We start from the raw sequence: 72,089 nt of genomic DNA on the forward strand, positions 1-72,089 counted from the left end.
TGTTTGCAACATGTCTGTGTGCAAGATTTCAAGCCAATCCAAAAGAATCACATTTGATGGATGTGAAGAGGATTTTCAGATACTTGAAGGGGTCTCCTAACTTGGGATTATGGTATCCTAAGGGAACTGATTTTGAAGCTGTTGGATACACAGATGCAGATTTTGCTGGATGCAGTGTTGACAGAAAGAGTACTAGTGGAAGCTGTCAGTTTCTTGGACAAAGACTTGTATCCTGGTATAGCAAGAAACAACAATCTGTGTCAACTTCCACAGCTGAAACAGAATACATAGCTGCTAGAAGTTGTTGTGCTCAAGTGCTTTGGATTAGAAATCAGCTAATGGACTATGACCTAGTGTTACACAAAATCCCAATTATACGTGACAATACTAGTGCTATATCTATTGTGACTAATCCAGTTAATCACTCTAGAACAAAGCACATTGATGTAAGGTACCATTTTATTAGAGAACATGCTGCAAATGGTACCATTGAGCTCATTTTTGTTCCAACAGAAAAATAATTAGCTGACATTTTTACTAAACCTTTGGATGAAGCAACTTTCACTAGACTTGTAGGTGAAATTGAAATGTTAAATTCTTCATCCTAAGGCAAGAACTCAGGTAATATGTTGTAACATATTAATTTCTTGTAAATCAAAATTAATTTGATCTAATTAGAAATTAACTGAAATATGAATTATAAATATTTCAGAAACCTCTGCATATTTATTTTTCAAAATTCAAAATTCAGCTTGAAATTTTTCAAATTCTAAGTAAACTGTCTAGATGTTGATTTACATTTTCAATATGTAAAATAAACACAAGGTAGAATAAAAAATGATCAAAAGCATATAAAGTACTGAGTTCTCGATAAGTCTAATTAACTTATCGACAAGTCATTTTAAAACTTTTCGAGTAAGTTCTCGATAAGTCAATTTTTTGACTTCTCGAGTGACTTCTCGATAAGCTTTATTATGACTTATCGATAAGTCATTGTAGAGTTCTCTATAAGTGTTAACTCACAAGAATTTTCTACAAGTATAATTTTAGACTTATAAATAACTCGGAACTAAAATAATTTAATCCAATAAATTATTTTGGTAAAATACTTTTGGCAAAATCATTCTGATTTTATTTTGATTTATTCAAATAAAAATTGGAATCAACTCAGTCCACTTTGGATAAATTGGGTATTTATTTGACATCTCGATAAGCTTATATTTTAGTTTTCTACAAAAATAAAACAAAATGACTTATCGATATGCATTTTACTTCTCAAAATGGCTTCTCGAGAGACAAACTCCAAACGTCTATTTTTGAGTTCACGACAAGTCATTTACTTTTACTATATATACCCAGACATCTCGAAACACATATACTTACACCTTCGAGAACTCTAAGTGACCTAGCTTTTTCAATTCAAAACTGATTTCTCTCTCGTTTCAAATCCTTTCTCACTATTTTTTCTTACCCATTCACTCTTACTCAACAACAATGGCACTCAATATTGTTAGAGATGAAATCCCAAAATAAGGAACCAACTATCTTGATTTCACTGATGCTAACCAAGCCCCTGACAATTTCAAGGAGTTTGTGAAATTTTTGTCTGAATCTTATCTTGCAGGTGCTTTAACTGCTAACCCAGTCCTATACTTGGATGTTCTACATGAATTCTGGACAACAGCTATGGTGAGAATTGTTATCAATGAGAACTCTGTGTCCTTGGTGGTAACTTGCTCAATTGGAGGTCAACAAATAGAGTTCAATGAGCAAGATGTGAATGTAGCTTTGGTTCTTCCAACTGCATTTCTAGTGGAGGTGCCAACACAGGATGAACTAGCTGAGTTCATGGATTTCATCAACTATGGTGGAAGAATCAACCCTGCAAGCTTGAACAGAACAAACCTAAGGAAAAAGTGATGCTTTGTGTTTGATTCTATAGTAAGGGCCTTCACATGCAGGAAGACATGATATGACAACATCTCAAGTGTGGTGTAGAAGCTGGTGTTCTCAATAGCCCACAACAGACACTTGAATGTTGGTCTATTGATCATGGAAGAACTTGCAACCAGGCTAACTATGCCCCAATCTGCTAGAGGTAAGGAAATATTCTTTCCTAGATTTATTATGTCTACTTTAAATCATAAAGTATTAGACATACATTTGCTAAATGGTATAGACATCACTAAAATAGGCAATTGTAAGCAAGTGTTCAAAATCATATTTGGTTCACTTACTACAAAGAACAAGGTAACTGTATGTCTGAAAATCACTCCATTCATGATGGAGAGGTTTAAGACTTACCCTTATCCTATGTCTGACATGAGATCAAATGCTCAATCTAGTATAATTATGGTCCCTGAACCTGTTGTAGCACAAATACAAGAAAACCAACATGGGCCTTCCCAAGATGAGACCAATTCTTCAAAACCAATAGCAGCTAGGAAACCAACCACTTTATCCTCTCAAAAGGGTGAAGTGAGTAAAAAGAAGAGAAAGGAGGTAACCCCTACTATAATGAATGAGAGTGGTGAGGAACAAACACCAACCGAGTCACCCTTGGTCAGAAAGTCAAAGAAGGCTAAGAAAACTGAGTGGACTACTCAAACCACCTCTGTATCTTTTCAAAAGGATGCAGTTGTACAAATGGGGTCAAAACAGATTCTAGAGACATCCTCTCAACAGGGTGTTTCTATTGAAAAGAGCATTCTCCCCAATACATCTTGTAATGAGTCTGCAACTGCACTAGATCAAATTCTAGTGTATGAAAGAAGAAATAAGGATGGCACACACAGTGAGAGCACATCTATTGAAGCTCCCTCATTCATTCAGGGGGTTGCCAACACTCACTCATGATCAAACTCTACTTATCTCTTAAATTTCTTCTTCTCACAATGTGCTTGAATCTAATTCTCAAGTACAACCCTATTCAAGTGACTTGGTTCAAGAAACCTTGCTCACCACCCAGAAACTTCATTTAGATGGTGAGAGACTACTAGCTGGGGTAGACCTTGCTGACACCATCAAAACTATGGGGGATTCATCAGTTTTTACTGAAGTCCCCATGGAGGTCACAAATGCACCTTCATCTGCAAATCATCCTTCACAGACTGTTAGGTTTGAGGGTAGTTCTCCTGAGGGGGAGCTATCTAAATCCTCTCCAATTTAATTGGAGGTTCTTATTTTAGGAACAACTCCCCTCAAAACCCTAGCAGAATTGCATTAGCAATTGATGCTAGGAGTATAATTGCCAGTGATCCTGTTATAGAGGAGGCAAGTATATCACATTCATGTGACAGTGCTTTGCAAGAAGCACAAGAGTTTGAGACTAGTGCACATGACAGTAACCCAGTCAAATCCCCTCCAATTCAATTAGAGGTTCCCACCACAAGTGGAGAATAACTTGTCATAAACATAGAAAAATCTGTGATTTAAACTGTGACTCCTGTCACAGGTGGTAACTTGTCATAAACATAGAAAAATCTGTGATTTAAACTGTGACTCCTTTCACAGGTGGTTCTAATCCTACTCAACAACCTTCCACCTCTCAAGCTCAAAAAATTCATCTAGTCTCTAACTGGCTACAAGAAGCTGCAACTCAACCTACTCTTAAAGATTTCAAGGTTGATCAGCTACCAGGACTTGTACAGATCTCTCAACAACTCCTCACATCAGATATGTCCAATCAGGACTATCAAGCAATAATGTTATCTTATCAAACTGATGTGGAGGATCAACATGCCAAAATAGTAGATGAAGCTGGCAGAGATGCAAACTGTGATGCATGGACACACTCTTGGTATAGTTTAGAGAAGAGTATCTCACCATTCTGGGAAGCAATGCCAGATGCCTGTCTCCACAGGAAGTCTATGATGCAGTAAATAAAGTAACCAAAGCTCAAATCAAGGCCTTTCACAATTTTGGCAAGGCCCTCGCTATCACATTAACTGGCCATCAAGACAAAATCATGAGAATGGTGAGAAGAAAGATGGATGAGATAATCCCCTCACATGTGGAGATCAAGAATCAATTCAAAACCTTTTCAGACCAAATGTTAAGGTATGATCTAAATGAGGTGGAAAAGAGTGTCACACAACTAAAGGAATCCTTTTGTAGCCTTGCACAAGGTAGTTCAAAATCATAAAACAAATTATAATGATACAAGGTGGAAGTTGGATCAAATGCACACTGCAATATACACTCCTTCCCCTTTGGTCATTAATGAAATACAGAAACATGTGCAAGCTTCATTTGGACCATCTACCTCAACCTTTACTTCAAGCTCCTCTACTCAAGATAATCAAGACCTCAAGGCACAAGTTGCTTCTCTAGAGACCTCAAATGCCTCCCTCAATGCCCAAGTTCAGGCTTTGACTTCTCTAGTAAATAGTCAACAATTAGATATCAAAACCTTGGTGGACTCTCACAAGCATCTCCAAATGTAGAATTCTGTTGCTTTGGGGAAGCTCAACATAATACTGCCCTCACTACCTGAAGAAATTAGGCCATAATTATCAACTCCCCTACTCATGCCTGTCACCAAGACTAAGGGGGAGATTGAGGCTAGGATTCAACAATCCAGGGCTGTCAAATCTAAGTCTAAAGAGCCTATTCAGGTTGGCCAGAGCTCTTCACATGCTCAAGTCTCTCATGATGTTGGAAAAGAAAGACTTCTAAAGGCTGCAAAAGGACCAAATCAAGACCAAGAATTCATTGAACTTCTTGCAGTACTAAGAATGTCTCTTCAAAACAACTACATGACCTACAAGAAAGCTTTGGCCAAAAACATCAATTTTATTAGGGCAGTACTTGTGAAAATTGATAATTTCTTGGATAAAAGAATTTTTGTGAATATCAATGATGGTGGTGTGGACAGATGTCTTCAGGTGTCTCTTCCAAATCTTAAAACCTTAAGAGCATCTGAACTGTATGTAATGATTGAAAGAGTAAATCCAGTTATTCAAGAGGACACCCAACTTCTTCATGAGCTCAAAAATGCACAGATAGCAGCTTTTCCTGAAGCTTATCTATATCCAAACAAAGGGGTAGTCTACATCTGTCCAACAACCAAGCAATGCAAACATCTTCTTGTTCCTAAAAACTGTGTCAGATCAAACATGAGGCTGATCATGACTTTGCAGTCTGATTTAAAGTACAAAAGGAGCAAGAAGCATGAGGATGTGGAGACGATAAAAATCTTGGACATATACCTAATGAATTCTGACACCATGTTGCCACCCACTCAATTTAATTTAAAGAAGGATGAGGATGATGATAAGCAGAAGCCAAGTGATCAACCTCTTTCTGGCTCAAATCCAAGTCAATCTTCTAGAGCAACTGGTGACAAGGATAAAAAGCAACATGAGAAGAAGGTAAATGACAAAAAGAGAGGAGAATAAATAAGAAGAAAGCAAAAGGAATTTGGATCACAGCCACTACAACAACAAACTCTAAAAATCCAAATTAACCAAGCTCAACCTTCAAAGCCAACAAACTCATACACTGAACCACCTCCTACCTCAAAGCCTAAATTCTTATACAAACAAACTGCTAACACCTTTCTGAAAATACCAATCACCTCAAGCCAAATATTTCTCATGAAAATCATAAACCTACCTTCTGTCAAGCCATCACTCAAGGTTCACTACAAGTCTGTTGGGAAGAACCTAAGAAAGCTAAACATACTGAAAAAGTGCAAGTTACTGAGAGGGTCATCTGGAATTGTTACAAGCAAAGTGATTTTCTACCTCTAAACTGGTGCAACTCAGATGAAGACTACTTTCAACAACTAGCTAAGGAAATAGTCAGAGTCTGGGTTGTAACACTAAGGAAAGTAAGAATCTACTATGAACTTGGGTCCTTCACATTTCTTGGCAGCAGCTTAATGGATACCTTTTCACCCACAGAAATCAAAAGAGTGATAAGCTTACTAAAGGACAAGGACACTGCAACCAGGGCATGTAGATCTGTTTTAGCTGATTGGTTGATAGTAAAGGAGGAAAGAAGAGCAAGAAACAAGGCTGAATATGAGGAGAGGAAGAGGAAGTATGATGAGGAAATAGAAATGTAAATTAAAAGATCAGAAGAACTCAAGACAAAAGGCATGAGCAAAATTTCCAAGGATGGAAGATTTCTAAATATCAAAGTTGGCACATTCTCAAAGTTTAGGATTGATTTACTGAGTGGTTATTGAAATCCTGACAGACTCAAACTTGTGGAATCTCTAAGAGGGACACCAATAATAGAGGAACTTGAAATTCTTGTATATTTAAAGGACCTCATTAGAGAAGAAATAAAAGATATAGTCTTTGTCTGATGCATGTATCTGTTTTAAACTCAAGAAATCATCTAATGTATAAATATAGTATTTGTATCAATTTTTATGTATAAGTCTAATTTTCCATTGTAGCTTGGGGTTAGTCTTGTTAACATGCATGAATTTGGATAAGCAATCTTCTCACAAATTGGGGGAGATTGTTGTGCAAGACATGCATGTACAATAACAAGACCCAGTCAAATTGACAATTCTAAGTAAGTTGTATGGTAATCTATGTTTGCATTGTGTATTGTAACACTTAATCTGTAAAAATGTAAATAGACTAGACTGGAGTATTTTTCTGTAAACAGTCGCAAGCCTAAGAATAAGCTCTGGAAGAATATCATGAAGATCATGCCTCAGAGAAAGTATGAAGAAGCTTGGAGTTGAATAAATCTGTTTTGTGAAAAACATTCTAAGTCAAGAAGTCTACAAGTCACATATTTTGTATTATAGAGAAGTCATTTGAGAACTCCAGAATGAATTATCGAGAAGTCAAGAAAAACTACTAGAGAACTCAGAGATATTGACAAGCCAAATTGAAGACACGAAGAATGGAGATATCGACAAGTCATTTCTTCACTAGAGAACTCTGAGTTATCGATAAGTTAAAATATCATTAGAGATCTGAGATATCGATAAGTCAAAATATCACTAGAGATCTCTAAGATATCGATAAGCCAATCTATCACTCGAGAACTCAGAGATATCGATAAGTCAAAGTGAAGAAATAGAGATGAGAGATCTCGACAAGCCAAATTCTTATATAGAGAACTCAGAGACTTCGACAAGTCAAAAAAACTATGGAGTGATGAGAGATCTCGATAAGCCAATATACTTATCGAGATGTCAAGTTCTCTATATATCAAACTGGAGATCTCGAGGTAAAACTCAAAGTACAAAGTGCAGACCAGTTAAACATCCAAGATTATCAATCATCATACAATTCAATCAGTTGGGTTGACAAGTCCACAAAAAGCAGCTTGAAGAGCACAAGATTGAAGGCCAAGATTAACTGGCAAAGTAAAGTCACAGGCGTGCAAGATTAGCAAAGATTCACTAAGCCATAAATAGAAAGATTTGGTTATCCAAAAATAGGGTTTAGTACATGCCATTGCATGTTGTGTAAAAACCAGTGTTTACCGTTTTATAAAGTAAATACTGGATGCTTTGTTTAGAAGTAACAATTTAGATCAGAAATCTTGTATTCTTTTAAGAAAGAAGCTAAGCTCTTTATTAACAAAGAGCCTAGATTTTTGTAGCAAAACATTCTTAATTTTAATATAAAATTAAGTGAGTTTTGAAAGATCTGTGTTCACTGTTCTTACTTGTTTTAATTCAGTACTAACACATTTCACTATAATGTTTAATTTACTTTATTCATCACCATAAGCACTTCAAGAAAAGTAGAAAAACACTAAAACACATTCACCCCCCTCTGTGTGTGATTCATTACCTATAACAGGCGCGATGTATCATTTTTGGTCACCGAACTCAAAACGATCTCAAGTTGGTCACCTAAGTGAACTACGAGTATATTCCGTTAGTGAACGTTAAATTTTTCGACGGGAATAGCTGATGTGTTAAAATCTATCCGATGTGGCATAAGCTGATTGGGTAACGGCTCTTGTTTTCCAAATCAGCAATTTAACGGCTCTTTTGTTGATATATCCTGTATATATACCCAGTCCTTGTAAATTAGGATTCATAATTTGTTTTTAAGAAAATCTCCCCAATTTGCTAAAGTTAGTCAATTCCTTCTACCAGAACAACGTAACAATGTTCAAGTACGGAAGCCCTAATCCCAACTGTTCATCAAGTTCTTCGGTTGGTTCAGAGTTCAAAAATTGTTTTTGTGGAAAACCAAGTAGAATGTTCATGTCATGGTCTTTAAAGAATCCCAGAAGAAGATTTTTGACATGTTACAAGTCACATGTATGACATATTTATCTTTATTTTATGTTTTATATTTGAAAGACGTTCATTTACATTTTTAATCTTTTGCAGGTTTTTAACTTTTTCGAGTTGTATGACCATGATTTACAGGTAGAACTAAAGATGTAGTGGTTCATTTGAATAATAAAAGAATTTTTCTGGATGAAAAATTGAATTTGGTTGAAGAAAAACTTGCCATGGAGATTGAGAAAAAACTTGTAATGGAGGCAGAGAACAAGAATCTTGGAAAAAATTTCAAACTATTTAGTTATATAATAGTGATATTGTTAGTTGTATTGATGATGAAAATGCACTAATAAGTGTTGAACAATGTAATGTTGGCTGTGTTGTAATGTAAGCTATGAAATGTAATCCTTTATCTATGTCGCAAACAAATTCACAAAGATACGTTAAAACCATTCATTAAATTAGGTTAAACCATTCATAAGAATTCATTTAAATCATTCATTACAAGAAAAAAAATCATTAGAACAGGTTCAAACCATTAGAAGCTTACTCAACAGATATTAAGTTTAGAGATAGATACGTAAATCCTTACAAACAACCATAAAACAAGTTCAAAAGATAACTATTTTTCTTGCAGACTATGGTCAACTAGTCCTCTTCAAGACTAACTGGAAGACTTCTTCTAACAACCAACTTCTGTCTTGGTTAACGATGATTCCCCTTTTGTTCATCATCTTCATCACCATATTCAGCTCCATAGAGAATATCTTCTTCAGTTGCTTTCGTTTCCTCACTGATGGTACTCCTCCCACTGTTGTTAGTCCTCCATAATGCATTAGTTTTTCTTTTAGGTTTTTATGCTCTTTTTGGCTTGTTGTCTGACCCTTCACCTTGTTGTCCTTCCTTCTCAACAGCTTTTCCCCTAGCATTGTTGGTTTCTTTAGCTGGTGGACCTTTAGGATTTGGACACTTATTATTTCTATGTCCAGCATCCCCACATAAATTACAATGCATAACTCTTCTACCATCAAACTTCTGAACATCAAATCCTATTTGACTTGTTGTCACATGACTTGACCTTATCATGTTTCCCCTTCCCAGTCCTCCCTCCTTCATAATTTTTTTGTCCTACCCCTCAGTTTCTTTGGAATATCAGGGGGATTGTTTCATTTGATTGAAATTCCCAAAAGTCCTCGCCTTTGAGTGTTTCTAAAGGGTAGCTATAAGACTGGAGATACCTTTCTCTTTTATAGTACTCAGAAACAAATGATGTAGGTTATTGTTTGCTACTGTGAATAGCTGATACTACATGTGGGCAAGGAATACCGGTCAGCTGAAAGACTCTACAATCACATGTTTGTTCACAAGGTCCACATTGACAGTAGAAGTCCCTTATCTCACATGCATTGCATTAAAGATCATATTTTTTAATTACAAGACCTATGCAAGATCATATTTAATGTCAGTAGACAATTGTTAGTTTAAGATTACTCACAACAATTTTTTAGCTCCATCCCATGTGGCATCCCATTTTCCGGACTCTGTAATAATCCAATCAAGTTTTTTCTTGATTCTTGGACAGAGGATGAAATCATTCTGCAAGATCTCTTCTTTTTTCTTGGTAATTCTGGCCATCAATTTAAAATGTATGTCTTGTAGCATGCTTAGTAAAGGAATGTACCTGCAATTAGTAACCATTCAAGTATTTAACTCCTTACAAAAAATAATGATAATTGTAATGTTCAATAAAGGAAGAAATACCTTTCAGTGAGAATCCTTGCATTAAAACTTTCAGACATGTTGTTTTCAACATTGTCTGCCTTAGAAGAAGTACCAAAATGTGCTTTTGTCCAAACTTTAGGGTCCCGGTTCAGAAGATGTTCATATGCAGGTTTTGATTGTTTCAGTACTTCCTTCATTGCTTTTTGCTGAAGTACTGGATGTGTTGCACAAGCTGCTGCCCAAAAAGCCCTCCTTAACAGTTGATATAGAAACCTCTTTATGAAACATAACAAGAATTACATACATGAAATTTTAGATGCACATTTGGTTGTTAGTAGAGATGCAACTAGTATACAGACATACCTCTTTCTGAAGTTTGAATATATATGTCGAGCACAAAACTTATGCTTAACATGAGGCATATACTCTTTCATAGCAATTTCAAGCCCCTTTTGTTGATAAGAGATAATGGTAAAACCATAGCCATCTCGTATGTTTAAATCCTCTCCAAGCAACTCTAAAAACCACCTCCAGGACTTCATGTTTTCAGATTCAACAACAACAAAGGCTACATGATACATTTGGTTATTGCCGTCTCTTCCCACTGCTGAAAGTAGTTTCCCCCCACAAATAATCTTTAAAAAACATCCATCTAAGCCTAATATTGGCCTACAACCAGCCTTCCATCCCTGCTTCAAAGCCTCATTACAGATATAAATTCTTTGAAATTCAGGGTCATCTTCCTCATTCAATCTTGTGTTCATAATCTTGATTGTATTTTTTGAATTATTTTTCAATAATTCATAACAAAAATCATAAACCCTAGCATAGTGGCCCTTTAAAGATTCATAAACTCCCTCCAAGCCAGCCTTTCTAACCCTAATACACTTGATTCTAGTGACCTCCACCTCCAAGTCATGTTTAATTATATCAATCATCTCCTTTACTCTCCATTGGGGCTTTTTTTCTAATTTTATCACCATATGAAAGGCATATGTCATAGCCTATTTGTTTATTCGAGGATTTAACTCAACTCAAATAAGAATGTAACAAGTAAATAGTGGATCTACCGTCAAAGAGATCTCACAAAGTAACATCTGTCAAAAGATTCAGAAACAATATTCATCTACAGACTTGAGGAATTACTTTACGGGGAGAAGTTCAATAAATTGATCAAGTCTCAGTGATATAAATCAAGATTGTGGATTTAATCAAGTGACAGAGATCTTGTCAGGGTATCAAATAATTACAGGAATTTAATCTGAAGAAAATCAAGTTATCAATGTCAAGACATGAAGAAACGTCACAGAAGTTAGTCACTCATGAACCAGACAGTACATCGAGTGTCAACAATGAAGTGGTGGAATTGATTCATATTTTTCGGTGATTTTCAGAAGATTTTCAGAAGAATGATTATTGTTCAAGAGTAGTATTAATTCTTTATTAATTAATTAAGTCATATAATTTAATTAAGAAAATAAATTATATCTGCAAAGATTTATTTATTTATTAATTAAATTAATTGATTAATTAATTCTGAATTAATATTATGAATTTTCAGAATTGATTTTGAATTTATATTCAATATTAATTCAGCATGACAATCAATTGAATTAGTATGACAATCAATTGTCATACCGAAAGTCATGCTAGTTCAAATGGATTGTTATACCGAAAGTTCTATCATCTATGGAATTGTCTTGCTAGTTCAAGTGATTGTCTCACCGATTGTCTTGCTAGTACAAGTGATTGTCTCACCGATTGTCTTGCTAGTTCAATCAGATTATCTCACCGAAAGTCATGTCAATTCTCAGATTGTCTTGCCAGTTCAATTCAGTTCTGTTGATTAAATTATAAAAAAACAAGGAGCAGCAGATCATTCATTAGACATTGAATACACCCAACTACTCAAGAAAAAAAAGAAACACAACAGCCGCAGAAGCTTTTACTCAGCATTTCATCTCTCAACTGCAAATTCAAGATCATTAATTTCTAAAAATTAAAGTTAAATCTAAACCACTAGAAATGCCCGCAAGGGTTGGCTCAGTTAGTTAAAGAGAGGAAAACTATCCTCTTGGTCACAGGTTCGAATCCCACGGGAGGAGAATTTATGATTATGCCTTCTGAGTCAGAGCCTGTCGCTTAAATGCGGTTTACCTTGGTTCACATAGTTTGCAGGCTATTACGTGTTACCCAGTGCGCACCCGAAGGGTAGCGGCTGCGGGTTACCTACGATAAAAAAAACCCACTAGAAATCATTTTCTTGTTCTTGTGTAACTATCTAGCGGATCAAAATCCCTAGAACTTAATCTCAAATTGCTTCTAGCATTTGATCTTTTTATTGCAAAAATAGAAAAAGTTTATGTCAAATTTATTCTAGATTTGTGATAATTTATTTGAGATTAATCCCTTGTAAACGATACCGTTGTTGTAACACCTTTCAAGTTTAATAAAAACTTTATTTAACTTGAATTTTGTTTCACTTTTTTATTTCGCATTAAATTCAATTAAACGGTAAAGTTTGTATTCAACCCCCTTCTACAAACATATTGGGACCTAACACCATACAACTATGTAAGGTACTTAACAGTTGCTTGTTTATTGTGATAAGGCTTTGTGCACAAATGTTCATCAATCAAAGTTTTATTTCTCACATTTTCTGAATCTTTTTCCTTGCAACACCAAATATAAAAAGGACAGTTTCCTCACAGATGACAATGCATCATTCTTGACAAAATAAATACTTCTATTCTCCTTCACTCCATACTCCCTAATAATGGTCCTAAATTCTTGCATACACAAAAACCTCATTCCTACATGAAATTTTATACTCCCTTCTTCATACATTTCTTTAGTATGCAATCTCTTTTATTCTTCCTCACAGACATGTTACTCAATTTCTTCTTAAAAAGCCTAGACTGAGTTTTAAAAGCTATTTCTTCCTCATCACTAACAACAAAATCAGAGTTATCGGATAAATCCTCACTTGAGTCAGTATCCGTCTCAATTTTATAGTATGAATCCTCATCACTATCTTCTACATCATCATCTACCACTGGTGTATTTTGGAAAATCTCAGTTTGATCGGGATTTTTTTCACACTCAAAATTATCAAGAAGATGATCAACATAAAATTGTATTCGACCATATGGCATACATACATCAACTAACTTTCTAACAGATGCATCATCATACACAATTGAAACTTCATCAGTAAAATCACGACCATTTGTTTTAAAATAAACAAGAGAGGTTTCGATATCATACTTGAAATCCTTAGAAAATCTTCTAAATCTCTAAATGAAAATACATCAGGATCAAGTTCAACCACATTTAAAATCCCACCATTATACATGAGTTTTGAATTATCAAAATTACCATGATGTTGAACATACATGCTAATTTTGCTCAACATGATTGATACACACCAAAAGCGTTTAAATGTACTTGATTTATATGGATAAATATAAGATGAAAATCAATTACTCAATACTCGACCAAGTCGAACTCTAATTGAACTCCAATTAGAATATAGGCGATTTAGGGGTTTCTCCCCCAATTGAGCTTATGTCGATGTTATTTCTTGATTTGTATAAATAAATTATTTGCTCATCTTTTAATTTCATTTGACCAAGGTTAAATATGGTTATTTTAATTTAACTGAGGTTAACTTAACAGACATTAAAAATACATATGCACCGTTAAATAACATTTAGTCAAATTAGTCAAATGTACTCGTAGTTCACTTAGGTGACCAACTTGAGAACGTTTTGAGTTCGGTGACCAACTTGATATATCGCGCTCACTTCAGTGATTCACTTGATCATTAACCCATTTATTATATATATTATATTTATTTATTTATTTAAATATTCGATTATGTATTTTCGATTCAGTTTTAACTAATAACTGGAACCACACCCATAAAATCAGTTCAATTTTTTAAATTTTCAATTTCGATTTCGACTCGGTTTTATCAAGTTTTACCGATTTTAATTTGGATTCATTTTTTTTTATTTTTTGCTCGAACAAAGAATAATAAGTTAGCAAATACATAGTGCCCGTTTGAGAAATTTTAAAATAAGTAACTTATTACTTAAAATACATAAGTGACTTATAAGTGATAAGTAGATTAAAATTTATAAGTTATATAAGTGTTTGGATAATTTACTTATAAGTCAGAATCTTTTTTACTTGAATGAATTAAAATAAATAATTTTTAAATACAATTTTCTTTATTCGTGAATTTAAAATTTAAATAACATTTATAAACATATATTTTAAAATAAAAATTAATAAAAAAGTGAAAACTAACATTCAACTTATCGGCTTATAAATTGTAAATTTGAAAGTATAAGTTATTTGGTATCAAAGACTCTTCTACAATTTTGTTCCACGAGAGAACATACAATCCTCTCCCTCTCAAATCCATCATCTTCTCCAGCGCACACACATCAAAACACACGCCCATGGATCCATACACTAATCATCAACAACAATCATCATCATCATCATCTTATGACCCATCTCAACCCTACAATCAATCTTACTACAATAATCAACCATACCCATATAATAATACCCAATATTACATTGATCCTAATTATCAATACCCAAATGACGCCTCTTTAATTCACCCTCCTGGAGTCCCTTTTCAACCCGACCCGACCCATTTGGATTATACACATTACACACAAGTGAATGCTCCTTTTGTACATAATCTTGATTCTTCTCAGCAATGGCAAGGGACTTATGAAGCTGCATTGCAAACCCATCTTGTTAATCAGGTATCTTGGCTTTCTTGTAAGTCTTTCTGTATGTATAGCCATGAATTGTTGATAAAAATTTGACCTTTAGCTTTCTTGTAAGTCTTTTTGTATGTATAGCCATGAATTGTTGATTAAAATTTGACCTTTAGCTTTTTTGTAAGTCTTTTTATATGTATAGGCATGAATTGTTGATAAAAATATAGTCTTGCAAGTCCTTTTGTATGTATAGCCATGAATTGTTGATAAAAATATAACCTTTATCTTTCTTGTAAGTCTTTTTGTATGTATAGCCATGAATGGTTCGTAAAAGTATACCCTTTTTGAATTTAATGAAATGTTGAATTTTTGAAACTGGTGTGTTATGCTATTGTTTATAAGGTTTGTTTTGTGGGTGGTATTGCGGAAATTAGATGTCAAGAAAGACCTGCGATTTGTATTTCGAGAAGGTTTAGTTTCGAAGGGTTAGAGTGTGTAATGGAAAAACTTAGGGGGGTGTATTCATTTCAGATTTTAAAGGATTGTTAATAATCTATGGATTTTAAAATATTTTCGTTGATTTCAATTCTTCATGGATTTTGATGGAGTTGATCCAAAATCTTGCAGAGTCTTGCAGATTTTGTGGAATTTTTTAGAAATCCATCAAAATCTCATGTATTTTGAAGAGATTTCAAGATATTAAAAATGTACTAGCAAATCCATCAAAATCCACAATTTTTTAAAATAAAAGAAAATCCATGGAATTTTGAATACCATCAGATTTTGATGGATTTTTTAAAATCCAAATTGAATACCACCAAATTTTGATTGACTTTTTAAAATCTAAATTGAATATACTCAGATTTTAAAAGACTTTTTCCAATCCTTGTTGAATACCTTCAGATTTTAAAGGATTATTTAAAATCCAAATTGAATACCCCATGATTTCTAAAATCCATTAAAATCCTTCAAAATCCCAATTGAATACACCCCTCTTAAAGTGATGTGGTATTTAAAAATTTCGGTAAAGGTTTATGTTTACGCATAATGGAACTTTATGGTAAAAATGTAGGTAAACAGTGTTGATTGACTAAAGTAGTTAATATAGATCTATATGTATAAAATAGGTTAGATTATGAACTACAAACCGGTAAGATGTGTAACTCAGGTTGCTATGTTGCATTACTGTAATGATGATTTATAGTAACGGGGAGTGATTTGCAATTTGCGTTGTTGTGGTGGGTGATTTGTAGCTACATTGTAGGGTATAATTATAATGGGCACACAGCAGAGTCAGATATGGAGAACGGTTTCCTGCACCATGTCGGATGAGCTTATTGTTTAAAAGGATTGCCTATTTGCCATTCACTATATAGATGCTAAATGAAGTTCTATCTGCAGACAGTAAGTGCAAATAGTAAGTCCTGGGTTTTTTTTAGCTTTTCTTTCTTCAAGCCACGGAAACTGTCCCTTGTTCTGCACATACTGAAGGTTTAATGAACTTAGAGACCCCAATGACACAACCATTCAGTATATTTATCGGGCGGTGGGGAGGGGGGTCAGTTTGGGTCCAATTATGTTTACGTATGAGGCAGGGATAAGATTTATTATTCTATGCTCTCAGAGCATCTCTTTCCGTGTCTAATGGTCGTGCTGTTAAGATTTAATGGACTTCCAAATTCCAGTCGTTCAAAATCTGATTGTCCACCTAGGAGATCCTTGTGCATGTTTTATGTAGGTGAGCTTTGCTGGGTATGTTTTAGTTAAATTATCTCTACAGGTTTTGTTTTGTTGATATTAATATGCTGTGTATAAAGTATAATGTAGACCATAACAACAAGTAGTTTTACAAATGTCTGTTTATCTATGCACTGTAGTATAGAGACAAAAACGGAAAGAAAAGGAATAGCGGTGACTGATTAGAGTTTCTGATATATATGTGCTTCAGGGCGTATTTATATTGTTATTGGCTGGTTTTTAATTCAACAAGTTATTTGATTTCTAACCAATAGCCTATATATGTTGTGTAAGAATGATTAATAGTGTTATTTTGGTTTTCTTAGGTTCATTATTGTGGCCGAGAAACTAGAGCTAATCTCTAGCTATTATTATCATAAATTTTTCTATATTTAAGAGGGAAAGTTAAGAGGATTAATCAAATATATAAATATAGTAGGTATTTATATGAAATTTAAAATTGCCTTATACTTAGACAGTACCAGTAAGATTTAGATAATTTCCCCATTTCCACCTTTTCAACGATATGTTAATATAACATGAGATTTCTATGATGTAATATTGTTCTTCAAATTTATGACACCCATTGTTTGGTGAGCTATGGAAAAAGCAGTTTATGGTGTGTGCTATTATGGAGCTGAACTGAACAAAACTGTTCTAGCTTTGCTTCCGTAAATGTGATTTCAAGCCCAGTTACTTGCTTTTAGAGCAGAGCTCAAGCAACATATCATAGTGCTGGTAAGCTTGGTAGTTGTATTTTCCAGTGGTCTACATTATGCTTTAGATGAGAAGAATGTTTTAAATGAAAGAAAACTGGCATCTCATCTAAAGCTCTGTAAGAGGAATTAAGCAAATTTGTGACTTCTGCTACAAACTGAAGTGAGCCAAGCCTGAGCTTCACATAAAATATGGAGCTAGTCTTGAGCTTAAAGCAGCTTGCACATGGTTACATCTTTGCCAAAGTGAACCTTGACCCACTACTTGGCCCTTTCAGCCTAGCTTGTTAAGTTTTTATTTAAGGATATTTTTCTTCTTCCCCTTTGCAGAAGTTCTTAGTGACAATATCTTTGGTTGGCTGAAGAGTTTCCAGTGTTGACATGGTACACTTTTTCTGATTCATCTAGAGATTTTCGCTTTGGTCTTCTGGTGGTTGCGTTTTTTGCAGTAATGCAGTAATGTTTAACATGGCCGTTATTTAGAATGAAAGATACGAAAATGGGTCTTCTGCAAGCTGTTCACCAAAGTTTAAGATTATAACAATCAGTAGTTTTTTTAAATCAGATCTTTGTTTTTATGTAAAACTAGTGGCAACGCAAGTCTATCTTGTGCGAACCTTTGCTACCTTTACTCTTCTATTTTACCTCCATACGTGTGTCGGACAGTTGACAGTTGCACAGGGGCATGGATACTCGACTTCTCATTATAGAATAATAACATGAAAAACTGTCCAAATACTGTCAAGCACGACACTTGGAGGTTTGCAGCCGAGTCTGGGTAACATAGGTGTGAACATCTTTTGACCGAACTCTTCTGGCTTCAGTTGAGTATACTGTCGTATTGTCATCAGTTTTCTGCTTTCATCCAAGTATATTTTCCTTCTACATGGGTCATTCTTCCTAATACAGCTCCTAATATGTTCGTATTAAGTTCAGGTCTTATTAGCTGCAAACTTTAAAGTGTTCTAGGGTCTAATTCTTCATGGTGAATTAGGACCAACCCATGAAATGAGGAATCTCTTATAGCATTTTAGCCTGATACGGAGTACTTTCTAGATGAAGGATGTGAAACTGAAAGTATTACACCCTGTTTTGAATGTAATGAGTTGGGTATGACATGAAATTGAAATTGTGTTATGGAGCATATCTGTTATTTTATTTCTTCACCCATTGCTTTCACTTGTTTAAACTAGAGGTCATTTGGACCAATATCTGAACAAGGGTCATTCCTCCCTCCACTGAAATTATTTGGAAATCTGTGCTTAGATCAATCTCGTCGCTCACATCCAATGTTGTAATTTGATCCGAGTTGTGCTCGAGCTCGACTCAACAAATGATCTCACCTAGATTTGTACATTATTTGAGCATCTTGTTTTTTTATACTTCGAATTGAAAGCGTTGATATTAGTAAGTTGCGGTTTATATTGGGTTTTTAAAATTGAAACTAAATTTTGATTTTTGAGTAGCTGGAGCTCTACTCAAGCTCGATAAGATTGACAAATTTGTGTTGACTCGAATTCAGAACGCAGGATACACACGAGTCTTACAACTTTATTGCTTATTAGGTTTTTAATTGACTTGTTCAATATTAAAAAGCCCGGTCTTGAGCTTGATATATATAAACTCAGCTGGACTTGGTTTGAACTACATCTCTCTCTCACCATCTCCATCCTTTTTTTACCTCCAAATTTCTTTATAATTTACATTACATTTGCAAATTTATTCTATTTTAATTAGGTAATAATACATCTAGTGAACATTATTTTAAGAATTTCATTTATTATCAAGGTTGGATGTCATGAGTTTCATTTAAAATATCTGAGATAGAAAATAGCACTTGCAATATTACTTTTCATTATTTTCACTTTATGTATATGTTCAGTAATTCAGTTGCAGATATGTGAAATATGTTGTCTCATATATTTGTTGATCAGATCTCACTGCACCTAGCAGCATTTTTGGTAAATCATCTTTGCGTGTTTGCGTTATAACTTTTTGCATCTTGGACACAGTTTCAATCTTTGATTAATATTTTTATACGCCAACGTATCTCATAATCAAATTATCTGTCAGGTGGTCTAGAAAGTATTCAAATTCAAACACACACAGACACACATATATATTTCAAGTTAAATATGATTGTGAGGTTATTCTTTACTTACATCCCGCAGACTGCACAACCTCAGTATAGTGGTGCAGGTGGCACAGACATTAAAGGAGCTGGTCGTGGCCATTTTGGTCCAAGATTACATGGTTCGGCATCTTTTCGTAACAGCAGGAGACCTGGACGAGGACGATCTCGAAGTGGCATTGCTACTTCAAATTCCTTGGCATCTAAAGGTGCTTCAGGTTCCCAGCAGCCAACTGTCCAGGGTGCAGTCTGCCCACCTGCAAAAATCATATGGTGTGAACTTTGTAGGGTTGACTGCAACACTGCTGAAATCCTTGAACAGCATAAGAATGGTAAGAAACACAAAAAGAACATGAAGTTACAGGAAGACTTGCAGAAGAATAACATTATGCTGGTTAGAGGACCAAGTGAGCAAGTAGCCGGTTCTGAACAAAAGCTACAGGATTCTTACCCTACCGTAAAGGTTGAGCAATCCAATGAAAAGAAATTGCCAGAAGAGATATTGTCCACCCAGACTGCAACTAATGCAACAAGGCATGCGGAGCAAAAGGAGATGGCCACGGCAGATAAAACAGAAGAATTAGCTTCAAAATCTGGAGACGATAATTACGTACCTCGAGGACAAGGTCTCAAGCGGAGGATGAAAGGGGGAAGAGGTGGTAAGGGGATGAAAAGTCATGATGGTTCAAGAAGACCAGTTGAAGCTTCCAAACCTAAAGAAGTCATTCCATTAATATGTGAGATGTGCAATGCTAAGTGCGACACACCGACGGTTTTTGATAGTCATTTGAAAGGTAAAAAGCACCTTGCCAATGCTAAACGCTTCCAGGAGCAGCAGAAAGCGGCACTTCAAGTTCTTTATCCTGCACTTCAAGCACTTATTCCAACCCTTCAGGCACTTGGCCAGCTAAATGCTAATAATGCCTCTAATCCTTTCACTCCCCAACTTCCTCAACAGAATATTCACGGGTCTCAGGGATTTATTGAGCCAGGATCTTCTACATTTTCTCAGCGTCATTCTTCTGTGCCAGGCCCTTTTGCCAATGCTGTGTCAGCTCCAATCTCAGAGACCAATGAACAACAAACTTCCATGCTCGAAGGCCGTATTGGTGGCATCAACAAATCTCAGGATGAACCATTACAATTTGGGAGGCTTTATGATGCACCTGTTGGTAGCTCAGTTGTGGCATCTCAGAGCACACCTGCAGAAGCAGTTGCTAATCCAGATGGTAAAATCGTACCAACTGATCAGGATTCTTCCCTTAACTGAGGGCAGTTGGGACATCCCGCATCATAGAGCAACAGCCCAGTAGACTGATTAAAGGGTTTATATCTGATTTCTGCCTGGTAAACAAGTACGAGAGATTATACTATCCTGAATAGATCCCAGAAAAAGCTTAAAACTGTGACGCAGCAGATGATTAGCAAGTAAAACTAAGCCATGTTTAACTGTCTTGACCGTCAAACTTGGACTTCCTTCAGATTATGCAGATCAGTTTTACACCATTTTTTTGGTTTCATCTCCAAATTAATTATTTTTATTTGATTGGCCAAACTTCTATAACTTTATTTAGAGAAGCTTAAGCATTGGACTGAGGTAAAGTAGGTATAATCTACTTTGCATCATGCTTAAAGCTGGGCTGAATTTTGAGGCTAGTAGGAGTTTTACAAATATGCTTAGGTAATATAATCTGCATAATATAATTACATTGTCCAATGTCTGTAACATCTTTCCACATTCTTTGAAATGTGCAATTGTTAGGGTTCTTACAAATGCATTACATAGGATAGGTTACGACATTTGGTTGGTAACTGCTCAACATTATTTCGTACATAATCTGCATATACCTGAATATAGGAGTTTACTTAGACATCTGTTACTGAAATGGCTCATCAGATTGAGACTGAAGGTAATAACCTATATGAGTTAAAAATAAATGTAGATAAACAGAGTTTTGTAAAACTACGTATAAGAGTTAAAAAAATTTAAAATGAGTTATGGAACTATACTAGATAAGAGTCTTAAAATGCGTGAAGTCTTAAAATGCGTGTTAATCATTATATTTTAAATGTTAATAACCTAGTGGGTTAGAGGGAGTAATATGTTTACGAAAATTCTCGAAATATTGATACTAAAAAATGCTGGTGAAATGAACTAGGCACGACCAAGAATATTACCTAGAGTTTAAATTTTTGTGTCATTTAATGTCGCATATCAAAATTTCGGGTATACCGTATACGTCGAAGATTCTTGGGATTTATAGTCTGACAAAATATTTGTTGGATATATAATCGGTGTTTCTGTAGATTATACAACATTTGGACAGCAGCCTTTCTATTTGAAGAGAATCTGGATTTACTCGATGAATGAATGAGAAGTGTGCAATGCTGAGTTGGTCAAATCTGAAGAATGTGATACTAGCTAAGAAAATACACCAGTTAAGGAAAAAAGAGAGTTAGTTTGTTATTCTGTAACTACTTTCCTTGTATAGACATAGTTTGGATTCAATAAATATCATGTTCTACCTGTAAGCTAGAGTAACTTTGATATTAATTGTCTTGTTTAATAATCTGCAATGCAGTAGATGGTAGAAGTAGTAGTAGTAATGTTCTACAACTTGTTCTTGACATTACATTGTTCCATACATTCTTGTGGTCAGATTGATAATTGTAATACCAGTAAATAATAAAATACCATTAAACCAGGACAAAAACTTGTAACTTTCACTAGTGTACATGTGTTTTAAACTGCTCATATAAATTTATGCAGTTGTTTTACTTGGTCGGCAACTTTTCTGGACCAGAACGTGAACATCTCTGGTTTTTTTGTTACATAAGATCAAATGAAACAGCTATGAAAACAAGCAGAATGATAGCAATTGCCAGGAGAGTTCGATTTACGACTCTTCTAGACTTAGCCATTCGTTATAAACAGACACAGACTTCAGCATTGTGTAAACAATGGCATTGAGTACAGGTGTAAATAACATGACAGTGGAATAATATCATTAGCAAGGAACAACATTGTTTATCGTAATGCAGGCAAAAGAAAAACAAGCTTACATAAAGGACTGTGTTTTATTCAAATTACTCAAATGATTAGTTTCACATTTGTCTGGAGAAACAATATTTACAGTACAAAGAGCTAGTACTCTTCCAAACATGATCCATGACTGTGCAGATGTTAATGTTGATTTCGGAATGTTTAATTACAATCTCTAGATAGTATATACTCAGGGTATCTCCAATGTACTGGTCTAAAACTCGAAAGAGAAAATGTTTATGTATATATTTACGGGTTAGCACCACCATCGTTTGTTGAACTGATCCCAACCTGTAACCAGGGTGAAGAAGTGCCAGTAATGTTCATGTCATTCAGCTCACTTAGCTTTGCAAACTTTACCTTACTGTCAGCTTCATCATCCACATTTTGCAGAGCAACGACATTAGTACTAGTGTTTTTCATGCTATTAATCTTATCATTTTCGTCCTCAGTCTGATACTTATGTTGCTGATTTTTTGGGATTTGATTTTTATTTTCTGCATCCACATCCACCCATGAATGTAAATTGATTTCAGTGGATACCTCGAAGCTTAGAGGATTATGAGGGTCGCGCCTGATTCCAGCAATGTCGTTGGGTGTTGGAGGAATGTTGAGATCTAGTGGGTCAAGTTTGTGTTGTATAAGTGGAGGTCTTTCGTAATTGTTGTGGTCTTGAAACTGATGGTGATGCTGATGGTACTTCACAAGTGAAGTTGGCTCAGGTGTATTTGAAGTGAGCCAATGGCATCTTTTGTGCCCTCCTAATGCTTGTCCTGTTGAAAAGACCCTGTGACAAATTGTGCATTCGTGGACTCTTGATTTCCTTCTCGAAGCTCCAACTAATGGAACACTTGGGCTGTGATCATATTGTAATGATGAAGGTGTTTTCAGAGAGAAGAAGTCTTCATGCGCGATCACATCATCGTTGGCTAGACTATCTTCAAACTGGTTATCTCGGGCAGCAAAGCATCCTTTAACCTTTTTGTGACTTGCTCTGTGTCCTCCTAATGCTTGGTGAGAGGTAAAAACTTTCTTGCATGCTTTACATTCAAACATTCCTTTTGCAACTGCTTTGGCTTTGTCAAACGAAGAGTAATTAGGTTTTGTTAAAGGAGCAAAGAATGCTGTTACAGCATTCCTCCGGTCCTCATCTTTACTCGCTGATTCACACGATTCCTCTTGTTCCATGTCGACAGGATCAACCCTCGCGTTTGATAAGGCCATTAGACATTTTGCAAGTACAATATCTTCATCCTCGCTAGATGGGTATGTAGAACTAAAGCTACCCACATTGGCCCGAAAAGATCGTTTCCTTTTAGACCATCCACACCCTCTTTGTGCACCATCATCATCCTCGTTCTCTGAACTAGGAGACGAGACAAGCGACTCTGCATCTTCTGAGCTACATTTACCATGCTCAAGAAACGATTTCCACGACACAAATTCTTTACCACAATTTTCACAAACCCTGCAACTCTTTAACCGATTAGGATTCGTTCTTAATGCATACATTCTCTTGTTACCATTTCTGTCACTGCCTCCAATTTTATCCTCCCAATCGCTCCCTGGATCCTCGTCGTCAATGTTCCCCATCTCATCTCCTATACCATGAGCTCTCATGTGTCCTCCAAGAGCTCTCCCACACATAAAACCTTTCTTACATACGCGACAAAAATGCTTAAAATTATTCGATTGTTGTTGGTCTTCAGTACAAGCAGCCATGATCTATACAAGTAAAATTATGTACAGAAATATTACACAAAAGAGAAAAAATGAATGATGAATTATAAGGTGAAGTGGTTGTAAGTTTGTATGGTGCAAAAAAAGTTGGTCCTAGTTTTTAGTTGGAGTAATGGTTTGTAAAGACAAAGAGAGTGTATGACAAGTGGAAGGAGTGTCTTAAAAAAGGTATGAGACTTTTTCTTTCTACTGGCACCGGACGGCTGAGAAAGATCAACAGATGCACACACTAGAAATTTTTAGTTTTAGCCAAAAATAAAAAGTTAGTAGTACATGCATGTGTGCACATCTTTGCGAATTGTTTGTGAAACATTAGAGAGTGTTTTCCGTTGGACCATTCAGTAGAGTAGAACAGAGGGAACGGGTGCTCGTCCTCCTGATATCGCGTCATATGGCTCTCATCAGATTGAGAATGAAGCAACTATCAAAAAGAAAGATTCAGAACGAAGCATGCATAGGTACGTGTTTCAGATAAATATTGCAGGTGTTCAGTGTAATTGTGAGCTTATCGTTTATTTACATTCCCCAGATTGCACAACCTCTGCATAGTGGTGCAAGTGGCCCAACCTTTACAGGAGATGGCTGGACATCTTTTCGTATACAGCAGGAGACGGGGACGAGGACAATGGCGTGGCGAGTTCATAGTGTCATTGCTACTCCAAATTTCATGGCATCAAAAGGTGCTTCAGGTTCTCAGCAGCAAATTGTCCCTGCTTTAGTACTCTTGCCTGCCTGCAAGAGAATTGGTGTGAAAATCTGTAGGGATGACTGCAACACAGCTGAATCCATGAATAGAACAAGAATGGTAAGAAACACAAAAAGGAACTTGGAATTACAGGAAGACTAGCAGAACTAAAATATAATGCTGGTTAGAGGACTAAGTGAGCACATAGTCAGTTCATGACAGAAACCACAGGCTTCTTACACTATCGTAGAGGTTGAGGTAGCCAATGAAAAGAAACTGACGAAAGAGATGATGTCTACCCAGACTGCAAGTAATGAAACAAAGCATGTGGAGCAAAAGGAGATGGCTGAGGCAGAGCCAACAGAAGAATTCACTCCAAAATCTGGATATCAAGCATCAATTATGTGCCTAGAGTACGATATCCTAAGCATAGGATGAGAGGGGAAAGAGAAGGTTGAATGTTGATCATGCCTCTAATCCTTTTGCTCCGCAACTTTCAACAGAATATTGGTCAATGTTGCATCAGCTCTGATCTTAGAGAAATGTGAAAACCAAACTGCCATGCTCGAAGGCTCTATTATTTGCATTAACATATTTCAGGAAGAACCGCTACAATTTGGGAGGGTTGCTCATGTATACGTTGATGGATCGCGTATGGCAGTCCACAGTACACTAAAGAAGGCAAATAGCACCAACTGATCAGGCTTCTTCCCTTAACTGTGTGTGATTGGTGGTACTTGTGTACTTATCCTGAATAGATTGCAGACTAATGCTTAAAATGGAAGAAAGCGAAGACTAGCAAGCAAAACTAAGCAAAGTTCAACTGTTATCACTATTATACTTCGACTTCTTTTACATTTCCTGATCAGTTTACACCATTGCTTTAGACTCTTATCTCTAAATTTCATTGATTCTCATTGTCAATCTTCCTATAACTCTGATCAATAAAAGCTTAGGTAGTGGACTGGTGTAGTTAGTAGCATAGTTGATCAAGTGTCAACTAGTAATACAAAACTATTCTGTACAACAAAAACTTGCAAGGCAAAACAACATTGCATTTAAGTTACAAAAAAACCCAAACCGACAAAATACCGCTTACCCTAGGGGTTAAACTAGTAAGACGGAACTTTTATGTACATTTTTCGACTTATAAGTTACTTACGGCATAATCCAAACAGACAACTCAGGACGGACAATCATCCACACTACTAGAAAAACTGCAATAGACATCCGCTAAAACCCGATGTCTAAGCACTCTGTACACACAACACAGTTCAAACCAACAGCCTACAAAGTAACTCTGGCAATTTGGTTGTATCTTTTTTCTCTTTCTCTTGATTTGATTTCTTCAGCACACCTTAAAGTTTTCTCTATTTGGTAGCCTCCTCCAATGCTCACTTCTCTCTCCAAATGGCAACAGTAGCTCTCAAAAACACTTACATTTACATGGAATTTGAACCCCATCAAGAATATAAATTCAAATTCCAAGTCATTCATTTCTTTTGTTGTTAAGCCACCAACTCTTGCAAAGTATGCATTTCTGTAATTCCTGCATAATAAATTCAAGATTATTAGAAAATGCTGTTGTAAATAATTAAAATATATCAACTTTCTAGTAATTAGAAGTGCAGAGAGATGAATCCAACACGTCTAATTGGTATAGCGGTATCTCACTCGTTCTATTTACACGATGCTGAAGGTTCGAACTTTGTCAAAGACAGTGTGCGAGTGTGTTGAAGTAATAAAAAAAGAAGTGCAGAGATTATTAAGAACTCACATATCCTCAACATATTTGGAAGCCACCATGATAGTTGTAATGAGAAGCCTATGTACATTTCTTGCACAAATTCGAAACTCAGGATAACTCTGGCAAAACCTATCAATGTACACATATGCAACAACATAAACTGATGGCCCTGCTCTTGTGTACCTAAAAATCCTCTCCAAGTATGACTGAACAGTCATATCAGGCATCTCACGGCACTCGAAAACGCGCGTTTTCGCGCATTTCGAGAATGCCCATGCACAATTCCTACCAATTCTTTCATTTCTAGCCATGGTTCTTTCTATCAAAGATGCAAGAACAGAAATGACTAGAGGAATGTTTGAGTCTTGTTGGTATGAGTAAGAATACACATCATTTCTTAGCTTTCTTGGAGATATTGCCAATGCCATTTCAACAATGTGATCAAAATTTGAAAGAAATGGAATTAAAATGGTTACATTTATATTATGGCAACTTGATAGAAAGGCATGAAAGGGCTAGTAGTGATGGTGATTAAAGAAGATTTTAAAAAATAGACATTTGGAAGGTGAGAGGAAAAGTAGGAAAAAATCAAATTATAAGATATGTGCCTCCTTATTGTAAAGCCAAAGTACATAAAGACAGCTAGTGTTTTGAATTTTATAGTAACAATGGTGCATTGAAATACCCAAACATGATGATTTTATTTTATAAGTGTTAGCTTGCTATTTATTTTATATTAATACTAATAATGGTATTTTAACTTTTTCTTATTAAGCAATTTTCTACATGTAACACTACAAATTCTTTAATCATGCCTACTTATTAAAGATGTACTCTTTTAAAAGCGAATATTATAGATAGAGTCTTGATGCTTAAAGATCCCGACCATCCGGTACTCCTTAGAGTAAATCCAACAGCTCCTTATATGAGTTTTTAAGTTCAATTATAAGGATTTTAACAAAAAAACACTCCAACAGTGTATTAGTACTTCCTTATATCACTAAGACATATGCTTCATTCTTTATTTTTAAGAAACTTCTAGTGCTCCCTTATAACATTTTTAACAATAAAAAATTCATTTCTATCTCTTCTTTTTACAGTTCTCTCTCTCTCTCTCTTTGTTCCACTTTTTGTCCATATCTTTTCAAATTTATTTAATATAATAATGATAAGGAAGGAAGATTTGGATCATTGTTGGAGTTGAAATTCAAAATTATGTCTTAAATCACTAAAAATTAATATTTTATAATATTTATAAGGAACTCAGTAGAACACAGTTGGATTTGCTCTTAGTCCTTACTATTCTACATATCTCAAATTTGTTCCTTAAAAATATGTGCAAAAGTAAAAAAAAAAAATTATTGGGATGGTTGTTATAAATGCAGTGAATTCAATATATTATAATTAATTAATATGATACTCACAACTATAATTAATTAATATGATACTCACAACTATAATCGGTATTTTAAATATTAGCCTATAACCCGAGCGATAAACGTACTGATTATAATATTTGTAATTTTATTATTTTATTATAGTATAAAAATAAATTATAAAAGATAATAGTTATATATTATTGAGATTATTTAAGTTAAAATATTTATGTATTATTTTGTATGTATTATATTATTGAAAGATTCAAAATGAAGATACTTAAAATCTTAAAAAGTCCTACTGCAATCTATAGGTCGTTTCGTTACGCGGGTGGGGACAATCTATAGGTCGTTTCGTTACGCGGGCGGGGAACATGTAGGAAAGTGGGAGTCTTGAATAATAATGGTGTATGTGGATGATTTGGTATTGATTTTTTTTTAAAAAAATTTTGTTGATTTATTAATTATTTTTTATATTATAATTTGAATTATTAAAAATTAATTTTAGAAGTGTTTGGTTTTCCGGCAAGAAAAAAGTTGAGTATGATTAGAAATTATGTTAGATAATAATTTATAGTATTTATAGTTATATTAGATACATGATTTATTTTTTTAAGTAAATCATGTTTATTTAAACTTGTTTTGGAATTTGTTAACAAACTTTTTAGCAAAGTGTTAACCAACTAAACAATCGAAACCATATTTTACTTATAATAATATAATATAGATAGGTTGACTCGACTGAATACTCGAAAAAATACTTAAAAATTGGAGATCTCACTGGAATTTAGGCGATCATCAGTAACTGAGACTCGAATTTAGGCAATTATCAAGTAAATACTCGATTTGGAGATAAGTACTCGGATACTGACCATATGTTAAATGTTTGTTTTTTGCAATGATCATACATATAATTCATTACTCTCTCTATGTCATTTGAGTGGGATATGAAAAAAATGAAACCGATGAAATTGAACGAGACAGATAATTGTATTTTAACATTAAAATATAAAGGTTCTTAATTTTCATTCTCATTTGAGTGGTTTTGCAACAAACTAGTCACTTTATGGCATACTATTGTGTTTTTTATTAGCACAAAAGAAGGTACGTATATATTTAGACACCCTGCAAGAGAAAATATACTTAGAAGGTACTCCCTCCGTCCCTTAATACGTTGCCTAATTTGACTTTCGGTACTGTTCACGGTAAGCGATTGACTACTAATTTACGTTTAATTTATAATATTAAACATAATCATGAGTGATCTGTTGGATTCGTATTTATCAGTACTTTAATACAGTGAAATTTTTATATTTAATACTAATACGAATTTAAAGATATTAACAATCAAAAGTGTGCATTGGCAAACGTGTCCAACACAGAGAGGAAACGTTTTTAGGGACGGAGGGAGTAGTATTTGACTGCCGACAATGGGACGGAAAATAGAGAAAATTGAAAGTAATAAAGAAAGGGTGGGTCGTGGAATGGGTCCACGGAGAAGACGGCATTTAAAGAAGGACATAGTAATTGCTGCTTTGAGATTTGTGTCCAAAACAGTGACTCGCCTCCAACCATTTACACGTGCACCCGCTTCCTGTCACCTTCACAAATCTTGGTTCACGCATTAATATATATTTTTTCCCGTCCTATTCTAAATTATCAAAATTATAATTTTTTCTAAGTTTTTTTTGTAATTTTATTATCTTCTATTTTTTTCAAAAATACGGAATCAACTAAAATCAAGATATACAACTAGTTCAATGAAGTTATTTTGCTTGCATCTGAGGTTGTATTAAGTTGCATGTATTTGCAAAAACTCGTCAAAAATTGCATCTAGTTGATTTCAATTGCCAAAAATCGTATTTTTACCCAAAAAATTGAAAAATAGTATTTTCTCAAATTAAAAAGTATTTTTGCAAATTTGTTTAAAAATGACGGTATTTTCGCAAAAATATTTTTTGATTTGGGTATTTCTCAAAATAACCTATTTTTTTTTCAGTTTCATGTATTTTTTTACAGTTTTTTTACATGCTTGACATATATTTTATTTTTTTTATAATTTTTTTAAAAAAGAATATAAATAACTATATTTTATAAGAGTTTTAAAGTGTTTACCAGTCCGTTGTAAAGAGTTGGGTGCAACGAGGGAGTATAACTTTAAGTGTTTGGAATTAATTTTCGCATAATCAATCAGGTAAAGAAAAGACAGGATATAGTCTGTTCCGATGTTAAATGACGCATCACGAAACGTAAAAAAAGCTAGCACTATTTTTGGCAAAACTCTTACATGCTTTAATACACCGAATCTACAAGCCAAACCTTAGATTTACAAAAATTTTGTTAAATTCACAAGGAAAAGATAAGATAAAATTATTAGAGTTTTAGTTTTAATAAAAAAAATTTATGTTACATCATACAATTATTTATATAGGATATAAAATTTTAAAATAAAATAAAAAAAATCCTAATTAAAAATATATAATAATTAAAAACAGCCTCATCATGCAATATTTAAGTATAATAAAATTTATGCCAATTTGGCATGAGTGTGATTATGCATTTACACTTCGCGCCTCTCATAACAACTCGTTGTACAAAAAAAATCCTCTTACATCTGTAATAGTAGAAAAATTAGATAAAAATTATCTAAATTTAAACTACTCAACCTAGAACAAATTAATTAAATTTAAATATCATTTTTTTCACAAAAGTTGATAGAAATATCATATTATGATATTTTACACTAACTGTAATTGTTTTAAACTCCTCCTTCCGATATTATATGAGCTAATTTGATCAACACGATGTTTAAGAAATTAATGGTAGACTTTAATTATTTTTTTTGAAGAGCTAGACTTTTATTTCAAGCACAAAAAACTGAGATAGAGAATTTTGAAGTAAGTGTAAACTATAAAATTGTAATAATCTTAAATAAAGTTATTTGTTAAAGATTAAATATTTTAGAATGTCCAAACAAAAAAGGTGACTAAAAAATAACCAAATAGGGGAGATATTGAACTCGGTGTGAGGCCTATTTATTGATGTTGGTCGGACAAACCTATCAAATATCTATTCTCACAAAAGCTGAAATTACACATTCACTCTTGATCTAACAAACAAAATCCATTTAGATTTGTGGTACACATATTCTAACATACACGGCTTGAATGAATATACATGCACAAAATTAAATGAAATCAAAAGTACGATTTTTGTACAATTTTATGAGTACATTAGCCTTTATGAGTAAATTAAATATTCAGGTATATATTGGACCTACAGGATCCAGCCTGTGGTATGGCCTAGCGCCTTATGTATAGCTATTTGATATATACACGACAAAGTTGATATTTTAAAATGTAAACATATTTTATACAGGCACGATTTACAGTATATATATGTTAGCCCTGGTAATTAAGTAAGAAAAATGTTATTTTCAAAGTTGTTTTTTAATTTTAGAGTGAGAATAGGGTGAAAAGACAAAATTGTCCCTGAATTACATAAAGCAAAATTAATGCGAGGGTGATTCAATTTTTTCACCTATTTTTAGCTCTGGAAACAAAAAATAAGTCCTCAAAATAACATTTACCTTAAGTAACTTATAAATAAAGATATTTATTAAATATATAATTTTTTAATTTCAGAAAGATAAATATTTTTAATCTCAATAAATAAATAATTACTTTAAATTAGTAAAATTCCAGTCCCAAATATGTTCATTTATTGATGAATAAATATTGACGTACATATATATTCACTACAAACTCACTACCCCTATTTTAAAAGTTATAATGACCCATTACTTTTTAGTTTATTTTACTCGTTTATCTCCTGTGAACTTAGCATGATGTTACAACCAATTTTAGTTTCACTGTTTCTTTTGTTTTTCTATGAGCAGTTTTTTAAAGTAAAAAGGTAAAGTTAGCCATGTCGATAATTTTATAATTTTAAACTATGAACTATATGATGATTTTGTGATAACATCCGGTAGAATCCATGAATTTACAGAAGATATGAAAAAAGATAAAGATGAAGAATGTAACAAATACTTTTTACTAAAAAAAAAAAGTGTTGGAGAGCAGCACATACAAAAGAGAGAAAATGAAAACTTACTTACAAAGCTACCTTCTAATTCTATTTTTATACCTATCAACTAACTAAACATTCTGTAACTAACTTGCTGAGCTGTGTACAGGTTGGCACAGCTTATGTCACAGCTGATGTGTCACTAGTAGTACCAATAGCCCCCCTCAAGTTAGGATGTCCATGATCATAAGAAGCCATAGTAGGATCATGAAAACCTAACTTGGATAGTAACTGATGAAAATGAGGAGAATGAAGGATTTTAGTGAATAAATCGACAACTTGTGACTGAGTAGGAAGATAGGTGAGTTGAATAAGACCTTCCAAGACTTTGTCCCTAGTAAAAATGACAATCAATTTCAATATGTTTTGTTCTTTCATGGAAGACATGATTTTTAGCAATGTGAATAGCAGATTGACTGTCACAAAACAATGTTACTGGCTTAAGATGATAACACCAATTTCCTCCAGCAATCTCACTAACCATGTGATCTCAGATGCTGCAGATGCCATTGCTCGGTATTCTGCTTCAGCAGATGATCTGGAAATTGTACTTTGCTTTTTAGATTTCCATGTGACTAGAGATTGTCCCAATAACAAAACATAACCTGTAATAGATTTCCTAGAATCAGGGCAAGCTGCCCAATCAGAATCAGTGAATGCTTGAAGCTTGATTTCTGCATTAGCCCTAAGAAGAATCCCTTGACCAATAGAATGATTTACATATCTTAAAGTATGTATAAGAGCATCCAAATGAGAAGTTCTAGGATTATGCATAAACTGACTTAAAGACTGAACAACATAAGCTAGGTCAGGCCTAGTGGTAGTCAAGAAGTTGAGTTTCCCTACTAAAGACCTATAAACTTCAGGATCATCTAAAACTTCACCAATATTTGCAGACAATTTAATATTCAGGGGTAAAGGAGTAGATGTTTTCCTTTGAATACCATAAGGAAAATCAGACAATAATTCTTTAGTGATTTTTTTCTGACTGAGAAAAATGCCATTAGGCAAATGATTAACCTCAATTCCCAGAAAAAAATTCAAAGTCCCCAAATATTTAATACCAAACTCATGATCTAAAAATACTTTGATATGAGCAATAGTTACCTGATCTGTACCTGTTAAAATCACATCATCTACATAGACTGCTGCTATGCAAATAAGATCACCAGTTTTTTTGATATACAAACTATAGTCATTCTTTGATTGAACAAATCCTTGACTCTTGAGTGTAATGGTCAGTTTGGCATGCCATTCTCTAGAGGCATGTTTCAACCCATAGATGAATTTTCTAAGTCTGCATACTTTGTTCTAAGGATTAGGTATACTATCTGGCATCTTCATGTATACCTCCTCTGATAACTCACCATGTAGAAAAGCATTGTTAACATCTAACTGATATAGAGGCCATTTCTTGCTAGCTGCCACTGCCAATAAACATCTTACAGTTGCCATTTTAACTACAGGTGAAAAAGTCTCTTCATAATCTATTCCAAATTTCTGATTGAACCCTTTTGCCACGAGTCTTGCTTTACACTTTTCTAATGTGTCATCTGCCTTAAGCTTGACTTTATACACCCAATTGGATCCTATAGCCTTTTTACCTTTTGGGAGGTCAACTAAGTTCCAAGTGTTGTTTGTCTCAAGAGCTAGAATTTCTTTCTGCATTGCATCAACCCATAATTGATTTTGAGAAGCCTCAGCATAACTAGCAGGTTCAACTATATCACAAATCTTAGCTATAGAACATTGAGTTACTAGTGGCAACTCAGAAAATTGTACTAAGTTGCACCAATGATGAGTTTCAGTAGCAACATTGTAGTATAAGTCATTTAGATAAGTGGGCTTAGTATGAGTTCTTGCAGACTGTCTCCTAGATGGAACAGTAATAGCTGAGCTAATATCAGAAACTTCTGAAGAATCTGTAGAATTATGATCAGAAGGAGTTTCAAAGGGATTTGATAACTCTGGATTAATATGAGCAGTTAATTCTGACTCATTAGGAATTTGAAATATAGTCTGAGTGTCAAAATCAGTAACATTAACTGGTGTTATGGAAGACAAATAGATTTCAGTGGGAAAACTATTTGAATTTGCATTGGTGAAAAGAAAAGGGAAATGTTTCTCATGAAAAATGACATCTCTGGATATAGAAATCACATTTGTGGCAATATCAAGTACATAATACCCTTTAGTATGAGGAGAATAACCTAGAAACACTCCTGGTGTAGCTCTAGGATCCATTTTTGTTCTATGAACCTTAAGTGTGCTAATAAAGCACAGAAAACCAAATGTCTTTAACTGACTTATATCTGACATTCTTTTATATAACCTAAAATATGGTGTCTGATTGTCTATAGTTCTTAATGGCATTCTGTTGATCAAGAAAATAGCACAAAGCACACAATCACCCCAGTATTTAAGTGGTACCTTAGATTGAAAAGATAATGCTCTAGCAGTTTCCAAGAGGTGTCTATGCTTCCTCTCAACCACCCCATTTTATTGGGGTGTATAAACACAACTTCTTTGCTGATTAATCCCATATCTCTGCAGAATTATTGTAGTGTGCCTTAACAAAATTCCTTAGCATTGTCAGATCTTATACTTTGATTTTTGAACTGAATTGAGTCTCCACATGGGCACTAAACTTGATTAAAACATCTTCTGCCTTACTTTTTAAAAGATGCACCCAAGTAAATCGACTATAGTCATCCACTATAGTTAAAAACATAGAACAACCAGAAGTAGATTGAGTTTTATAAGGGGCCCAAATGTCAATATGAATCAGCTCAAATATAGAAGTACTTTTAATACTACTATCAGAAAAAGATTGTCTAACTTGTCTAGCTGCAGGACAAATTTTACATATAATTTCTGAACATTTCCTAGTATTGATCTGAGGTTGCAGTAAACTGAGCTGAGAAAATGGCAAATGTCCCATTCTGAGATGCCACAATTGAGCTTCCTCCAAAGCACTGTAACAAATTTGTGAATCCTTGTACTCTGTGGTATGAAACAAGCCAGCATGAAGATTACCAAGAAGCATCTGAGAGTGTTTCTGTGAAAGGTCCTGAAGAAGACATTTTTCATGTGTAAAAACCATTTGGCAATTCATATCCTGGCATAACCTTTTGACAAATATCAAATTGAAGTGAAAATTGGGAACATAAAGCACATTGTGTAATTTAATGTCATTCTTTAACAATACATCTCCAACATGTGTAATTTGCACTTTTCTGTCATCTGGAATAGTAATGAATTTATCACTATATCTATTGCCTTGTATGTATGAAACAATTCAATATTAAAACATATATGGTCTATAGCTCCACTATCAATTATCCAATCATTATTACCTTTGGATAATAAGCATATGTTACCTACTAAAAGAGCATGAGAATTGTTGCCTTTGTCATTTTGAGATCCATTTCCAATTTCTGCATTCTGGTGTTTGTTAAACATTTCCAAGAATTGGGAATACTGAGCTTTAGTAAAAGATTCTGAACCCTCTGTACTTTCAGAATTACTCATTTGAGTAACAACAACAACTCTTTTGTCCTTAAACTTGAAACCTTGTGGATAGCCATGAACTTTGAAATACCTTTCTATGCTGTGTCCAGACATCTTACAATGGGTACAATAGTACTGAACCTTCTTGCCTGCATTTCCTGATAAATTTCCACTAGTTTTATTTCCAACATTATTATGGAAATTAGCAGAATTATTCTGAAATTTAGCAGAACCAGAACCAGATTATCCTTTATAGTAAGAAACATTTCTCTTATCTGCATAACAAGCCAATGTCTCAGTTTGACTTGTCAATTGTGACAGTTCTTTGTGTCTTTCCTCTTGTGCAAACAATCGATAAGCATTAGCAATACTTGGCATTGGATGCTGCATTAGGAGATTACCCCTTATTGATGCAAAATCTTCACTGAGTTTCATCATAAATTGCAACATCCTCTGATCTTGCTGCATTTGGTATACTCTTTGTTCCAAGTTGCAAGTACACAACAAACACGTACACTGTGGCAAAGGATTTGCATCACTAATTGCATCCCAGAGAGTTTTGATCTTGGTGAAAAATTCAGACACATTATCAGTGCCTTGATGAATCTCAGACAATTGTTGCTCCAAAAAATACACCTGAGTCATTAATGTAAAACCAAAACGCTCCTCCAAATCCATCCATATCTCTCTTGCAGTCTTAAGAAATAACACACTATTTGCAATAACATCATCCAAATTGAACAATAACCAGGAGCAAACCAAATCATTACATCTCTCCCAAGCCTTAAACTCAACAGATGTAGCCACAAGTTTAGGTATAGTACCATCAACAAATCCAATATTGTTCTTAGCAGACAATGTTAATATCATAGATCGTTTACAGTTATTAAAACCAGTTCCATTGAATTTAACTGATACAAGTTGTGTGGTATTTACATCAGAAGGATAAATAAAGTAGACACTAGTAGGATTTTGATTCGGAGGCAAAGATGCTCGAGTTCTACTCGATTCAGCCATTTTCTATCGCAATTAGAGATTACAAGTACAGACAAAAAAATATGAAATACAGAAATCTAAACACAAAGACTCGAAATGATAGATCTTCACGAAATGATACAAGATGTATGTAACAACTTCAATCAATATGAAATCAAGAAGAAGCAAGGATTAAAGATCATAAACTGATACGAATTAACCTGATGAGATGTGATAATCGCGAGGGATCGTAACATATCGAGATATGCGCAGGAAACACAAAGAACTTGACAATTCTACTGAATAGGCTCTGATACCATGATAATTTTGTGATAACATCCAGTAGAATCCATGAATTTACAGAAGATATGAAAAGAGAGAAAGATGAAGAATGTAACAAACACTTTTTACTAAAAAAAAGAAGTGCTGAAGAGCAACACATACAAAACAGAGAAAATGAAAACTTACTTACAAAACTACCTTCTAATTCTATTTTTATATCTATCAACTAACTAAACATTCTGTAACTAACTTGCTGAGCTGTGTACATGTTGGCACACTGATGTGTCACTAGTAGTACCGATACTATATACAAAATATAAGAATAGATAGTTAGTATAATCAAAATTTATATATTATTGTGTGTGTATGTGTAGGCTATATGACGTGTCATAAGAATAGGAACTGATGTGATGTGAAGAAAGAATTTAAATAACATTATTACATTAATAAAACTATGAAATTATAAGATATGGTTAACTCTTTTCTTTTTAATTTAATAAACTGCTCACAGAAAAGCAAAAGAAGAAAAAGTGAAAAAAAATTGGTTTTTACTGCATGCTGCTTAGTTCAGAGGAGATAATAGGAGTAAAACAAACTAAGGAGTGGTGGCCCCATAGGTCCTAAAACTGGGATAGTGAGTTTGTAGTGAATATGTATGTATGCCAAGATTTATTGTTTATTGATTTTTAGTTGTATATCGTGCTTGTTGACGCTCTTTATTGCAAAAATTCACCGTCTTTATTGCAATATTTTAAGGTATTTTGTAAATGTACAAGTTATACAATCATTTTTCAATAATATAATATAGGGGGGTTTCAAAATATTAAAGTTGCAGAAATTATTTTTAAAAATATGTTATAACAACATGAAATGCAATATTTGCAATTACATATGCTAACTTTGAAACACTTCCTCTGTAACCTCATTTATATTTTTTATGGTGTTTTTGAAAATAAGTTTGAAAATATGAATATATTAATAATTTTTTATGAAAATCTTTTTTGTTACCCTCTATTATTTTTTTTGCACAAATAGCCTTAGATGTCTAAAAAATGTAATATTTGTTCTAACAAATTTAGAATGAACGAAGACAAGAAATAAGCACTTATCATTTTATTTCATGGGGCTCATCCTCCGTGACCTCCACCATTTTTCATTACAGGTACATTTATATATTTATGTTCTACATTCATTGCATAAGCAACCTGTACATGTGTCGGTACTAAAAAAATAGTCCTACTTGCACTCTTCAGAAGCTTTTGAAGTTGATGAATAATGATTCCTTTACTTTCTTTCTTTGGGCGCAACAACCGCTTGAAATTTTCCTTCTAAAATACACATTTCTCAAAACAAATTTTATTAAATATTTTTTAGTTCTATAAATAATTATTCAGTTTAAATTTTATGTATGTATTTTAAATTGTATTGATCAAGTAATAATCTAAATTATGTTTTGAACCATTTCTAGTGTAAAAATTTCTCAAAACAAATTTTATTAAATAATTTTTAGTTCTATAAATAATTATTCAGTTTAAATTTTATGTATGTATTTTAAATTGTATTGATCAAGTAATAATCTAAATTATGTTTTGAACCATTTCTAGTGTAAAAATTCCATACTTAATTTTATAATTCAAAAAGTTAAAGAAAATTCAATGCGTTTTAAAATAAAATGTTCAAAATTAAACTAAACAACTATTTTGAAATGGAAGGAACGTGTGGTTGTCTATAAGAAATTAAATCTGCAAAAGTAATTGCGTAAAAAAATAAAAAAATCAAGAAAGTGAGAATAGTTTCTTCCATCTTATAAATGAGAAAATGATTAAAACACCTCTTTCCCAGGTTCTGAAAATTGTTTTAAATATCCATCTAATACTCCACAATATGATATTTGTAATGGAATATCAAGGTAATACCATTTTGTCACTGTCACTACTTAAACTTGAGTTCCCGAGTGGAGCCTAGCACTCCTTTCCAAGGGGATGATATTTTTTTTCTAAAAGTTAAATGTTTATTTAATCATTTAAATACGGATATTTAATTTTATAATTTTAAGTAGCATATTTAAATTTTTTAATAATTTATAATTCAACAATTCCCTATTTATGTATGATGAATAATTAAAAAAAAAGAGCCCTAAATATTAAAATCTAAACTCTAACTAAAGTGTGGACTTTAAAATAATATTTTAAAAATTTTGATGATACTGTAAAGGATTATTCCACATGAGCAGGGCCTGTTTGGGATTTTTAAAAAAATGTAACTTATGACTTAAAATTGAAAAGATATGAATATCAAAACTTATAAGTTATTTAGGTGTTTGGATAATTTTACATATAAGTTATTTATACGTTGATAATGTGTTTGATAAATCATAACTTATAAGTTATAATTTTTTTTGAAACAAAATTAAAAAGTAAATTATAAATTATACGAATGAATAATAATTTCGATACATGAATATATAAAATAAAATACTAGAAAATTTAAAAACCTAGATAATGATCTCGAGATAAAACTATATAATATTTTCTTCGTCCCTTTTTAGTTGTCACATTTGCAAAAAACACACATATTAAAAAATTAATTATATAAATTTTTTACATGTATACCAGTAATTATTGTATTAAATATTGAGTCAAATGTGTGTATTAGTTATATAGTCAAAGAGTGGGAATAGGGATAGATGGGTAGACATTGATTTTTTTTGATAAAAAGTGCACTGCAATAGGATTGTGACAACTATTTGAGTATAATTTTTTCTCTAAATATGACTACTGAAATGGGGACTGTTGGAGTATCCACTATTAATATTAACGAAAATGAAATTACAGTATTTATCGTGCTAAAGTTTCAAAACTAAATATAATTAGATTGATTTTGTTTGGTCGGTACAATAGTATAAGTTAAAACAAAACAAGCTAAAATAAAATTAAAATAAAAAAATAACTAATCATCATTTAGAAATTCTAAATAAGCAAATTTTATATTTTAGAATCATCAAATTAAATTTGAAAAAATCATCTAATATTATAAATATTTTATATATCGCACGAGTTTTAAATTAATATAAATTAAAAAGAAAATATGGGTTGTGATGAAAATCGAGAATGACCTAACATTCTTCTTTGGGCTCCAAAATGATCAAATGTAACTGTTAGGTCCAAAGGTATCGTAGAAGGGGGGTTGAATACGATACCACCAATTAATTCCGATTCAAAACAAGTTCTTAGTTTATGCAGGAAAGTAAAAACACAACACAATTCAAGGAATATATTTGGATTGATATATGTTAGGTCACACTATCACTGTAGAAGGGTGAATACAGTGTTTATTACAATCAAATCGAACTTCAAGAACTTATGTAACAGAAAACAAACTTTATTGAAACAATAAACTCTGTTACAATCTGGAACTGTTATCTCTCAGTGATGAACAATATCACGAGAGCTGCTAGGGTTACAAAGAATAATAACTTCGATTATAATAACACCTATAGTGTAAACCCTATGTCTGTGTTTATATACTACACAGTTACAAGATAATCGCTAATTGATATGGAATATAATTCTGCTTCCTAATATATATCAATCAGATATCTTTTCTTCCAAGTATTCCATTCTTTATGGAATTCCTTCTTCATGCATATCTCTTCTTATGTTTATCTTGATCTTCTTAACTTTAATCAGCTACTGTCCTTATCTGATCGTCCTTCAGCACTTAAGTTCTGACATCTATCTCCTGATGCTTATCTCCTGATAACATAAGTACTGATGTCCCTTAAGTCCTGACGTCCAGTATAAGTACTGATCAGTTAAGTACTGATTTGTCCTGTTCAAATAAGATCTGAAATCTAAACATAAAACATATTAACCATGACATTATCAAATATATCTAACAATCTCCCCCAACTTGTAAATTAGCAAAATATACAAGTTTAACAGATATTTGATGATGTCAAAAACATTAAGTACAAATGCATGAGAATTAGACAAGATAACTACAACTTACAGATCTTAAAGCTTTTACCAGTTCAACTTCTGATAACAACTTTAGTCTGTATAAACATCAGAATTTAAGCAGTTGTAGATCTTCGACTTGGCTTCTTTATTTTCTGATCTCTCTGATGTCAGGAGTTGTTCTGAGATAATTCCTCAACAAACATTTCTCAGCATATCTGAGTTCATCAATCATTCTCCGTTTGACATCTTTAAGTTCTGCAGTATCTTCACCAGTTTGAAATATTGCAGCTCTGAGATCATTAATCTTCGTCTTTCTCAACTCCTGATCCAATCTTATAACATAAGCTTTGTCAGATTCTATATTGAATTCAAGTCCCTTAATACCAAGATATGTTCTGATCTGTGCAGTATTAGGCTTCATATCAACAATATCACCATTGTGATTTCTGTACTTTGGAACATAAATGCTGTCAGACTTAACAGAATAAAGTCTTTTCTGTCTCTGAATCTGTTCTTTTAAGTAGTTTGCAGCAGTCCCTGTCAATCTGTCATCCACTTGAAGTAAGAATAATACATGCTCCAATTCTTCAAAATACTTCAATGGAATGACATTTTGTCTTATATGATATACCCTACCATCTGTCATGAAATACAACAAGATGTGTTCCTTCAAGTAGGTATGGTAAACCATTTGTACAGATTCCAGTTAATTCAATCTTTCAGGAGTTGCTCCAATACCTGGTTCACTCAAGGAAGTTGGATCATTGGTAGTGTTGTGTATTCTTCTCTCATCAGCACTTCCCAATCCAGTTTTATCTCTTGCTTCCTTTCCAGTAAGTACTCTAGCTTCAAAACGACTTGCAGTAGTCTTCAAGGGTTGAGTTTGTTTTGCTTTAGTGAATCCTGGTAGGAGTGTTTTTGATCTTCCTTCTGATATCAAGTTAACTTGAGCTGTGTCAGAGGTTACTTGCTTCTTTTGAATATCAGAACTTACATTTTCAACAGTAATTTCTTCATCAACAGGAGGTTCATAAACTTTAACAGGTTCACCAACCTTTTCTTTACCCTTGGATCTTGGATCTATCTTTGGTTGTGATTTAGCCAATGTTGCTTCAGTATGTGCCTTTTCTTTAATCACAATGCCTTTAAGTTTTGGAAGTGACTTTTTACCAGAAGCTTCAGATTTTGAAATGACTTTTTCTGATTTAAGTCTAGCTTCTTCTTCCTTTAAACTTTCCAAGTCCATCCCTGGATTTTCTTGAAGAAATAACTGTCTTGACATTTCTTCATCAAGATCTAAAAGTTCATCAGAACTTATCCTTTTACCAGCATCAGAACTTATTCTTCTCCCAGTATCAGAACTTATCCTGTGACTTGCAGTTTCAGCATTTCTTGATGAGAACCTTTTACCTTGACTATGACCTCCACCCATTCCAGAGGTTCCTTGGTCATCCTGTCCATCATCCTTTCCTTGCAGTGTCTTATTGGTTTTGCATTTGGACTTAATTACCTTCTCCCCCTTTTTGGCATCAGCAGGTAGTAAAAGAGAGATAAGTAATTCCACTGAGGATTGGATGTCAGTAAGTTGCAATTGTTGAGAAGCTTGATTAGTCAGAATTTGATCAATCTGAGCTTGTTGTTTCTCTTGAGTTTTCTCAATAAAAGCAACCCTGTCAATGGTAGGTTGGAAGAACTTTTTCTTATCAATTTTCCACACTTGTTCCTGTTTGATAAAGTTCTCCTGAATCTTGTGTAGCTCTGCATGAGTAGTAGAATGAAGACCTTGTAGATTTTTAGTACTCAATGCATTGACTCGAAGCTGAGTTTTAAAGTCATCAGAATTTAACATCTCATCAGCTTTAGTCAGGTGCTCAGCAAGATGTAAAGCATTTGGAACACATGAAACTGAGTTCCATTCCTTAGTCCACTCCTGTCCTGCAGGAGTTTCACTCCAAGGTACTAGTGCTTCCCCGGTAACAAACTTCTTTATCAGGTCAGACTTTAAAAGAGTCTGTTGAGGAATATGTCCTGAAGGACCTGCTTCATCAGCATTTACAGGTTGAGCAGCTTCACCAGTATCTCCAGCATGTGCAGCATCAGAACTTATAGAATCAGTATCATCTAATATAATAGCAGTGTGAGTAGCAATGGAGGCTTCAGCATCCTCTAATTGCTGATCCGATGCTAAGTTCTGATCAACAGCCATATCCTGATGCTCACCTAAAGTCTGATCATCAGTGTCTAGATGCAGAGAAGGTGACTTAGATAATTCCGGAGTTTGAATAGCATCAGTAACAGGTGTTGGCAAAAGATTTGTTGCTGTTGGAGCTTCTAAGAGAATTTCTTCAGGCACACTAAGTGTTGATCAGCATTATCAGCACTTGGGCCTTGATTACCAAGAGACACAGATGGGAAATTAGCCTTGTCAGATACAGTGTCCTGAGATGGAGTAGATGGAGAAGAAGTGACTGGAGCAAATTCCTTGCCTTGTGAGATCAGAGATTCCTGACCCCCTTCCTTAGCTGCTTCCTCCTCATCATCTGAAACAGGCCTGTGTGCCCTCTGTTTCTTGTATGTCTTTGGTGATTGAGATTCCTTGGGAGTTGCAGGAATAACCATTCGTCTAAGCCTCTTGAGAAGCCTAGAACCCCCAATGTCAGAATTCTTCTGAGAAATCTTTTTCTCAGCTACAAATTCCACAGGTTCTGAAGAAGGAATCTGTTCCTCAGAATCTGATTCATCTCTCAAATTAATCCTCCTCTTCTTCTGAGGTGTTGGAGAAACAGTCTTTGTTCTCTTTGACTTAGAAGATGTAGGCTTCACATAGGACTTGAGATATGTTCTGAGAGATAGTTGAGAGGTTTGAGGTGGCTGAGTAGAGGTGGTAGGTGCTGATGAACCAGGTTCTGATGTTTGAACATCAGGATAAAGTGCAGTGTACTTAACATGATCATAGGTGATTAAGGCTTGTTTGACAGATAAAGGTATTAAGAGGGGTCTTAACACAGCCTTTTTATTATCAGAAGATAATAAATCAGTAAAAGCTCTCTTAGCTATTCTGAAAGATGGAATTAGATCACCAAAATTTTGGGGCGAATTACAACAAAAATTATAAATAAGCTGACAAAATCTTGCAAAATATACAGTATTGCGATCTTCTGTCATCCTATCCCCAATAAAACCTAAAACTGCTCTTGCATAATCAAAATCAGTGTGATTTAGAAGTGCATACCCGATTTGTTGGCTGAATATGGGAATTGCATCAAAATTTGAACATTTGTTGGCGAAAGCTTTGGTAATGCAATCAAAGAAGAAACTCCATTCCCTCCTTATGAAAGATCTCTTCAACTGTCCAAGCTTGGTCAATGTTCCTTCCTATCCCAGACTAACCATCATGTTTTGAAGAATTGAGTCATCAACAGTAGAATAAACACAGTCCTCAGGTAGCTGTAATGCTTGTCTAACTGTAGACAAAGTCACAACATACTCATCTTCCCCTGATGAAAATATTATACTTGGGGACCCTTGAGCACCACCATTGTCATATACTCCACTCCTCCAAAACTCCAGTACTTGAACTCCAGAAATGGATGTAGGCTCAGTTAAAGCAAACCCAATATCAGAACTAGTGAGAAAGTCCTGAATGAAATGAAGTTCAGAGAGTGCCTCTGTAGTGTTTAGTATCGCAGAGAAGTTATTAGGAACAAACTTTGCTCCATCAAAGAGAATGTCCTTGGGTGCCATTATGTTTGGAAAGAAATCGGTAACCTGTAATGTGTTTGAGAAAATGCCTCTTACAAGAAAATCGTCAGTAGATGAGAGAGGTGAAAAGTAAAGAGAGAGATAAAATATAAAGATAAATAAAAGATTTGACAATCTTTGCTCTCTTGTACTGATACACAAAAAGTAACCGTTGAGGACACATGGCAGACATGCATTTAAAAGTAGTGGTAAATACCTTGACACCTGTGATACATAGAGAAAGCAAAAAGTAATGGGCACGGTAAATAAGAAATAATTACCATCCACTTGCAGTTTTTCAAGGAAAAACCGTTCCACTTACCTAGAATCCATTAATCAAGGTGAATCCGTTTTAATTTAAAATTGAAACTGTTCCCACTAATTCAAATATTTTACTCTGCAATATCAATATTCTGAAAAAAACTGTGTGTGAGAATAAGTAATAACAATCAGTTAAGTAAGTACTGATAAAACATTATCAGAACTTAAAGTCAGACACAATTTATACGATTATCAGAATATTTATCAGGATTTATCAATATGTATCAAAATTTCTCAGAGACAAGATCATAAGACAAAAACAAAATCCATTAATATATCAAAATAATACATTGATGAAATTGAAATTTCATCACAACTTTTACAATCTTGTCCTAAGCTTCTACTCCTAACATCAATAGCCTTAGTCCTAGCTAAGAAGCCTGACAAAGCTGATGATGAAGAAAAACAGGAAGAAGACGAGATTAAGTCATCTTCCTCTTCCTATCTTCGACAAACAAGATAGCGAGTCGAATGATTCGCTCTTGCTGACGGATAGCTTCCCGCCTTTCCTCCTCCAATCGATCAAGATGAAGCTGGTAGTCCATCTCGAAGAACAGAAGTTGGGTCAGCACCGCCTGTGGGACAGAGCCCCATATCTCTTCAGGAATGGCAGTTACATGCCACTCCTGCTGCCAGTCGGCGCAACTTAGCTCCATATGAAAAGTTTGGTAATTCAAAAACATGTTGAATCGGACCATGATGTTTTTGAAAAAGAATATGAAGTTAAGATTGTGAGAAAAATTGATGGGAAGGCTATTGTGAAGTGGCTGTTTATATAGGCATGAGAATGCTAAGAGACACAAGGCTTTTGAATGCTGACAGGTAGAATTATTTCTACCTCGTCTCCCTAGACTTTGAAAAAGAATAACAGTCATTGGAAAGAGGAAACATGGTCTAGACTGCACAAGACACGAGAAATACTGGACTGTTCAAGTACAAATACCATTAATCCTAATCATAGTGACTATTAATCTTCCACTTCAACATATTCTAGATTAATCTGAGACTGTTACCAAATTTTACTTACAGATAAGTCAAGTAAAGGGTTAGACTGAAAAATCAGAACTTAGACCTATACCAGAACTTAACAGTCATCAGAACATAATGTCTTAACTCGAAAAAGGAATATCTATCTTAGTAAGTTTTCATACAAGTTCTGAGTTATAGTCTTCAGAACTTAACCATCAGAACATCCAACTAGAACTTGTCCTCAGAATTTGTGCAATAATGACACATTGACTGTTTATCTAAAATAACATAGACCACCACAGAAAGTTTCATCATTCAGATGGAGTGATTAGTGTGTGCAGTAAGCTAAATAACCGATAAAGAGTAAAGTCTGATTCACTTCAGTACATCTTAGAAATAAGGCATAACTAAAATTGTGCTAAAGATCTGCCATTGTCCTGAAACCTACTGATGAACAAGTTCATGCATGAGTCCACCTCAACTGTTTTGTGCTCATTTTATGCATCTTTTGAAATTCTATTTTACAGTGGCTTCTCAGTGTAAGTGAGTCACGACTGTTTATTAGAATTTATGCTATTATCAGAGTATTTCTCCAGTAATCATAAAGTGTGAAAAGTCACCAAGAAAATTATTTTGCTTTTCTAATGCATATTCACTTAATACCAGCAATGCACTTGGGTCGTCCCTTCCACATTTTTACTCTAGATCTCAAAGGAGTACCTGATATTATTCTTTGATCTTTTTGCTTTTTCTTTTCTTTTGATAAGTGAGGTTTATCAGCACTTAGTACATTCAGCAGTTTTACTAGTATCAGAACTTAACAGATGAGTAGCATTATTCTAATTTGTGACTTAGTAATAAGATGAATAAAGTAAACTTAACTAAGCTCAAGTATCAGAATTTGCTTGTGTTATGAGTTTTCCATAGAAATAATTACTTCTTTCATGGGATCATCTGTTTATTGAAGACTAGTAGGTCAGTATCTAGCACAGTTATCCTCATAGGATTGAACAATTACTTAAACAGACATATCACTTATTAGAGTTAAGAGATATATATCAGACAACAGTCAGTACTTAAAAACATTTATCAATTAAGCGCAGAATACACGATGAGATTAATTCTGTAAATACTGAGCATAAAGTCTGATAACACATAACAAGTTTAAGCAGATTTTGAGAAAGAACCTGAAACCATTCCAAGTTCATTTACCAATCTTGTAAAGGTAGCTTCACACAGTGGTTTTGTGAAGATATCTACTACTTGTTGATCTGTGGGAACAAAATGCAATTCCACTGTACCTTCATCCACATGTTCCCTGATGAAATGGTACCTGATGCTGATGTGCTTTGTCATAGAGTGTTGAACTGGATTACCTGTCATAGCAATAGCACTTTGATTATCACAGTAAATAGGGATTTTGAAATATGTTAACCCATAATCCAGTAACTGATTCTTCATCCAAAGAATCTGTGCACAACAGCTTCCTGCAGCAATATACTCTGCTTCTGCAGTTGATGTGGAAATTGACTTTTGTTTCTTGCTATACCAAGAAACCAATCTGCCTCCAAGAAATTGGCAGCTTCCACTTGTGCTTTTCCTGTCAATTTTGCAACCTGTTCTAGTTCTGACACCTGCATCAGGATTTCCAATTATCAAATCAGGTGTATGTGATTTTGTCCACTTCCTTGCAGATGGAAGGTTTTCTCTAGAACTGGTTGCTCCCCCATGATTCATGCTGTCTTCGTTTTCATTTTCTGATGCTCCCCCTGAAACTATGCTCTCTGAGTTGGATTCTTCAGCATTTAGATTTTCAGCACTGTCAGTACTTGGCTTATCAGAACTTGACGAATCAGAACTTGAAGAGCCAGATGTATGTTCTGATGCTTCTTGAGATATGATATTATCTTGAGTATGCTCCCCCTGCATTGGTGCATCTTCCTTTGACGTAGTCACCACAGTTTCAATAACATCAGAGTTTAATCCATCAGAGTTTACAGTATCAGGACTTAGACTGTCAGGATTTAAGGTTTCAGAATATGAATCTTCATTTTCAAATCTCAGCTGATCATGATCAATGCAATCTTCAAGTCCAGTGATCTTCTTGTCATCAAAAGAGACATTGATAGATTCCATGACCACTTTTGTTCTCAAATTATAGACTCTGAAGGCTTTTGTGGAAAGTGGATATCCAACAAAGATTCCCTCATCAGCTTTTAGATCAAACTTGGATAGCTGTTCAGGATGAGTCTTGAGAACAAAACACTTACATCCAAATACATGAAAGTATTTCAGATTTGGCTTCTTGTTCTTCACCATCTCATATGGTGTTTTTCCATGCTTGTTAATGAGTGTTGCATTTTGAGTAAAACAAGCAGTCTGCACAGCTTCAGCCCAGAAATAGGTTGGAAGCTTTGCTTCTTCAAGCATTGTTCGTGCAGCTTCAATGAGAGTTCTATTCTTCCTTTCAACAACTCCATTTTGCTGTGGAGTTCCAGGAGCAGAAAATTCCTGCTTTATTCCATGATTTTTGCAGAACTCTTCCATTAGCAGATTCTTGAATTCAGTGCCATTATCACTCCTCAAAATTTTCACAGAATCTTTGATCAATTTATCCAGATGTTTGACATGTTCAATCAGGATAGATGCAGTTTCACTTTTTGTGTGCAAGAAATACACCCATGTGTATCTGGTGAACTCATCTACTATGACCAACGCATATTTCTTCTTTGCAATAGACATGACATTCACTGGACCAAATAGATCAACATGAAGTAGATAATAAGGCTCAAGAATCGATGATTCAGTCTTGCTCTTGAATGAAGATTTTCTTTGTTTGGACTTCTGACATGAGTCACAAAGACCATCAGGAGCAAACACTGATTTTGGCAGTCCTCTCACAAGATCTTTCTTTATCAGTTCATTTAACTTGTTGAAGTTTAAATGAGAGAGTTTCTTGTGCCAATTCCAGCTTTCTTCAATTGAGGCTCTACTCACTAAACATATTGCAGAACCATCAGTACTTGTTGAAAGCTTGGCTTCATAAATGTTACCACGCCTGAATCCTTTTAGAACAACTTTGCCTTTAGATTTACTCACAACTTCACAGTGTTCTTCAAAGAAATCAACATGATAACCTCTGTCACAGATTTGACTTATACTCAGTAGGTTGTGTTTAAGTCCTGAGACCAGAGCTACTTCTTTAATGATGACATTCCCAAGATTGATATTGCCATATCCCAAAGTTTTTCCAATGTTGCCATCTCCATAAGAAACACTTGGGCCAGCTTTCTCCACAAAGTCTGATAGCAGGGCCTTATTTCCAGTCATATGTCCTGAACATCCACTGTCCAGAACTAAAATATTTTTCCTGTTGCCCTGCAATCAAAAAGACCACTAATTATTAGTTTTAAGGACCCAGACTTGCTTGGATCCTTTGGCCTTTTTAAGTTTGTTAACATTTGCAGCGGATTTAGCATCAGATTTTATGTTAACAGTTTTCTTATCAGAACTTATACTACCAGACTTTGAATCAGAACTTACACTAGAAGGAACAACAGAAACTTTCTTTAAAGAAGGTTTTATTTGATAATAATCATAGTACAAACTATGATATTCCTTACAAGTATAAATGGAATGCCATACACTACCACAATGAAAACAAGGATTTTGTGGTTTGTATCTAACAGACTGACTCTTAACTCCTGATTTTGAAGATAAGGAGTTAATATTCTTATTCTTCCTGCAAAAAGAAGCCAGATGGTTAGAACTTCCACAGTTATGACATGCTTTCCTAGGAGCATCAGGAACAGATTTATAGTTATTGCTTTTATTCACACCTTCCTTTCCATTCCTGTTTTTCCTAGGTGATTTTTCCTTGTTTGCATTCTTAACATCTTTCAGCTTATGCTTAAGCTGCTTCTTAGTCATTAAGCCTATGTTGACTTCAGCTGTCTTTTCCTGTTTTAGTTTGTCAGAAGTTAATTCCTCTTTAACTTCTGATTTCTCATTATCAGACTTTACAGATACAAACTTAACAGGTTTTAACTTCGGCTTTTGCTTATCAACAGGCTTAATTTCTACAGTTTCTTTCTCAGTTTTATCTTCTCCATAACCTAAGCCCTCTTTCCAGTTTCCACTGCTTAGCAAATTTTGAGTTGATTTGCCAGAGTTAGTCCAAGTCCTGATTATCTCTCTTTCCTTTTCTAACTCAGTTTTTAGAGATTCATTCATTTTTAGCACTTCATCCCTTACATAGAAAGCATCATCTCTATCCTTCTGAGTTTGATGGAACATGACTAACTCTTTTTCTAAGAAATCATTTCTTTTCCTAAAAGCAAGATTTTCAGAAGTTAATCTTTCACATGTTAAAGTTTGATCTCTATAACTAACAAACATGGTTTTAAGATATCTTCTCAACTCATTAATATCATCAGTATGAAAAGCATAAGTAGTCTGAGGTACCTTTGTTTCAGCAGCTTCAGAACTGCTCTCAGCACTTTCTTTATCAGCAGTTGCCATCAATGCATAGTTCTCTTCACTTTCAGAGTCTGAAGTGTCTGTCCAGCTTCTCTGCTTTGTGACAAGAGCCTTGCCTTTGTCACTCTTTATTTTCTTGCAGTCAGGAGATATGTGGCCTTTCTCACCACAGTTATAGCATTTAACATTGGTGTAATCTCCTCTGTCAGACTTTCCTCCTCTGCCTTCAGGTCTTCTGAAATTCTTCTTATCAGAACTTATGCTCTTTCTGGAAAACTTCTTTCCCTTCCTGAACTTCCTGTATGCAATCTTTGTGATTCCTTTCACCATAAGAGCACACAGCTTCATCATCTCCTCATCAGCATCAGTCTCAGGCAAGCTTTCAGAATCTGAGTCATCATCATTCTCAGAACTTGATGACTCAGTATCAGACTTTATGAAAAGAGCTTTACCCTTGTCTTTCTTTGAGGAAGGTGCTTTGGGGGATTCCTCAGTTTTGGTAGGCTTAGTTGGAGTTTCTGTGTCAGACATGATTGTGTTTGGATCTTTAACTGTATGTGTGTTAACAGAAGGCTCTGATACCACTTGTTAGGTCACACTATCACTGTAGAGGGGGTGAATACAGTGTTTATTACAATCAAATCGAACTTCAAGAACTTATGTAACAGAAAACAAACTTTATTGAAACAATAAACTCTGTTACAATCTGGAACTGTTATCTCTCAGTGATGAACAATATCACGAGAGCTGCTAGGGTTACAAAGAATAATAACTTCGATTATGATAACACCTATAGTGTAAACCCTATGTCTGTGTTTATATACTACACAGTTACAAGATAATCGCTAATTGATATGGAATATAATTCTGCTTCCTAATATATATCAATCAGATATCTTTTCTTCCAAGTATTCCATTCTTTATGGAATTCCTTCTTCATGCATATCTCTTCTTATGTTTATCTTGATCTTCTTAACTTTAATCAGCTACTGTCCTTATCTGATCGTCCTTCAGCACTTAAGTTCTGACATCTATCTCCTGATGCTTATCTCCTGATAACATAAGTACTGATGTCCCTTAAGTCCTGACGTCCAGTATAAGTACTGATCAGTTAAGTACTGATTTGTCCTGTTCAAATAAGATCTGAAATCTAAACATAAAACATATTAACCATGACATTATCAAATATATCTAACAATATAAATCTTAATGTTGCTACAATATAATCAAATGATTAGCTTCTACAGAAATTTCAACAGCATAACAGTACAGTTACAAAGCAATTAATATGAACTTGAATGCTCCGTAATGCTCTCCATAAAAGCTTCTCAGTTTGCTGGTGAAAAAATCTCTACTGAATGAATGTTGAGATTTCTGTTTTATTGTAGACTTAAAACCAAATTGAATACATGGCTTCTTCTCGTCAAAGCATTCTAATTTGCTGCACTTCAAAATAACCTAAGTCCCTAGTAGTCGATTCATATTTCCTTGGAGATTCAACTAGAAGTCGACCACACTCAAAAGTATAAGGATTTGCCTTAGAGAATTCAATCACTTAGCTTGAAAAGAACCTAAGTCGACTTGTATAATCATAAAATCGACTAGTAAGAAGCAAAGTCGATTTCCTAGAAGTCGTTTGCATTCAAAGGCCAATTCCTTGACTTAGTTTCTACACCAACTCTATACTAGCATTTCATTCGACTAGTTGACCCTTCCATTCGACTAGTAGGTTTATAAAGCCCCTAAAAGTCGATTTAGGCAATGTTTTGATTCTACTAGTCGATTTTTATCTTAAGAATGTTTTCTTGCCTTAGACATTTTTCTTGCTTGCATAAAATCGACTCGTAAGACCTTGGATTCAACTAGTGGATACTAGAAGTCGATTTCTTATGATTTTACCTTAGACAAATTACCAACATTCCATCCAATGCTTTTTGATTGACTAATAATTCCTAAAAGTTGACTTGCATTCCATTTGAGCTTGTACTTGAACTCTTTTAATTCCTTAAACTTGATTCCTGCAATCCCTGAGCTATCCCACTACTTGTCTTTCAGTCTTCTGATCTTCGTCTTCAATTCTGAATACATTCTTTTGTATGATCTTGAAATCAATTAACACTTCTTTTGTGGACTTGAATGATCAATCCTGGAATGCTGACGCTCAGTGCACTGGTCTGGTTCACAAACGACTAGCCCTGAATTGAATATCCTTATCCTTTCTGATTGTTCCTTGTTAATGAATTCTGACTTGAGTTCTATAGATTGTTTTCTACTGGAATCACTTGATTTCTATACTTGAATCTTCAACTGTATTAAAACAACAAGTCCTCTGATTGTTTTTTCTTCACAGAGGCCTGATCACTGAATGATCTTCTTTCTATGACTTCAAATAGACTTGCACTTATAATACTGTGTTCTGATTCTTGTATGTGTCTGATCATTCTTCTTCTGGATTCCTTGTGTAGACGTAGTATTATTAACCTGTCCTGTTCTAGTATTGTTATTGTGTTGAGTTATCACGTAGATGTTCATACAGCTACACCGTCTCACCAACAATCTCCCCCTATTTGATTGTTAAACTTAACAAACAAATTAAATAGAGAGGATAACTCAACTAACAACTAGAAAAAGTAATGTACCAGGACTTGTAAATAATGCTACTGGTTTTCTAGATCAAATACCGCATTTCCAGATTTCTTGAGTAACTGAAATGAAAGATGCTTGTTCCTCTAGCACTGAACAGATCTTCAAGTAGTTTCATCTTCATTTCCTTGGTTCTTCAAATCTCTGCTTGATAATACTTCTCAGTCTTGAAGTAATCATCAGCAGCTTCTTTTGTACAACCACATTTCCTGTTGAGAAGCACATATCTCTCTTGCTTCCCCCCCTATGAGAATCAACCGCTTAAAGGAGATCACCTTCATCTACCACCTCTCCCGTACAATAGGATCCGCAGATAAGAACTAATGGTACTCCCCTTTTGGAAAATAGCTTCTCCCCTTATGAAGAACAGTGATGAACCAAACCACTTCTTCTGATCACTAGGCAATCACCCTGTGGTTACCACCTCTCGCGTACAATAGGATCCGTAGTTATAAGCAACAATGGTGTGGTGTAGTGTACATGTGTTTTACCTTTTTCCTCCTTCCTTCTATTTCTTCCCCTTAGTTGAGGAATCCTCCAAACTATTAGATAAGCTTTTATCTACCCCTTAGAGAAGGAATGTATGATGTTGTCTGCAGGAGTTTTCATATGTTACTTGGTTGGAAAAGAAATAACAAGTCATAGTCTGATCAACCATGTCCCTTTTATCTACCCCTTAGAGAAGGAATGTATGATGTTGTCTGCAGGAGTTTTCATATGTTACTTGGTTGGAAAAGAAATAACAAGTCATAGTCTGATCAACCATGTCCCTTTAAATGCTGCAAGAATGACTTCACTGTTGATCATCATGTTCACCAATCTTTCCAACTCCTTATGCCTCCCAAATGTGAGATCACCAAGTGTTACCAATTGTGAGCTCCCAAAGGTCCCGAAGTATTCTAATCCAATATGTAAATGTTAGGTTCCTAAGAGTTAAGTTCCAATCATAAACAGAATCGAGACCCGAAGTATCAAGAACCATGTTTAGGGATAGGGAATGAGATATGGTGTTTCTGTCTTTCTTCCTCACTGTGAGTGTGTGATTCTGTTTCGTGTACCTCACAAGTGTTTCACTTTTCTCTCCACTCGTGTTTACACTCATTCTCACAAGTGTATCACTCCTCTCATAGCTCCAAAATCCAGCGGTACCTGCAAGGAAAATCACCTTAGCCATCCTTAAGGAGGTCACAGGCGGTGCAATGGGAGTTCGCAAATCCCCATCCTCGTTAGATTCTTCAGATGAATCCGAGTCATAATCTACAAGTTGCTAGTTTCCCTCTTAGGGTTCCAGATTTGAACTCTGGGAAGGTAAACAATGATCCAAAGAATTTAGCACAAAGATCAAAGTTTCCTTCTAATGTTTGTGAAGACATTTCCCTATGACTCATCAGGTAATATCCGAATCATTGTCAACAAGTTTCCGATCTGCACCTATGTCAGATCCACTATCCGCAGATACATCCAGGTTTATTAGTCCAGGGGAGGTAGACACTGACCACTGACATATGGCTATTGGATCAGTATCCTCTCCTAACACCTGTAAAGGCAATTGGTCCTTTAAAGAACCTTAAACAATCGAATCTAACCGTAAAATGGTCGAAACTCTTGTTTCCGTCAACTCATTCTTTGTGTCTGTAACCTTTTCTTGTGCATCAAGAATTGTTTATATTTGAGGTGGTGACACTACATCGGATGCCCTGGCCGATATGTGAATTTCAATAGACGCACCATGTTGAGAGGATGAATCTAGTAACTGTTTTGTGCCTTTTCAACCATTACATCTTTTTGAGAAGATGTATGGGGGCTAGCAATTGTCTTGGTTTAAATGCTACTCATCTTTATGGGAGACAGAGCTGCTGGGTTGATATCAGAACCTTCCTTATGTGGTGCACTAAGGCACTTTCTCCCTCACGCTCATTCATACATCATTTTAGGGGTAAGAGAGTGTTGGTTGGTTCTATTTCTGTGTTTTTCTTTACAGTCTGGGATAGAAGTTGTGGGTTTTCAACCTCATGACTATCAATGAAATAAGACCATTGGAGGCTGAACCTGTTTCACAGAACATATGGCACAATAGAGATAAAATGCACTTAAGATCTATAATGAATGAGAATTATGCATTTTATCTTTTGAGAGAAATGATGTACAGTAGTGATTTCACAAGATTATAATGAAATAAGCAATCACCAATGTAGAAAGAGGTTTGATTTTCTCCTAAAACTGTTCGAGTACACAAGTCTGTTTTTATGCCTAAAAAGATAAATGATTTTATAAGACACAGACTGATGACTTAGCAGTATTAAGAAGAGAAAGAAAGATTTTGTCTTTCAACATGAATGAGTTTTTTCTTTGTAAAGGCATTGATCACTTAGGGTAAAGTCTAAGCAATTCTCATTCATGTCAAAAGCTCCATAATCTATCTTTATAAAATGATTATCAACAACATTGTGTATTGATAAATAATCTTAACAAGAATGACTATGCTGCTGATTTTAAATTATAGTGAAACTTTCAGATATAGCAACTCATATAAATTCACTAGAACTTAAAATCTCACAATTATCTGCAACAAAATATTAACAATATATCATTGACTGATACTTGTCAAGTACTTTAGATACCAATACTTATGTTGCATCCTATTTTAAATATTAAAATAAGATATTAATGAATTGAATATCAATTATCTATCAAAAAGACATTAGCATTCAATTTCATATATCGTACAATTGTTAACTCCTAACAACTGTAGTGTCTCGAACAATATTGGTTCGATAAATAAAGCAACATTAACCAACATTGACTTGTTTGCAATCTTAGAAACATATACTAAGTTCCATATACTTTGATCCATTGGGTATTGCATATATAATCAAAGTGTTTAGGAATTTTCAAATAAGTATAAAAATTATTCTAGGTGAACAACATATGGTTACTTCTAATAAAGCAAAATCTTCATTGACCATAGTTGTACTCAAGAAAAATTTCCACACTTTCTATATTAGTATAAGTGACTGAAGATAAGCATTAATTACTTAGAGGAGTTCTAAGTAATGTCACAAATACTAATAATTCATAATTAGTTCATAGTTAAACTCTTAACTAAATATCATTAACTGATATAAGTCAAAAATTACACACAACTAATCATGCTATAATCATATTCTGATTTCAGTGAATTCTTGAGATATAAGTATTGCTAAATTCACTAAAACCAAAATCCCATAATTAACTTATAACACATAAGTTACAATCAATATACTAGATATCAGTTGTTGACAAATTTAGTTATAATCAATCATGCTGCTTATTTATTTTAAGTTAGTTTGAATTATGGAGCAAATAAAATTATTGAATTGCTTCAATTTCCATAATCCAAACTACCCAAAATAAATATTAAATAAATAAATACTAAATATCTATAAGTTAGATACTAGCACTTAAGTATTTATAATTACCCTTGAATAATCACCAATAGGATATATGACTTATATACATGTCAATCACCTTCTGGATAATTAGTAATTTTAGAAATACTTCCTAAGCATATACAATATTGAGAGTTTTATACACATAACTTAGAAAATACTTCAACTTTCAATATCAGCGATTTTAGAAATAAGCATTGATTACTTAGAATAAAAATTCTAAATAATATCACTAATACTAAAAGTACCACAATTATTCGTACATGATACAATTAACTATGCTGCATATTATTTTAATACAATTAAAATTATGAGACTGATATGGAATGAAATTGCCTACAGTCATAATTTAAATCAATTAAAATAATATTCAAACTTAATGCTATACTACTTAACTAGCACAAATGTATATGACATTGTAATCATGATAATCAAGATAGTAGCACTAAGTACGAGGTACCGGATTACTGATAAATTCACAAGTCCTTTAAATATTGAAGATTTAATACTTGTGAACTTATATGAAGAATTCCTTACAGATGGGATTTCCAACTAATATGCAATGAATGATATCCCACACTTATAAACCAGTCTTGAACAATTAACTTTATCAAGTGATTTATAAATGTTTCTGCAAGTGACTCTTTGACTAAAAGACATGCTCTCGAAATAAATGATACCTGGTGTCAAGGTGCCTTGTAATAGAGTGTTCCACAGAGTTGTTTGTTTCTTATCATAACAAGAAATTAATCTTCTTCCACGAAGTTGACAGCTTCTCGAGATGCTTCTCCTGTCACTTAAGTTGACAGCCTCAGAGATGCTTCTCCTGTCTTTCTTACAAACTGCGTAATCTGTATCTATATAGCCAAACATGTTAAGCATAATATCTTTTAGGGTATTTTACTCCAAGAGTTGATAGTCCCTTAAGATATCTAATAATCTTGATAATAGCTATAAGATTGGATTCTCTAGGATCCACTTGGAACCTTGCACTTTGGCATTTTGAGAACATTACATGTTGTCTATTAGCATTTGAGTAAAAGAGTGAGCGTCATACCTCTATAACTTGTCATTATACCTGAGTTGCACTGATCAAGCTTTAGTGGTTTCTGTTGGTAAGTAGTCTTGGCATGTTCAGAATCTTCCAAATTTTGTATTTTCAAAAGATCCTTAACTTACTTGTATTGCCATCATTCTTTCGGTTTCTTGTGCTCCTAAGATAATTGTTCTTTTGGCTTGCTTGAGCTCCTAAAAGAATTATTCTAATGGCCTCCTTGAAGTAATTCCAAAAAGAATTGTAACCTTTCCAACATGCTCCTCCAAATCTACTCTGCAATTACTTAGCAAATAATCTTGCACAAGTTTTTGTTAATAGACCAACATATAAAATTATCATTATATCAGAGCACATATATAACATTATGTTTGTGCCTAGTGATAAGAGAGTTATTAATATGACGACTCTACTAGTTCATATTAAACTATAACTTCAGTTAGAGTTCCATACCATGTCCTTGATGATTGCTTGAGTAATATACTAGTTCATACCAATCTGAAGTGAGCTTGTGAAGAAGAGATATACGTGGTCCAATAGGTCTGCAACTGCAAAGTCCATGAACTGTTGTGCATTGACTTTCTCTTTTGACTCACCAACCAGGAGTGCACTTGTACACATCTACTAGAGTCCAATTCCAAGTGTAATGTGCATCAGGTGCCTGATATGTCGTAATATCCTCAAGTCTCATCACTGGTGCTTTCTGTTAGATATTGCTTCCTGATAATAACCTAGCATCCAGTTTGGCCTTGTCCCTCGTAATGATGCCATTGTCATCCAGTATGATTTCTGGTTGTCCTTGTACCAATTACAATATTGTCATTTGGTTTGGATACCAGCTTCCCTACAATCTGCTCGTTGACTGATTGAGCTCATCTTGCTTTGCAATCACCCAATCAATCCGGATCTATCAGAGCTTCTGTAACTTTCTTAGTTTCTTCTTCAGATAGAAAACTAGAGAAATAATCATTGACACTCAGTAGCCCTTGCTAATCATTACTCCACCATCTGGGTCACTTAAGAACTAGACTCTGGGAATAATATTGACATCAAACCCTTTGTCTCAGCAGATATGTTCTTTAGTGTCCTCTTGATTTTCAATGTGGTGTTGTGTCTGACTAGTTGATCCTTGTTATTTTCCTTCTTCTGATCCTCTAGCCTTTACTCTAGAAAAAAAACACCAAGTATCAAGTGCCAAGGATGGTTTTTACACTATTCTTACGTCTTGGTAGACTAGCTCTTGATAACTCAGCATTTCAAAATTATGTTAAGTCTGACCAGTGGATCTTTGTTCTTCTTCTTTTTCTCCCCCTGAGTTGTTGTCAGCATGATCTAGAATCTGAAGCTTGTGGATTGGTTCCAAAGATGATATGATTGTGCTTCTTCCAATTTCCACTATCATTACTGCATCTGAACCACTTCCACTATCACCACTGTCAATTAATCCGTCAGAATTTGAATCTTGAGAACTAGTTCCAGAAATAGATTGACTATCTTTGCTTGTCTCAGAACCATGCCCATCAGAGTCTGAATCAGAATTGTGATTATTGACAAGATCATTTGCATAGACATCTTCATTTGGAACAACCTTAGGTTTATCTTCATCATCAGAAAGATCTTCAAAATCTAGATTGTCTAAGCTGTCTTCCTTCTGATTACTTAGGAGCTTGCTGTCATTAGATGTTAATAATGACAAAAATAGAACCTCATAATCAAACATGATTCACTATCCACTAAGTCTCCTACAAATTATGATATTCAATCAAGAACTCATTAATTGTTAGACTCCATAGAAATTGAAGTATGTTCAACTATGCTACACACATGATTTTGATCTTAGTGAGTTTTTCAGAAAAAGTAATTTAAAATATCTCACTATCATCAAAATCTCACCACCATCTTGTGATAAAAATATTAACAAAATTTGTCAACAAATTTATTCAAGTATCTAGTGCTACAAATATCACCACCAACTAATGATATGAATCATCAAGAGTTTATGATGTCATATATATCACCACTAACTAATGATATGAATTATCAAGAGTTTATGATGCTACATATATCACCACTAACTAATGATATGAATTATCAAGAGTTTATGATGCTACATATATCACCTTTAACTAATGATATGAATTATCAAGAGTTTATGGTGCTACGAAACTCATCACTAACCACTGAAAAAGATTCTCAGAGGTGTAATGCTGCTAAACTAATCACAAATCACTGAATGAATCATCAGAGATGTGATGCTGCTACTACTTTAACAATATGACTTATGGAGCAAATAATAAAGTTGAATTGCTTCAAGGTCCATAAATCAAACTATTAAAGTAGAAACTCAACAAATAACTGCAACAAATATTCAACAAATATATGCATTTAAATATTGAGTGAGAGATGACATTCCTGATTTCACGCCATATCCCGTAGTGATTCCTTTGTTGTCATCTCCAAAGATTACTACTGGGCCAGCTTACTTTTCCACTTCTGATAGCAGGGCTCTATCCTCGAACTCTTGTGTATTAAACGTCCAATGTTCACAATTCATATGGTCCGCTTCACATTTTCTTGCCCTGTCTACATTATGGATCAAGTTTTCTTTGGTACCCAAACTAAATTGGGTCCAGGGGACTTAGAGAGATTCACATTATGAATAATATCGGATGCAAATTTAACATGCTTTTGATTCTCATCGACTGTCTCCTTCTTCTTTTTAGAAGCCTTAAGAATGCCTTTAGGCGTCCAAGTAGAAGTTGCCTTCCTAACCTTAGGAGGACTAACGGTCTTTTCCCTATCATGCTTTCTACTCATGTTCTTATCATTATACTTACAAGTAGTGGATGACAAATGTATCAAGTTAAGATAAGAGGACAAGATATTAAAAGCACATGACATACATTTAGATTTATGACATGATGTATGAGAACTAGGCATGGTAGGCATGTTATGCTTATTATGAATTTTATCTTTATCTACCTTACTCACAGTGCATGCATATGCAAGATGCGAAGCAGAATTACATTTAAAGCATAACTTCCTAGATGAATTAGGTTTTAGCAGATCTTCATTTTTATTGCTAACACCTAACTTCCCATTTCTATTGCGTTTGTTTTTCTTTTTAGCCTTGTGAACATCTCTATCATCTAAGTGAGTTTTAGGTTCATCATTAGAAGTTGACTCCTCATATGACTCTACAGTTGACTCCTCATCACTAGAGACATAATCCTCAACAAGCACCTCATCTTCATTGAAAGAATCAGGAGTGGCCTTTTTGCATAACAAATTATTGACTTTTTCAGAAGCTTGCGATGTATCTGAAGAGTTTGATTTAAAATTATTAACACTCTATGATTCTATCACATGTTTCTGTCCAACATCACTGGATCCAATGTCAATTATGGCTTCACCGATTTGGTTGTCAATAATTTCTTTTGCACTAATAGAAGAGTCTTGATAAGCTTTCAACTTAGATTCTAACTCAGCTATCTGACTCCTACGGACAACATCTAAATCCTCATTGGCTTTGACCATGTTCTCTAGGCATTCATTATGTTTCTTAAGATTATCTAATTCAACAGTAATTAGGCCTAGTTCTTCTTGTCTAGTAAGCAACAATCTATTTTTAGATTTTATTCTATCTATTTCCTCTTTAAAGCTGATCACACTAGCATGAAGTTGAAACAATTCTACTCTTCTATCCTTATCACAATATATGCAATCATGCCAGGATATATTAGTAGTGATCTCAGAAGATACTTGCGATGAAGAGGTTTCCATTAATGTTGAATCATTGCATTCTTCTTCCTCTACATCTGTACCATTCCAGTGCTTTTCATCACCGACTAATTCTTTGTCCTGATGCTTCTTTTGTCCATCTTCATTCCTTTTCAGACAAGCTTCTTTCTCATTTGCTTGTGTGGACTCTTCTAGTTCACTGTTAGAGTGTCCATTTTCTTCACCATCACACAGTTCATGTGTGCTTCCTTCAATCAACTGTTCCTTGTAGCATTGACTGGACACTGACTCTGTAGATTCTTCATTTTCAAGATCTTGACTGTCTCCACTAGATGACTTAACCTTATATTTGGAATTTCTTCTGAATTTAATTGCATCACATTCAGAAGCCATCTCAAACATAGTTTGATCTTCTAATTTCTCAAACTCTTCCAAAGTATAATAGTCATCTGTAGCTTCTTCATTTCCAGTCAGATTTGATCCACTTGTAGAAGCTTCCGAAGACAGTGATCCTTTAACCTTTTCTTCAGGAATTTTGTATTCCTCTACTACATGACATGTTGATTCATTTATAGTCTTGTTCCTGTTGTTCACTGTCTCAGACCCATGTTTGATATTTCTCTGTTTTTCCTCAGCTTCATAGGTCTTCAACTTGTCATAAAGCTCATCCAATGATATTGTATTCATATCCAATCCTTCTCTGTTGGATGACACTTTATTTATCAAATGATTGGGAAATGTAAAAATAAACTTTTTTTATCTGTTTCTGTGAGTATTTCTTCCTAAGTGTACTCATTTTGTCCAGAAGTTGGGTGTATCTTCCAAGCAACTGTTTGATACTTTCACTGGAAAGAGATTTAAACTCCATGTACTCAGACATTAAAAAATTCAATCTGTTCTTGCGTTCAGTTCCCTCCATAATAGCTTCAATGGTTTCCCACATGTGTTTAGCACTAACACAATCCTTAGTCCGATGATGCATGTTGGAATCCATTGACTCAACTAAAATTGATCGAAGACTTGCATCCAAAAAGATTAATTCCTTATCCCTATCAGTATATTTTATAGGTACAGAAATGTCCTTTCTTGGTACAAGCGAACCACTCTCTAAAATTCCCTTGTAATCACAGTTTACTACTGAAATAAATAGAGTGATCTTTTTCTTCCATAATTTATAGCTATTTTCACTGACGTTACTGAAGGAAGGAACCTTGATGCCACTAACTGTCCGAGTACTCATAATTTCAGATCTACAAAAATTCAGAATATAAGGTCTCAAAATACGATAACCCAAACAGTCAAAATCCACCAATACCAATCAATCAACTAATCCACAACAATCAAGAACACTACGACCATAAATTAATCCCAATCAGTTCTACACATCGAAAGAACTTGTTTTGGCCTAAACTTCTGGATCTTGATTTGTATGTCAATCAAACCGCTCTGATACCAATTATTAGGTCCAAAAGTATCGTAGCAGGGGGGGTTGAATACGATACCACCAATTAATTCCGATTCAAAACAAGTTCTTAGTTTATGCAGGAAAGTAAAAACACAACACAATTCAAGAAATATATTTCCATTGATATAAACCTTAATGTTGCTACAATCTAATCAAATGATTAGCTTCTACATAAATTTCAACAACATAACAGTACAGTTACAAAACAATTAATATGAACTTGAATGCTCCGTAATGCTCTCCATAAAAGCTTCTCAGTTTGCTGGTGAAGAAATCTCTACTGAATGAATACCGAGATTTCTGTTTTATTGTAGACTTAAAACCAAATTGAATATGTGGCTTCTTCTGGTCCAAGCATTCTAATTTGCTGCACTTCAAAATAACCCAAGTCCCTAGTAGTCGATTCATATTTCCTTGGAGATTCAACTAGAAGTCGACCACACTCAAGAGTATAAGGATTTGACTTAGAGAATGCAATCACTTAGCTTGAAAAGAACCTAAGTCGACTTGTATAATCATGAAATCGACTAGTAAGAAGCAAAGTCAATTTCCTAGAAGTCGATTTGCATTCAAAGGCCAATTCCTTGACTTAGTTTCTATACCAACTCCATACTAGCATTTTATTCGACTAGTTGACCCTTCCATTCGACTAGTAGGTTTATAAAGCCCCTAAAAGTCGATTTAGGCAATGTTTTGATTCTACTAGTCGATTTTTATCTTAAGAATGTTTTCTTGCCTTAGACATTTTTCTTGCTTGCATAAAATCGACTAGTAAGACCTTGGATTCAACTAGTGGATACTAGAAGTCGATTTCTTATGATATTGCCTTAGACAAATTACCAACATTCCATCCAATGCTTTTTTTTTGACTAATCATTCCTAAAAGTTGACTTGCATTCCATTTGAGCTTGTACTTGAACTCTTTTAATTCCTTAAACTTGATTCCTGCAATCCCTGAGCTATCCCACTACTTGTCTTTCAGTCTTCTGATCTTCGTCTTCAATTCTGAATACATTCTTTTGTATGATCTTGAAATCAATTAACACTTCTTTTGTATACTTGAATGATCAATCCTGGAATGCTGACGCTTAGTGCACTGGTCTAGTTCACAAATGACTAGCCCTGAATTGAATATCCTTATCCTTTCTGATTGTTCCTTGTTAATGAATTCTGACTTGAGTTCTATAGATTGTTTTCTACTGGAATCACTTGATTTCTATACTTGAATCTTCAACTAAATTAAAACAACAAGTCCTCTGATTGTTTATTCTTCACAGAGGCCTGATCACTGAATGATCTTCTTTCTATGACTTCAAATAGACTTACACTTGTAATACTGTGTTCTGATTCTTGTATGTGTCTGATCATTCTTCTTCTGGATTACTTGTGTAGACGTAGTATTATTAACCTGTCCTGTTCTAGTGTTGTTATTGTGTTGAGTTATCACATAACTGTTCATACAGCTACACCGTCTCACCAACAGTAACCCATATATGAAATTGCCAAACAGGTGATTTAAAAATGAGCTTTAAAAATGAAATGAGCTTTATACAAAAATGGGCACCAATGACTGTCCCAAACATGCACGTAGTGTCGGCTGGGATACCCCGTTTCCGTGGAGTATCAAGCTAATACTTCACTGGAAATGAAGTATGTATTGCATATTTTGGGCCATGCTGGTGGTATTTTGAATCATTACTCTTAAAATATGATTATTTATGATAACAAAAAATTAAGGAATTTATAAACATTTTTTGTATCTTATTATGTAGCATTTCATTTCAAAATATAATATTATCTCCCGAAAAATTACTAAAAGTTGGAACATTTTTAAAATTTTTTATTTAAATTGTAGGGAATGATATCCTTTCAATTTGAATTTTTCATCTTTATTTTCTAAATTAGTATAATTAGACTAGATTAGGTCTGTGTCTACCGATAAAGATCTCTATTATATTTGTGTACTTTTTTTTTGTTATTTAAATATCATCATAGGCTCAAGAAGCATATAAAAATCAGAGATATATAGATACATGCTCAAAATATATATAAAACCAGAAATATATAGGTACGTCATTTGTAAATATAACTATGAGCTCAGATTTGTATTATTTTATCTTTATTATTCTATTGAACTTTTTCAATTTTTCTAATTCACATATATTTATATTATAACACAATATTTTATTATGGGGTTTCCTTGAAACAGCCTACCCAACACAATAAACATGATATATAGTTTTGATTTAATTTAATTTACTTTAATAACATTAAGATCATATCATTTTTTTTGTTAGCTGTCTCTCAAATCTACACTAGACTAGAATAAAGTAGGTGACATCATCATAATTCATGTGTTCGATTACAACATAGAAATTATGTGTCAAATTCTTGTCAATTTAATAATTTTGTTTTTCACTAACAATTCTCTCCTCATTTATTTACTTTCAAACTTTTTCCCTCAGCCATTTATCACCTACACTAATTCTCTCTTATATGTAATTATATAAGGGCCCTCACCTAAAAATATTTAGGCGAGTGAAACTGCAACCCCACGTTTAGGAACCAATTTTGCTCCCAATACATGCCACGATAGGGGTGTTCGCGGTGCGGTGTGGTGCGGTTTGGACCAAAACCGCAAACCAAACCACGGGTGCGGTTTGTCCAAATTCTCAAAGCGCAACCACACCGCGTAAGTCTTAAACCGCGCAAACAACACCACGAAAATATGGCGTGGTGCGGTGCGGTTTAAGCGGTTTGAGAGTTTTAAACTATTTAAGAAAATAATAAATTTTAGTGCGGGCGGTTTACAATTTTTTTTATCGTAGGTAACCCGCAGCCGCTACCCTTCGGGTGCGCACTAGGTAAACCCTACGGGTTCACGCAATATCCTGCAAACCACGTGAACCAAGGTAAACCGCATTTAAGTGACAAGCTCTGACTCAGGAGGCATAATCATAAATTCTCCTCCCGTGGGATTCAAACCTGTGACCAAGATGATATTTATCCCCTCTTTAACCAATTGACCAACCCTTGCGGGTCGGTTTACAATTTTCAATACATCAATAAATAAATTAATAAATAAGTTCCAAGTTGATAGTATTACTTCAAAATAAAATTTTAGCAAATCCGAATCATGAACTATAATTTCTATTTTTTTGGCATACATCAGATAAAATTTCAAATTATCTTAGTCATTGACAAAAAAATAATAAACGGTAGCATCCAACCATCCACTGTAAGCTGCAATATTACTACATAAATGCTTATTATATATATTTATTTATATTATAAAGGGACTATAATATTATAAATATTTATTTATTATAAAGGTACAATAATATTATATATATATATATATATTATAATAAGATGCGGTGCGGTGCGGTGCGGTTTGAACCACGAGAACAAAGTCCCAAACCGCAAACCACACCATACCACGCGGTTTGACAAAAATGCAAACCACGACCGCACCACGAAAAGTTTAAACCACGCGGTGCGGTGCGGGGTGGGCGGTTTGTGCGGTTTGTGCGGTTTGATGAACAACCCTATGCCACATCACCTTTCACTACATTTTTAGCCATTTTTACTAATAAAATAAAATATATTATTTCAACAATCCTCCATAATTATTATTAAATATTATTTTAGAAATATTGGTAAGGATTATAGCTTTTTTATTCCTTAAATTATTGGGAAGTCATATTTTAATATATTTTAGGAAACCAAAATAGGTCTTACCCATTTCTCATTTAATTTCTTCCTCATTTTTATATTCTTACATTAATAATTTTCAGTAATTCCCTTTCCTCCACTAATTTTATATTTTTTTAAATTAATTTTATTTACACAAATATTTATTAATAAATTTTTATATTTAATAAAATCCTGACAATCAATTTTTTTTAGTTTGGGTGATATTATTTTTTAAGTTTATATATTTATAATTTTATTATATTCTCATTATTATAAATTATAAATATAGTATTAAAATATATATAAATTACCCTCTTTCAAAATAATTTTTCAAAATTAATCACTTCCTCTATTTCAAAATATATGTCCACTTTTGATAGGGGATTAAAATAAACCATAGTTGCGTAATTAATATCGCATTAATTATGCCCAGTTTGGGCTGTCAATGAAGCCCATTTTAAAGGGCCCAAATCCCTGAATATTAATTAATTTAGTAATTAATTAATATGGAAAAAATTATCTGAATCGCACAAATGAGCTAACTAGCTCAGCAAGTCACATTGACAATACTGAGATTAAACAATGATCAAATGAAATGATTTAAGGTATCAAGTTTATGGATAAGTAATGATTTAGAATTGGATATTAAGTTTTCATCTTAAAAACCAAGGTTAGCCTGTTGATCAGTCACGCACTAGCCCCAAGCAAGGCACACAACTCTGCTCTAATCACTGGATCCAAGGCACAAATTGGCCTAACACGACTACCAATCTGGTTTGACCACGAACCTGGTCCATATTTTATAAAACCATCCAATTCCATAACAATAAAAAAATAAATAATGTAAAGCAATAAACAGAATCATAAACAACATCGGGTTTCAAACATACTATGGTTTGCAATCTTCACAAAAGAATAACATGGTAAATATAAAGATTGTCTATCAGCCGATAGAAGGATTGGATAACAAAAGAATCAAAGTCTTGTAGTTATAAGGATTAGTCTTTCAATGCATAAGATATGAAGGTTTGAGTGTTAAACAATTTCGGTTCAGTGATTGGTATTTAATTTGTATGTATTTGTGGAGTAGTATCGTATATTTGTGGTTCGTATCTAAGTATTCAACAATCAATGGTTCAGAAAGAATAAGGCTTACGGCTCAAAGATCAATAACTGGAATCAAGGTCTAGGGTTCAGTGCTTCAAAGCACTTGTAATATAAAACAGAACTATCAATTATTCGCAATATATCTTGAGAAGGTTCAGAACACTTACCTGGTCTTTACTCGCTAACACTTCACTGGCTTTCAATCACTATCTCTTATTCACCAACTATCTGCTTCCCTTTCCTACGCCTCGCTTCTTCTGCTCAGATATCACAAGTATCTATCAATATTATCTCACTTGATTCTATTCGGTATAAACTTCTATCTACCATTCGTTTTACCCAAATCCGATTTACGAAGTGAAAGTTACGATTAAAGCAGTCAAACAATACACATATACATATATAACACATCAATCAGTTCACATATAGCACATAACACATAAGATATTCGATGAAAATACTTTTTCAAAGAGGATTTGATGTTTAATTGATTTTTTTGGATATTTAATACGATTTTTTAGACATTTTTCGGAATTAAAACGGGCCGTTGAATCATTTTAAAACAATAAACAGAGTTCGATTTCCCGAATCTAGCTTTAAAATCATTTTATAATAATTATCGAGCCTTGAAAACAATTTAAAATACTATTTTAAAGCTCGAAACTATTTTTCGGAATTTTTAAATCAAAATAAATAATTAAATTTAATTAAATAATTAATTAAATCAATTAATCAATTAATTGACCAATTAACTAATTAATTATTAACTAAAATTAATTAACTAAATAATTCAGATTTATTTTTGAATTAAAAATAATTTTTTGAATTAAAATAGTAATTTTTAGAATTTTTAATAATTAAAATAGAAATTCTGTGATTAAAATAAATAGAAAATATGATTTTTTAATATTTTTAAAACAGGAATCCAAAATATGAAAATTCTGGAAACTTCAGGGACCTAATTGTTTCTCTTTCAAAACTACAGGTACTAAACTGCAATTTGTACACGGCTCGCCGGAAAATGAGCGGGGTTCACCGGAGATGGCATTCCCGGAATCGTTGTAACACCCCCAAATCCGGGGTCGGGGATTCGGGTTGACACGAGTTCCATTTCCCTTATCAATACTTAATCTTAACAGTCAACCAACTACTGCGTACTGTGACCCCACAATATACACACACACACCACAAGTTATAGTCTCAGAGATGAATACCAAAAATAACACAAGTCATTTTATTCCACAATTATAAACCATTTCACCTTAAAAAGGGTTTCTGAATAATTAACATATTCCTTGCCATTATTATAATTCATAAATATACATAAGTCCGATACATCAAAAGTTGAAAGCCTAGCCTATTGGTAGATCCTACCTCAGCTACAACGACATCAACGCCTACAGGAAACTGCGGAACATTTCCTACCCGCTCGCGAATTGGGAGCTTGATCCTGTTCATCTTGTCTATCTGTTGTTGTGTGATGAAAGAAGAAAGCAAGGGTGAGCAACAAGCCCACCGAAATAATATGTATAATAATTAACAATATATGAGCATTCTCATTGTACTTATGAAAATCTTGGTCAAGAAGAAATGAACCAAGTTTGATATCTTAATCGACCAAGTCACAAAATATTCAGTATATAAGTATATATGCTTTTCAAAATCTTTGAAATCCTCTGCCATGCATAATATACATAGAGTTCCAGTTTATAACTGTATAAAAATATCGTTGCAAGGTGATCTCATATATCTAACCTTGTCTCAACGTTATTTTCTGAAAATCTTTGTCATGCATAAGATAATTATTTACTAGATATAAGTTGAAAAGGTGAAGTTACGAGATACTCCAATATACTTATATCTTTTCTGAATACTACCTGAACTACCACCGTTCAAGGTATAATCCGTTTCAAAAGTTCATCACATAGATGAGACTACAAGATAAGATTTGAATATATTCAATCTTTGAAATATCGTTATAAATAATGAAGTTACGAGATACTTCATTAAGTCCCGATATATATACACCTATATATATATATATACATTTCATGCACTCCTTGAAAACCTCTGTTATGAAAATTATAAACAGAGTTGTAATATCCAATGAATTTGGAAAGGAGAAAACCTTGGCATAAACCTGATATCTTGCTGATAAGGCAAAGATACCAATAAGTAACCTTTTCTACTAGTAGATGGATGAATTCCCCACTGGTCATCACCCTGGCCGCAATAGGACCTTATGTTGGACTGCCACTCAGCCACTTACGCATTTGATGGACTCCCACTGAGCCACTTACACTTTCATGGACGCCCGCTGAGCCCATATTGCTTATGCCGACTCAAATAGATGAACTTACTTCCCGAACGATGGGCAAGTAATCAAGATGTTTTCTCAAAATAGCAACCTCGTTGCGAATGTAAAATACACCACTGAGCCGGATCCCTCAGGTTTTGAGCGAGTATTTAAATCCCCTTCGAAAGGAAGATCTTAAATATAAAAATGAGTTTTGGGATCCGCTCTAACTTTTAAAAATCATTTTGAAGACTCGAAAACATTTTTAAGAATGTTTGGAGTAATGCTGATTTAATGAAATAAATCAGTCCCGATATATTAGAAAATATCTGAATATCATTATTTAAATAATATTCCCAAAAGGATAATCCTTATAAAAATAATTGAAGTAGAAGTTTTAAAACTCATACTTGAAATGAATAATAAATAACCAAAGATATACTTATACGAAGGCACGATCTTTATTTGAATAATCGAAAATAAGTTTGATTATCAAAACATTATTCTTTAATAAAATAAAGAATATTATTTAATAAATAAGCGGAGTCATAAGTTCTCGAATGAATATTCAAAATAATATTCATTAAATAAAATAAAGTTATCGAATAAAGCTTATTCAATTAATAGTTTTGGAAACTATTTTTATATATATATATATATATATCATATACTCAGGAACATCGTCTCTCGGTTTAGAAAAATGTTCACCTTTGGGTCCCCTATACCAGGGGTGTACGCAACTACTGCTTATCTTTAGCATAGGTATTATGCAACTTATAAGCATTTGAATCAACAATTAGATATCAAAATTACGAAACAGGCATGCATATAAACCACATCAGCATGCTCCAATATATCACAAGATTTTCTAATAACCATCATGCATCTATCACAAGATAATGTATATACATATATACATCACAACAACAATATAACGGGTAGAAAACTTGCCTGAGTGTTCCCGGATAGACTTAAGCTTAGAGTGGGTCCGATAACCTATGAACAACATAATTCGGAATTAAACCCCGGTCGCTTAAGAAACTAGATTTTAACCAATTGAACCCTAACGTTCGCTTATGGTCACTTCTACGGTTAACGAATCACATAAGTCATTCGAGTACCCTCTGCTCCAGCATTTTTAATAAATTAACCATTAAGAATTTTAAGGCGATTCTTTCACGAGTACCCTACCAACTGCCTAATCCACTTTACGTAATTGTTTCATACTCCAATTAGTCCTTTAAGGGCCCTAACCAAGGTTTTAAAGTAAGGCAAGGGGTAATGGTTCATTCGCGAAACGCCGTTACTTAAAACGGTCGTTTCTCCTAAACCGTACATCGGATTCAAGCGAACCACATATCAAAACGAAGCTCGTAACATGAACTATTTAAAAAAGGCAATGGTCAGAATCTAACAGTGATTTAACGGGTCCTGAAGTTAAGAACAAAACAGTCTAAGGTAAATCGGGCATTACGACGGCTATGTTTACGCGATTTCCCAAATTTTACCATTCCAAATCATATCAATCCAACTACCAATCAACAACAATTCAAGATACACATCAATGATACTGATTTCAGTCATAATAAGCCCAATAATCTCAATTTAATCCAATATCATACTATCTTCAAATTCAACCAACTACTAAATTAAACAAGGTTCAATTCATGCTTAAACATTTAAACTACTACTCCTCCATTAACAATCATCAACACCTCAATTAAAATCCAATCACTACAAACCCAACCAAACTTTAAACACACAAGCATCATGCTTCTCATGAACTATATTAATCAAAACCACTCCTAAATATTCAAAGTAAAACTAGGGTTTGAAGTTTTATACCTTCCTTGAAGCTTTTAATCCTTGAAAGATCCTTGGAATGCCCATGGAAGCCGTAATCTGTGCTTAAGCTACCTTAACCTTACAAATAAAATCAAGAATCAAAAATTTATTCTTGAAAGTTACTATTCACCCTAAACTAAAATGATTTATTTGAGCTAGCAAACCTTGGATTCAAGCACTCAAACTACTTGCTCTTCTTAGTTATGAAATATAGAATCCAAGGAAACAAACCTCTTGAATTATGATTGAATGGAGCTTAGGTTTGGAAATTTTTCTTCTTATTTTTCTTCACAAAGCCGTGAGCAAGGAGATGGGGGGGGAGAAATGAATGTGTTTGCTTGGTTGCTTCCTTTTGTTTGTTTAATTAAATTATTACCATGGTAAAAATTGTGTGGCTTATAATCAACCAACAAATCCTTCCCATTTGGTCATGCTTATGTCATCCACTTATGTCATCTTCCCACACTTGTCTTCTTCTTGTTGGTGTGATGACATCATCATCATTAACCTCTTTGATTAACTCCTAATTATTTGGCTAATGATCGCTGATCTGTTATACGGTTCGCTTAACTTTCATTCTCGTTTATCGTTTGAGGGATCATACCCGGGATCTTATTACTTGGGTTCCC

At 34.0% G+C, this 72,089-nt stretch overlaps 4 protein-coding genes across 9 annotated transcripts; 1 reads left to right on the forward strand and 3 right to left on the reverse strand.

Annotated features, from left to right (window-relative positions):
* Nucleotides 1–9,709: 9,709 nt before the first annotated feature.
* LOC141724469 (uncharacterized) lies at nucleotides 9,710–10,941 on the reverse strand. Its single transcript, XM_074526941.1, has 3 exons — nucleotides 10,304–10,941; nucleotides 9,980–10,192; nucleotides 9,710–9,899 (listed from the first exon to the last, which is right to left on the reverse strand). The coding sequence occupies exons 1-3, from the start codon at nucleotides 10,939–10,941 to the stop codon at nucleotides 9,710–9,712; spliced, it is 1,041 nt and encodes a 346-aa protein (XP_074383042.1).
* A 3,376-nt stretch (nucleotides 10,942–14,317) lies between these two features.
* LOC141660102 (uncharacterized) lies at nucleotides 14,318–21,020 on the forward strand. 6 transcript variants are annotated; one of them, XM_074467080.1, is made up of 4 exons: nucleotides 14,589–14,727; nucleotides 15,939–17,160; nucleotides 17,469–17,522; nucleotides 19,310–21,020. In XM_074467080.1, the coding sequence occupies exons 3-4, from the start codon at nucleotides 17,520–17,522 to the stop codon at nucleotides 20,537–20,539; spliced, it is 1,233 nt and encodes a 410-aa protein (XP_074323181.1). In that variant the 5' UTR covers nucleotides 14,589–14,727; nucleotides 15,939–17,160; nucleotides 17,469–17,519; the 3' UTR covers nucleotides 20,540–21,020. The 6 variants fall into 6 exon arrangements, 5 of the variants coding, with proteins under 5 accessions (XP_074323165.1, XP_074323181.1, XP_074323169.1 ...); XR_012549869.1 differs by having other exon boundaries at nucleotides 15,939–17,961; nucleotides 19,310–19,434; XM_074467068.1 differs by having other exon boundaries at nucleotides 17,469–21,020.
* A 1,320-nt stretch (nucleotides 21,021–22,340) lies between these two features.
* Nucleotides 22,341–25,432, reverse strand: LOC141660124 (uncharacterized). Its single transcript, XM_074467090.1, has 2 exons — nucleotides 24,620–25,432; nucleotides 22,341–24,037 (listed from the first exon to the last, which is right to left on the reverse strand). Exon 2 carries the CDS (start codon nucleotides 24,032–24,034, stop codon nucleotides 22,562–22,564), a length of 1,473 nt encoding a protein of 490 aa, XP_074323191.1. The 5' UTR covers nucleotides 24,035–24,037; nucleotides 24,620–25,432; the 3' UTR covers nucleotides 22,341–22,561.
* Nucleotides 25,433–25,691: 259 nt separating this feature from the next.
* LOC141660129 (cyclin-U2-1) lies at nucleotides 25,692–27,138 on the reverse strand. The gene is made up of 2 exons (XM_074467095.1): nucleotides 26,515–27,138; nucleotides 25,692–26,286 (listed from the first exon to the last, which is right to left on the reverse strand). The coding sequence occupies exons 1-2, from the start codon at nucleotides 26,910–26,912 to the stop codon at nucleotides 26,025–26,027; spliced, it is 660 nt and encodes a 219-aa protein (XP_074323196.1). The 5' UTR covers nucleotides 26,913–27,138; the 3' UTR covers nucleotides 25,692–26,024.
* Between the last annotated feature and the right edge of the window lie 44,951 nt (nucleotides 27,139–72,089).

Source organism: Apium graveolens, chromosome 1 (assembly GCF_009905375.1).
Source record: "Apium graveolens cultivar Ventura chromosome 1, ASM990537v1, whole genome shotgun sequence".
Classification (NCBI taxonomy): Eukaryota; Viridiplantae; Streptophyta; class Magnoliopsida; order Apiales; family Apiaceae; genus Apium; species Apium graveolens.

Coding starts and splice junctions, on each gene's coding strand:
- LOC141724469 (XM_074526941.1), bottom strand. CDS start 10,941: ATGACATATGCCTTTCATATGGTGATAAAATTAGAAAAAAAGCCCCAA. Junction 10,193..10,303: donor TATTCAAACTTCAGAAAGAG/GTATGTCTGTAT, acceptor TCAACTGTTAAG/GAGGGCTTTTTGGGCAGCAG. Junction 9,900..9,979: donor GCAAGGATTCTCACTGAAAG/GTATTTCTTCCT, acceptor TACTAATTGCAG/GTACATTCCTTTACTAAGCA.
- LOC141660102 (XM_074467064.1), top strand. CDS start 14,410: ATGGATCCATACACTAATCATCAACAACAATCATCATCATCATCATCT. Junction 14,728..19,309: donor AAACCCATCTTGTTAATCAG/GTATCTTGGCTT, acceptor TACATCCCGCAG/ACTGCACAACCTCAGTATAG.
- LOC141660124 (XM_074467090.1), bottom strand. CDS start 24,034: ATGGCTGCTTGTACTGAAGACCAACAACAATCGAATAATTTTAAGCAT.
- LOC141660129 (XM_074467095.1), bottom strand. CDS start 26,912: ATGGCATTGGCAATATCTCCAAGAAAGCTAAGAAATGATGTGTATTCT. Junction 26,287..26,514: donor TCCAAATATGTTGAGGATAT/GTGAGTTCTTAA, acceptor TTTATTATGCAG/GAATTACAGAAATGCATACT.